The 72089-nt window shown below is 28.6% G+C and overlaps 4 protein-coding genes across 4 annotated transcripts in view; 2 read left to right on the top strand and 2 right to left on the bottom strand.

Moving 5' to 3' along the window:
• LOC107442897 (peroxisomal membrane protein 11C) overlaps window positions 1-6971 on the bottom strand; it is a 10714-nt gene extending 3743 nt beyond the window's left edge. Inside the window, exons 1-3 of the mRNA XM_016056576.3 lie at window positions 6685-6971; window positions 4171-4349; window positions 2959-3012 (exon numbers count right to left, since the gene is read on the bottom strand). Coding sequence (XP_015912062.1) covers window positions 2959-3012; window positions 4171-4349; window positions 6685-6906 — 455 coding nt within the window. The 5' untranslated portion in view covers window positions 6907-6971. The remainder of the gene's footprint in view (window positions 1-2958; window positions 3013-4170; window positions 4350-6684) is intronic.
• Window positions 6972-7091: 120 nt separating this feature from the next.
• LOC107442895 (F-box/LRR-repeat protein 12) lies at window positions 7092-15764 on the top strand. Its single transcript, XM_016056574.3, has 2 exons — window positions 7092-7461; window positions 9794-15764. The coding sequence occupies exons 1-2, from the start codon at window positions 7385-7387 to the stop codon at window positions 10692-10694; spliced, it is 978 nt and encodes a 325-aa protein (XP_015912060.1). The 5' UTR covers window positions 7092-7384; the 3' UTR covers window positions 10695-15764.
• A 9145-nt stretch (window positions 15765-24909) lies between these two features.
• LOC107442894 (transmembrane protein 145) lies at window positions 24910-39183 on the bottom strand. The gene is made up of 6 exons (XM_016056573.3): window positions 38500-39183; window positions 35628-35802; window positions 31936-32169; window positions 30068-30205; window positions 26520-26775; window positions 24910-25320 (listed from the first exon to the last, which is right to left on the bottom strand). Exons 1-6 carry the CDS (start codon window positions 38985-38987, stop codon window positions 25154-25156), a joined length of 1458 nt encoding a protein of 485 aa, XP_015912059.1. The 5' UTR covers window positions 38988-39183; the 3' UTR covers window positions 24910-25153.
• Window positions 39184-39355: 172 nt separating this feature from the next.
• Window positions 39356-51013, top strand: LOC107442896 (uncharacterized). Its single transcript, XM_016056575.3, has 4 exons — window positions 39356-40272; window positions 46604-46727; window positions 48746-48801; window positions 49306-51013. Exons 1-4 carry the CDS (start codon window positions 39556-39558, stop codon window positions 49441-49443), a joined length of 1035 nt encoding a protein of 344 aa, XP_015912061.1. The 5' UTR covers window positions 39356-39555; the 3' UTR covers window positions 49444-51013.
• The last annotated feature ends 21076 nt before the right edge of the window (window positions 51014-72089 follow it).

Below are 72089 nucleotides of genomic sequence, written 5' to 3' on the forward strand. Positions count from 1 at the left end.
TTTAACAGTTGATAACTATCGAATGTTAAACACACCTTCTTAATTCCAAATTTCTTAGTCTTATAAATTTTGCACACCAAAACAAAATGTAACACAAAAATGAACAACAAAAACAGTGACGGCCAATATTTAGCATTGAGAGATAACGTGGGAAAAACAGGGTTGCTGGGCAGAGAAATAAATATGTCTGAAGAGTGATAAAAATAAAATCCTTTACCTTAAGTATTGAAAAAGTATGAAATTGAAAATAAGAAAGCTACAAATACTTAAACAACAAAATGGGGAGATCTTATGATAAAATTTTGTCCTTTTGGAAAAATAAAAAAGGTCTTTTTTTTTCGTATTGCATTTTCAATGTAGGGTAGACCTGAAAATTGACATTTTCAGCCTGTAGACACTTTTCCCCCAAACATAATGAATCAGGCCGGGATAGCCTAGTTGGTAGGGCACTGCACCCATGTTCAAGAGTGGGTTTGATCCCCGCTGGCCAAAGTGGTGCAGTAAATGGTGACTGGTGCACGTTAAATCTGTGGAATCACAAAGTCCTCCATGTTAGCAAATCATACCTCTGGGGGTACTGATCCGAGAGTTTCCTTGTCTTCTAGATTGGTTCAAAATTACAAGGCTACGGAGTTGGACATTAGTAGTCCTAAACCCAAAATTGGGCCAACTGTTCAACCACAGTTTAAAAAAAAGATAATAATAGAGTACTGTATTATTAACAAATATTGTTTTATGAATAACTGTGAAAGTTACATTCAGGTGTAAATAAAAATTTTAATTTTCTACTTTTTCCTTTCTCTATATCTCTTCGTTCGTTGTTATAATTTGCTGTATAATTTTGTAACCGCAGCTACAATTCTTGTAATTCTATACTTGTAACTGCATATGAATAAATAAATGAAAATATTTATTTACATTAAATATTATATTTTTATTATATGCATCCAATAGAAGAAAATTAGTGATCCATTTATAAGATATTATTTTCAAAAAGAATCTAAATAATACCCTTTTTTTTTGGGCTCATCCTCAGAAATTACTGTACATCTCTAATATTAATGATTGATTTCCTATAAATTAGTAGATCTGAAAATAGCCGATTGCCATCCGCCATGCAGTGACTTAAGTTAACAACCATTCACATTTTCAATCTTTTCTTTTTTAATTGTTTAATGATAAAAGTACAACAATGCAGAAAGACTCAGCAAGAAAGAATTTTCTTTAAAATTTCCAATGTCTCCATTTAAAATTTTGAAGTAAAATTCTTACAAGAATCAAAATCTTACAGAATCAAAATTTTTTCAATTTATGATGGAAAGATTCTTGTGAAATAAGAGTCAGGGTGCATAGCACTTTTAAAAAGTGCTTAAATGTGCTTATTTTCGATTTTCGTTTTTTAAAAGCCCTTAAAGGTGCTTTTTTTCATTAAGTGTTTAATTTTCCCCCTTTCAAAATGAGATTTTTCCTTCACTATGCTGATTTTCACTGTGAATTATGCAAAAAGACAGAGTTCACATTGTTCTATTCAACGTTTTCACAACTAATTCAACCTCAATCTATTTTGGCGTTAGTCAGTCCATAGCGTATAAAAACGCCATTCGTTTTACATGATTCAAAATTTAATGATTTTTGATCATTGTTCAAAACAATGCCAAAAGGTTCTTTGACCTGACGGTTAAAACAAGATAAAACCATTAATTGTCAAAAACTTTCCGACCCTGCCTAATTATATTTTCTTACATTTTCAACTAAGCAAAAGCTAAATTTCTGAATAAAATTATAGTTGCATTTATTATAAAAGTAATTTTTAGCATACATCACCATATGCGTTCTTAAGTTTAATTTCTACAGATAAAATCAGTTAATTTAGTTTTTTGTTTGAAATGCAAACAAAAAGGTAAAGGGATTTTACTGCTTTCTCTAAAAGTTAAATAGCTTCGAAAATTAATTAAAGGTCATTTACCCCATAAAAATCGTTGACAAGTTTGAAATGTTCTGAAATATTTTAGGAAATAAGTAAAATGAGTATCAAGGAAAATTTCATTAAATAGAAAATTCACTATGCTTGTTGGAAGTTATTTTACAAACAAAAACTCCAAAATGTTCTTGGTTCCTCGGAGAAAAATCACAAAATAGAGACATTCGCAAAATGGAAGTTCGTTAAATAGAAGTCCGACTGTATTTCAAATTTGTAATGTAGGACATTAAATGTACTTTGCCTCCCCAAATATTTTAAAACTATGTTTCTTAAAGTCAGTATGTTCAACTAAATTTTGCCCCATATTTATATTATTTTTATTTATGAATCAACTTTTTATAGCCTTAAGTTACTCCTAATATGAATTTTTTAAAAAAATATATAATTTAATCCAAGCAAAAAAAGGTTTTAAAAAAGAGGATATTAAATGAAAAGAACCTCTTAATATCAGTCACTGACTCATTATATATTTTTAAATTTTTTTATCCGTCGTTGAAGAACCGACCCAATTTCGGGTTTACCACTACTCATGTTCAACTTTGTAGCCATGTAATTTTGAATTTAAGATTTGCTAACATGGAGGTCTTTGCGACTCGACAGATTTAACATGCATCAGTCACCATTTACTGCACAGGAGTCTTCGGTCAGCCGGGTACGAACCCACGACCTCTAGGACATGGAACCAGTGTCCTACCAACCAGGCTATCCTGGCCCTAGTACTGTATTAGTGTAATAGTTGTGATTGAAATTAATTGCAATTTCACAGTCTTCAGAGAGGCTGTATTAGTTCAGAAATTTATTGTTACTAACCATGGCTGAAAATTTTTTTTCTCTTATTTTTCTTTTATATGAAGATATATGCATTTAATAAGATTTAAGACAGCTTAGAGGCCATGTGTCAGGTCTTTGTTGGCCACTTGTAGCCTGCAGGGAATAAACTGTGCATTTTTGATGGAAATATCTAAATATATGCTTACTCATTGTCTGAATAATTCTTGCAAGATTCTAATCGACTCAGTGTGAGTAACGATCTGAAATTAAAAATAAAGCAGAAAATTACAACAACAGGTTAAGAAATAGTAACAATTAACATGATGAATGCCTCGTGTACTTTTTAGGGAAATCCCCATCAAGCCACATACATTGCTTAGAAGCACACTATTATTAACAGACTGAAATTTGATTTGCCATAAGAAAAATCAAGTAAATTTTAAATACATTTTCAGTAGTTGCTTAAAACAATGTAAATTTTTTAGTTTCATATAATATTTTACAGTGTTAGTAACGGATGACTGGCGTGGCACTCAACTTGTTCATTAACAAGACACAAAAAATTCCAGTATGTTTTATATAAAAGAGAGTAAAAACATCAAGTATATTTTCAAATGCGGAATTTAGTAGTAATAACTGTCGAAGGTTGACAATTGAAACACTGCATGGATCAACTATGATATTGGTGCTAACCGGGCACGTTAAAAAGTGATTTCTTGAATCCGCGATTCGAACTTTGCGTGCCGTAACAGTATCATGATTTTTTTTTTCCAAAAAAAGCACAAGAATATCAACAATTGTAATAATAATAGTATGTTATCCATTTGAAATTTTGCTGAAACCAGTCATTATCGAATTTTTACTTCTCAAATGAAAATCGCGAGTATTTCTTTCCCCTCCGATAAGTGAGAAAGGCATCTTTTGAATATAATTCTGCAGAAAAGAAAAATCTTTCTAAAATTTTTGTAGAAAAGAAAACCAAAATCTTTTACTTCCCTAAACAAAGATCTTTCTGCAAGAACTCTATTTCATTCTGCGACAATGTCACTGTGTCGCCGCGATTCTGCCACAGGGCTGAAGAAATAAGCATATTATTCATATGTTATAATAAAATAAATGTATGTATAGAAAAAAAATCACTTTTCCAAGTCGATTCTTTAAGTGATCTTAAAAAATTAATTACAATAAATCTTTGAATGGCCACCTAAATTCTTTCCTGTTCAATTCTTAAAATTAGTAACTATGTATACTATATGTTAACATATTTTAAAAAAGTAGCACGTTTTCCCAAATGAGTGAAAATATTTCCTAAAAAAACACGCATCATATTTTTATTTAAGTTTAATTTAAATTCAATATTTTCAGCATTTGAAAATTAGTTAATAAAATTTCAAGATAATGAGAAAATAATTACACACCTCAGAATATTTAAGTAACATGATAATGCCCAAAGACCAGAAGAGAGGTTATAAAGAATACTACTATCAGCAGCAATAATTTTCTTATCAGCAGCCCAAGCAAAATGCTCCACTGGGAAATAGAGTTGGTCAACAATATTCAAGAGAACAGAAATCAAGCGTAAGAGTTTGCCATTCTCCTGCAAAAGAAATATACTATTCTATCATAAATATGTCATAAAAATCAAAACACAAGTCCTTCTAAAACTAGAAGCTGTATAAAGGTTTTAATTTCTAAATGAAATTATTAAGCAAAACTTTCAATAAAAACAATGTTGCTTTGTTAAGTCACTAAATCTATAAATTTTTTTTTATAAAACTGCAATGCTGACAAATCTTAATCTGAAGAAAATCTTATAATGCTGTGAATGCTGACAATTAAAGTTTCCCAAAACAACCTGGTAGAAGAGATTCTATTCCCTCCAAGTGGCATAACATATTTTTCTTGCACACCTCTGATACCAAACAAAAATTTTTCATTCTTTGACATATCTCTTCACTACAGGCTAATGTTCATCTTTTAACATGATAGTGATCCTATATAACCTTGTTTCACTATTCACTTTAAAATGGCAATCTTACTTTAATCTTAATTAATGTCCCTGTGGCAGAATTCCTTCGAGCTTTCAGCGACAATACTCTCTAGTACTAATTCCTTTCTGAAAATAATTTTTAATAGTAGCAAATATATATATATATATGTATAACTACTAATAAACTAATTTAAAGTAACAAAAGTGTTTCCTGTTTACAAAAAAAAAAAATTAAAAACCCATTCAACTACAGAATAGAACAGTATATAATTTTTTTAATCATAAATGCAAGAATTTTTATTTTTAACATACACATAAAAAAATACATATTCTGATATTAATGGCGATATTCCCCTGTTCTAAAAAATTTTTTGTGCAGTTAACTTTTAAAAATTTTTTTGATTTGGAAATTACTTTCTAAAATATCAGTCATTGAGGAATTTTTTTTTCTATTCTCAAAACAAAATTTTTTAAAAAAAATCATGAGCATTTCTTCCATTTTTGATATGTGAGAAAGGCATTTTTTGAAAATAATTCTGCAGAAAATTTAAAAAAAAAACTCAGCAGAAAAAAAAAATCTTTCCAAAATTTCTGCAGATGAAAAAATTAATCTTTTTTGCTTCAGAAATTAAAATTCTTTCTGCAAGAATTCGGTAATATTTGGCGACAATGTCACCGTGTGGCCACAATTCTGCCACAGGGATTAACATCAAGGCTGAAACTAGACTAGAATAGAAAATAATTCATCTGGACTGAGCCAATTAAACGTGAGCAAGGCTCGTGTTTAACAAAAAGTTGGGGATACTTCCATTTTAGTCTGTGTTCCTATCACTACTATCACTAAGGCACCAAAAGGTTTTTATATACAGAAAATGTAAGAAAGAAATAATAAGTTGTTTGCCCAAAGGTGGCTATGAATTATAGTTACTCTTCAAGTGATGTGCTTTTCAGTTTTGAGTCGTTGACCTACTGTTTCCTAGATTTAGAGACATTTTTGATGCAGGTACCAATACCAAAATCTTCCAAACAATACAAAGTTTTTCATTCACAGGGAGGGGATTTTGTGGTGATTACTATAAAAATTCACAGTACTAGAGGTGTATACTTTTTCCATTGCTATTTGAGTATCTGGATGTAGATCATAAGGGGGGATTTCTGGGCTGATAAAAATAGTTTTCTCAAACCTCTTCAAACCGTCAGCACCTACTATTTAGATCAACCCTTTCACAGTGCTCAATACAAAAAGTCTCTTCTTATTCCATTGATACAATAACATTTTTATGCATTTTAAAAATATGGGGATATTTCCATATCATGATCTGTCATGCTAACTACAATCGCCAATGTGCCAAATACATTTTAAACTTACAAATTAAAAAAAAAATAAAACATGTAGATGTTGCCCAGGGGTGACGTTGAGTTAAGGGAGATTTCCATATCTTGATCTGCAGCAGAATGATCTCCAAGTCATGGCAACTTCCGGGCAGTGGGCCGTAAAAAAGTAAAATCACAGAAAGGAACCAACTTGAAAGGTAACCACTCCCAACCAACTCCTAACCACTCCCGGGCAAACAGCTACATGCTTTTTTTTAAAAATTTGCAAGTTTAAAATCTGTTTGGAACATTGACGATTGTAGTTAGCGGTACAGATCACGATACACAAGTATCCCCATGAGTTATATATTTCGAGTTGGTCCGTTTCTGTGATGTTTTTTTTAGTTTCTCGCAGGCCGCTGCCCGGAAGTTGTCAAGACTTGGTAATTATTCTGCCACAGATCACGATACAGAAATTATTTCTCTTACAAAATAGACAGATGAAAAGAGAAAGGAAAGCTTTATGAAATTACTATGCGTCAAAAAGATAATTAACACCGAACTCTTCGTCTAAAATAAATATTATGAAATGAAAACTAATGTTATAATCAGAAGATAATTTACAAACTTTTGATCCTAAACCATACTGAAGTGTATACTTTAGCATCGATACATCATCAAAAAGGCGATTTAGTAATCTACAGTAACTTAGTTCTGTACTTATAATTTTCAACTTCCTTGAAGTATCTTTACTTGAGTATTCACTTAATAGCAGGGATGCATAACTACAGGTTCGAATAATTGCATCTCGAGAGACATAATCATTTAACAGAATATTTAGACACTCCATATTTATAAAAACCTATATAGGAACAAAAATACTAAAATGTATTTTTTTTTTATTATATTGATAAAAGATCAGAAATCATGTGCTTTATTTATTTTGAAGATGTTTGCTTATAGCTTTGTTTGAAATCAGAATCTTATCAAAATTCCCTTTGGCTAAGGCTGGTAGACCGTAACAGGAGTTGATTCAGGCAGAAGTAAGCAGTCCAACGCTAATTAACAAATATAAACATACTCATCAGCATCATACTCTTTGAGCATCTCTCATCTCACAAATCTTTATTAAAAATCTCTGATCTTTGCTAATTTTCATCGCATTTAGTAACTAATATCCTCATTTACTTCTCTAACTGTTGTAGCTTAAATTTTTAGACCATTAAATATGAGCCAATAATTCTATAACTTTTTTTTCCCTCTTATCAATCTGTGATACCGGCTGAATTACAGTTTTATGTTAATTTAGACCATTCTAAAAAATAATTATGGATAAGATACCCGATTCTATTTTATTGGACATTTTTTCTAGACTAGATTACAGTGAACTCTGTATGTGTTCCAGGTAAGTTAACAAGCTAGAGTAATTCGTATATCTTATAAATGGTTATTCATTATAATAGTACAGTGCTTGAATTTTCATTCTAAAGGTATTGCCAGACTATAATTTTTACTCGCGATTGTTTTTACAAGAAAAGTAAATGATTTTTAAAATTTAAGTAGGTGTAATTTAAAGAACTTTTCACTGAAAAAAAACATAAAAAAATGTTATAACTAAAAACTCTAGAATCGAGCAAAATGTAATAACATAGAGCAAATTTAGAAAACTCGCTTAACAGTTATGACTGTTAAACTTCTCGGAGAGATTTCCGTATCGTGATTTGTGCGAGAATAATCACCAAGTCTTGACAATTTCCAGGCCTGCAAGAAACTAAAAAAAAAAAAAACTAATACACTTTTCTTGCTTTTTGAGGAAATTTTGTTGAGTTCATCAAAATATACTGCATCTGAAATGAAACCTAATTTTGACAGCCATGAACATTAATACTTTAATTAAAAATTATTTTTCAGCTCTTAATTTGCAAAATATAATCAAGATTTATTTATTTAAGAGCATTTTTATTTTTAGAAGTATATTTACCTTTGTATCTTAATGAAAAATATACTAGTATAAAATTGGTATATAAAAGCATGTTCTTTTGAATGCATTACTGTAAGAAAACAACCAAACAAAATAGATTCCTATCATTACAATAAAATTATTATTTCTAAGTTTCACCAGTGGTTTGTTTCTTGTTGCAAAACATTGCAGAGATTTTTGCAGAAGGATTTTTTATTTGGGAAGCAAAAAAGTTCAATATTTTTTATCTGTAGTATATTTGGAAAGATTTTTTTTTTCTTTCTGCAGAGCTTTTTTTTTCTTTTTGTGCAGAATTATTTTCAAAAAATGCCTTTACCGCATTTCAGAGATAGCAGAAACGCTCATAATTTTTTTTTTTACTTTGCTTTAAGAATAAAAAAAATTCCACAATGACTGATTGATATTATAAGAAGTAATTTCCAAATATAGATTAAATTTTACAAAGTTAATTACATAAAAAAAAATTTTAGAACAGGAGAATATTGCTAATAATAGCAGAATATGTATAGTAAAAAAATTCTTGCATTTATATAATTAAAAAAATTATAATACTGTTCTATTCTGTATATAAAGGCTTTTTTTAAAAAAAAAATTTTGTAAACAGGAAATGCTTCTGTTAGTATTGTTGTTGTTGAAATTAGTAATATATATATGTATTTGTTACTATCAAAAATTATTTTCAGAAAGGTATTAGTACTAGAGAAAATTGTTGCAGAAAGCTCGAAAAAATTCTGCCACAGGGATAAAAATTTATTTTATAACATAAGATTTTGCGAAAGTGTATTTCATTATGGATTATATTGTTTTTGTGCACTTATGATATATATATATATATAAGCCTCAAGCAGTAATGACACATTTTATCTCAATAGGGGTGGTTATGAATATTGTCTTTATAAAAAATTATTTTTGTCAATACAATTTAGTGAGTTGATGTTTATTGCAGAATAAGTTATAAAAAGAATTTGTGCGGAAATAATTCCTGCAGTAATTCCGCTTATGTGCTGTATCACATTAAATATGCTTAAAATCGTAAATGGGGCACAAAAATTTAGTTAAGCAGAGATGATTGTACTCCGGAAAAAATCTGGATTTTTCGCTAATTGCAATTCAGAAGTTTATGGAAATCCAAATGTCCAGAAGTTTCAAGAAATCATGGATTACATTTATGTATAAATATTCTTGTATATTTATTTAGACATATTAAAACTAGAATTTATATTTGGCATATTTTCCATTTGTATATATTTTTTCTGGTATTTACCTATAATAATATTATTTGTAAATATATTTTGGACCAATATTCACATCTTGGCTCAATAGGGTTTCAAAGAGCCGTTATTTCCCCTATATTAGCCCTAAATAGAATTGTCCGATTTACCCGATATTTTATAGCCACTTTACCACCAATATCAGCCCTATATAAAATTAATTCTATATCCGGCTGATATTGGTAAAGTATTGTTGATAATTATCAAATTCACTCTATATTTTATGTTTATTAACCAGCCAATATAGGTCTCATATCTGTCCCTATATAGGACCTAGACATACCAATGTTGGTTCCTAGGTGCATGTTCATATAGGACCTATATTGAGCCAATTGTCAGCCAAACTGGGGCTAAGGTAAAATTGTTGCTAGGGTTGTGATTATGAATTCATTTATTGTAAATTCTACTTCTGTATCTAAGTTTCTATGTTTTGTGGTCAAAATGTTTTATTTCAAATATAATAAAGCATATACATTGTCTTTAAGGGTTTGCCAAAGATGGAGAATTTTGTCTGACGATTTCACTCTTAAAAGAATTATTGTTGTAAAGAAGCCTCTCCAAGAAAGATTCTTTCTAAGCCTCATTAATAACCATTTCACTAACAACCTACAAGAATTCCATCTACTCAAGCCAAAATACAATAGTCCAATGAATCCTTTCTCTCTTGTTATTGTGAAGAAGTCATGCTTTTGGCAAATATCAAACAAAAGTCCAAACCTCAAGAAGCTTATCCTGGTGTCTTGTTCTTTGCCGAATGTATCTATCAGTGATTTACCTCCCAATATCTTTCACCTGAGTATCCGAGAGTCTGAATTGTCACCTAGTACATTCTTCGGATCTCAGCCCCACCTTTCTTTGCCTAATTTAACTTGCTTGGATCTGGGAGGCTGCAATAATTTTTTAACTAGTCAAGACTTGCACATTCTTACAACCTTCAAATGCCTAAAGGCTTTATATTTCGAAGGCTGCTTTCGAATTAACAACGGCGGTATTGAATCCCTGATTGAGATTCTTCCTCAATTAGAAACTTTAGATGTAGAAGGTACTGATATATCTAACGAAGGGGTTCATATTATTTTAGATAACTGTGCTAAGATTAAAGAATTGTTCATAGGTCATACACTCATCAATGATCGTGCACTGTTTAAATGTCAGAAAGATGCTGTTCCGAAATTATCATATATTTGTGTTAGAGATACAAACATTTCTTCTATCGGTTTGCATGCATTTCTTATGCCTCCTTACAATCCATCAATTACTGTGAAAGCAGATTTCCGGTGCTCTAGCAACTGCTTTAAAGATCCCAACTGTTCACATATCGATGAGGTCAATAATCCATCCATGAGATCATGCTTTCATTATATGTCTCATGAGTGCTCCAGATAAATACATATACATAAACTTTTTATTATGCAATAAATAGATTCAATAGCCATTTAAGAGTGAAAATATTATATGAAGATATATTGATAACACTGGGGAACAGATGTTTTGTTTTTTTAATGGATACTGAATATTTTCACATTGCTGATTTCAAATCTGTTTCTGTCACCAAGCTACTAAATGTTTATAAAAAGCACTTTTTTTTTAGTCAAAATGTACAACGCTATATGTAACAGGGAATCTTGTAAATGTTCTGACAAACTTCTAGATAAGTTCGGGCACATAAGGATTGAAAACGCATAGGAACCCATGCCTGGAAATGTCGTCATACACTACTAGAGGCGCTTTCTTATTATGAATTGATTCTATGTGTGCTTCTGAATAGAAAATCGCCACTAGCCTTGCAGAACAACATTTCTGGGCATTGGTTCCTATTCTATTTCAATCTTAATAATGTGCCCTAATTCTTCTTGAAGTTTGTTGCAGCATTTACCTGATTCCTTGTTATGTATAACATTTTTAAAATGGTATACTTCAATTAAAAAAAAATAGATCAAAAATATCATTTAAAAAAAAATCCATAGCTTTAGGAGCTATACTAATTTCAGGTTTGAAATTCCCTCTCTCGAATTAGGCAAGATCAAGTCTTTGTATAAATGCAACAAAAAAGATTTTCCCCAGTGTACAAAAAGTAGATTAAAAATATCATTAAAAAAATATGTATTTTTAGGAGCTAAACTAATTTGAAATCACCTCGCTCGAATTATGCAAGATCAAGTCTTTGTATAAATACAACAACAACAAAAATTTTTTCCAGTGTAATCCATCCATGAGATCATGCTTTCATTCCATGTCTCATGAATGTTCCATGTAAAAAAATATGTTCAGGATGTAAAAAAAAAAAAAATTTAAAAATGGTCAAATATCTCGATAAATATACATTGGATCGAATAATCAATATTTTTTAAAAGCTATCCAATGATACTAAACTCACCCGTTGGAGGCAGGTGTTGGGCAACTTTAGAATTTTATATGTGAACCACTATTTTTTTTTTATAGTTGCAGATTTGGATTCTTCAGAAAAAAGTAATGCTTCACATAATGAATTATGTTGTAATCAAGTAAAATTAAATAGAGTTTGAAAAATGTTAAAAATGACAAGGTGTTGGGCAACTTTAGAATTTTATATGTGAACCACTATTTTTTTTTTTATAGTTGCAGATTTGGATTCTTCAGAAAAAAGTAATGCTTCACATAATGAATTATGTTGTAATCAAGTAAAATTAAATAGAGTTTGAAAAATGTTAAAAATGACAAATCTCTAGACCTCTCAGATTTTAAAGTATATAAATAGACACGTATAAATTTTTTTTCAATAACAGAAAAACATAAAGACATTTGAGAACTAAAAAATAAACACATTTTTTCAATCTCTCGAGATACCACCATTTAAAACAGTTTATACACTATTTTATTTTCTCGGTTACAGCGCCAACTATGAAACAAAATGCATATGCCTATGCACAAATAGGGTTACTTTTTTCTGGAATAAAAAATAGGACTTCATATTTAAGAAATTAAGATTTAACCTGTCCCCGGGAATGAGGATGAAAGACAGAGTTTGGTATCATAGGATAACTTTTACAAAATTGGTACTATCCTGTCGATCTGTCAACGCTCGTTAAAATGTACAAATCCTTTGGCACCATCGTAATGAAAAGCATTTTCCAAAGTAAACATTCTCAACACATTAAATTTTAATTAAAACTACAAAAAAAAAAATGCTTGAAAATATGCCACAACACTCTCTTCGGTGCTAGGTAAATACCGAATGCAAATCATTTTGCAGTGGAGTAAAAAAAGCAGCATATTTCAACACACTAAAGAAAACTAACTCCAGTAGTTAGGATTACACAGTAAATATGATAAAATTTGTAGTTATTGGTGCAGAAGCTAGCTTTTGGCGATATTGCGTTTGGCAGAATGGGATAATCTCAAAGTATGTAAATGATTGACGGGATAATCTCAAAGTGCGGAAATGGTTGACCAGATTATCCCAAAGTACCTAAAATTCTGAATATTTCTCTAGTTTCACTTTTCGATCCGACCCATATTTCTCGAGATATTTGACTGATACCAACCTTTTTTACACCCTGTATATGAATTTTGTTATTATGCAACAACCGAAATCAATAGCCATTGAAGTACGGAAATAATGTACAGTACAGAACCCGTTATCCGGAAAACCAAAAAACCGGAACGAAATTCAATACATTTTCTCGCTATTTTAAAAAAAAAAAATTTCCCCTCATATGATTTTACGATTTTTTTTCCTTTTTTTAAAGATGTTTACCTTACCATCATTTTGGAAATAATCATTAGTGTATTACTTCATCGTTTTTTCTTATTTTTAAGATTATTTCCAATTTTTTTTTTTTTTTAGTTGGGTTTAACAATAAAAAAACGGCTTTTTGTAGCGATTCAGAAAGCCGGAAAAATCAGTTATCCAGAATAGCGATGGTCCCGACCGTTCCGGATAATTGGTTCCCTACTGTATTTACTATTTATATATTACTGTTCATAAATTGATGATGTAAATAATTCATCCATGAGATTATACTTTCGTTATACGTCTTATGAGTGTTAAAAATTAAAAGGTAAATAAATTTAAAAAAATTATTATTTTATAAATACATTCAATAGCCATTGAATGACGAAAATATTGTATTTACTGTTCATATATCCATCCGTGTGATTGTGCTTTCACCGTGTGTCTCATAAGTGTTCCAGATAAAGAAAAATACTATAAAGCTTTTTATTATGGAATACCGAGATCAATTGCCAAGGAAGGATGGAAATATTGTATTTAGTGTGTTCATCTATCAGTTATGTAAATAAAACATCCACGAAATTGAGCTTTCATTGCATAGCTCATTAGTGCACGGTTACCACGGGTCAGTGAGAACAGGGAATAGTTGGGGGAAATCGCAATTTTTTTTTACAAAAACCTAGAAAGTTACCAATCTTGAAATTGTCGATAACAGAAATCAGTTATTGAGATTCGAGTTAAATAATTCTAACAAAGGGTTGCCCCAGACGACTAAAATGTAACTATTTTCGGCATGAGGCGACTGTTGCAACTTTTTTTACCTGAAAAGACTAAAAAAAACAACTATATTTAAGAAAAGGACACTATTGGGTGACTTTTCTGTACTTCTGAAGATGTTTTTTTTAGCATAAATTGGTTGAAAACCTGCAGTCCTCGGGAGCTTCTAAACACACTGAATTTTTTCTTTTCTTAAAAAAAAAAAGATTTTGAATTGCAAATTTGAGTCATTACTTTTTAATTCGTTCAATTTGCACAGATTCTGTTGTAATTCTATTTTGTTTCTGGATAACCTTTTCGGTGATTATTGTTGCGAAATTCTGCTTGTTTTTTTTTAAAATAAAATTTTTTAATACAATATTATCAGTGAATTTTAAATTTGAGTAATTACTTTTCACAATATATATATATATTTGCTAAAGTAATTTTTGATAAAAGGGAATTTTTAATGAAAAAGTATTTTTTGAATGAATTCTAGTAATTAAAAGTATTTAATTTTCTGAAAATATTCTAATTTTTTTATGTGAAAATTTAGTGCTAGAACACTAACATTTATATAAATATTATCATATTTGCTACCAACTTGACTAAATGTATCATGGTATGTGACATTTAAATAATTTAATAAAATTTTAGTCATATTTTGATGAATTTAGGTTCAGCAATTATTTTCATGCTTTAGGCTACTAAAAGCAACTATTTTGTTCATTTTTTTCTGTGGCAACCCTGCATCTATTATAATTGTTGTAAAATTTAACATTTAAGTTAGACTGAAATGTTTTCATCCTCGTTTAATGATATTTTTTTACACAGAAAACCTAATATTTGGCATTACAAATAAGAGAATAAAAATTATCTGATGAAAAATTACCTGATATAGATAAAACGTGGTCTCGACTTTCATAGAAATTTACCTGAAAAAGTCAGGGAATTTTTTTTCCTCACAAAATTGAGTGGGAACCCTGCACTATTCCAGAAAAAAAATGTATTAAACTTGTTATGCATTAAATAAATTTAACCCCCCCTCCTCCCCATTAAATGGTGAAAAAATTGTATTCACTATTCTCATAATGGTAAACTGTATATATAATACAAAAATGAAATGATTAAATTGCTTATCTCATAAGTATTCCTGATAAAACGAAGTAATAATTCAACATATAATGCAATAAATAGAATCGATAGCCATTGAAGCTGATTAAATTGCTTATCTTATAAGTATGCCAGATAAAATGAAATAATAATGTAACATGTGATGCAATAAATAGAATCGATAGCCATTAAAGCTGATTAAATTGCTTATCTCATAAGTATTCCTGATAAAATGAAATAATAATTCAACATGTGATGCAATAAATAGAATCGATAGCCATTAAAGCTGACTAAATTGCTTATCTCATAAGTATGCCTGATAAAATGAAATAATAATTTAACATGTGATGCAATAAATAGAATCGATAGCCATTGAAGCTGATTAAATTGCTTATCTCATAAGTATGCCAGATAAAATGAAATAATAATTTAACGTGTGATGCAATAAGTAGAATCGACTGAAGCATATAAACATTGTATTTATGCATACATAATTTCATACTGTGTAGGTATTGCCACTCATATTGCTAAAATTTTTTTTAAATTTGTGTTAATTCCTATGTGCTTTAAAATACTCTTTTTGCAATTTTTTTCTTCAAATTTACTCCATGTTGTTTGAAATTAGAGTGGAGTAGGTTCGAAGTATAAATTTTACTTCATAATAGCAATGAATAATTTTTATTTTAATTCAATTTGTCAATAAAAATAAATGATTGCATCATTGGTCAATAATTTGTGCTGCAATAAAACTTGAATTACTGGTAACTATTTGTAATTATAGTTTATGTGAAATAATTTCTACGATCTGCTCCATTGTTGCAAAATTGCTTTTTTAAATGTCTCCAAAAATTAATAAAATATGTTGTTTTGGACTACTCTGATTACATCATTTACTCATATTACATCATTGTGCATATATTTACACTTTAAAATTAAGTTAATTTATTTTCTCTTTTAATTATCACCCAGGACGAAAAAGATTATAGTCCGAAGGAAAGAAAAAATGTTAAATTGTTTATTTTTTAAAAGGAAATTTTATTTTATTTTTATAATCGTCGTTAGCCAACCCAATTTTTGAGTTTACAATTATCAGTGTCCAACTCTGTAGCCTTGTAATTTTGAACCCAATTCAGAAGACAAGGGAACAACTGGATTGTGTAATTAGGAGAAATTTACCTTCACGGAGGACTTTTTGCTGGAACTAATCCGCATTTGCGTTACATGGAGAGGAAAACCAAGATAACCTCCCGTGGTTAGCCTGATGGCAACGGGACTCAAGCTCATGATCCATCTACCACTGAGAATATTTTTTGTCAACACTAAAGTCAGTGTGAGCGAGAATTCATATTGACCAGCCTCTCATTGGGAGGCAAGCGCTCTATGCGCTGAGTCATCACAACTCAGCGGATAGTTGCTAGAAGGAAAATATGCGCCCAATATTTTAGTCAGGTAAGGGGTGGAAATTTGGGGCCCCTTGATGTAAATTTTTTTCCGTCATATTTTGAGAAATTTTTATGTGTGTCGACAAATTTTTGTATGCAATTATAAAATTCGTTTATCCAAAGATAATTCCATGTGCATATTTATCAAAAAAAATATATATTTATTTAAAATCTTTTTTAGAATTTTTATTGGCACAGATTTATTTATTTATTTTTAAATTTGAAGTATAAAAATTTCTACACCATATTAAAGTAAGTAATTTTAAATAACAAAATACAAAAGTTTCTGAGTAATGAGATTTTCAAAGAAAGCTATAAACACTTAATTTTTCATTATTATTTGCAGGGCTGATTGTGCTCCGGAAAAAATCCGGATTTCCGGAGATCGAAGGTTCAGACGTTTCAAAAAATCCTTGATCACAAAAGCTTCCGGAAATCAAATTTTCAAAGATGGANCATCCTGTTTTATTTCATTCTCTGCACAAGTTTATAAATCGTTGTCATTAACCAACAGAAATTTACCTTATTTGATTAATAAAACATAAATAATACATGCGAATGGAAATAAAAGCCCAACGCGTTTCAAGCGCTAAAAAATAGCCATCCATTCTCAACACTTGCCAGTCTTATGTTTTTTTTCTTATTGATAATTCAGCTAGGCACCTTCAAAAAAAATTAAAAAAAAAGCTTAGCTTATAATTAAGTGTTGCATATCAAAAGTTCCCGTAGTTAGTGAAATACATTATGCAAAATAGTTAAAACTAATAGTATTAAATATAAAATTTATAAAAAAACCACTAACTATTAATTTTGGGGAAGAATTTATTGAAACAATTCTTTAAAATTTTGAAACATACAATAAATTCATTTGTTCATATAAAAAATTTGAAACATATAGTACAACTTAAAATAAATGAAGAAATTTTATAACAATTGTAAACCATTATAAAATAGTTAAAAATAGTTTCCATGTATCATTTTTCAATTAAAATTATGTTACAACCTGCATTAAATGAGCAAACAAGTTGTTTAATGAAATATTGTTTGTGTTTCCAACACAAAAACTTTTATTAGTAAGAAATGCATTACATAATAAATTTTTCTATAGAAAGATTAAATGGTATATTCCTTGGCTATAATAATTAGCAAATTATGCTCAACACATAGCGTAAATGAACAAAAACATAAAAATAGTACAATTAATATATTATAATAAGTCTGTCTTAAAAATTTGAATTATTTAGCTATAAAAAAATACTAGCCGCAATTACTTTAGAGAACCAACAAATATGTCGTATTTTTTAAAATCAGTAACCAATTTTAGGGAAAGAAATATTTTTCATACTTTGAAAAGTATGACCTTTAACGAATATATTCTATAATTTTCAAAACGTTATTCCAATTTCTCTTGCATCTAAGAATTGGCCAAGCACATTTTATTTTTTAAGACTCCACAGTTTGGTTTATATTTTGGTCTTATGAAATGACCAAAATATAAACCAAATTGCAGAATTTAGTGTGTTAATATGCAGGACAAAGTCGGGTAGCAGAATTTATTGTATCTATATGCAACAGAAAGCCATAGCAGAATTTATTGTGTCAATCTGCAGCATAAAGTCGAGTAGCAGAATTAACTAATCAATATGTAACAGAGGGCCGGAGCAGAATTTACTGTGTCAATCTGCAACACAAAATAGCAGAATTTACAGTATCATTATATGTACAACAGAAGGCTGTCTTATAAAGGTCCCCCTTTTTAGGTCACAAATGAAGTTGCCAACTGCGATGAGAACTTCAAAAGTATTTTTAAATGGAAGAAATTCATTTCGTATAATATAATTTGTCAGTCAAAATTATAAAATTGCCATAATTTACAAACATAAAATTTTGATTTGAAATTATTTAATAGATTTCAAATTTCAGACCTCAAAAATCCTTAGTAAAGTGAAATGTCTCTCGAAAAGATTTTTCTTTTGGATAGTAATAAAAAATATGATAAAAAACAAGTCAAATTCAGGTTTTTAACTTAGAATATGAATGGTTATTTTATTCAACAGGAAATTCTACAACAATAAACATATTTTAAAATATACTTCGAGATTTTACTTAATTTAAAAAAAAGACTATAAAAGCAATTTGAAAACATATCAATCCAGAGAAATGAATTATAAATCGATAAACATAGAATATATATNAAAATATATATATATATATTGTGAAAAATCATTCTACAATAATAAAATAAGTTAGTTAAAAAATAAGTGTAAATGAATAAACTATTTTTAACAGTACAATGCATTTAATTAATGCAGGCATAAATTCTATATAAAAAAGTGCATTATTTGATTTTAAGGACGTCATAAACAGAAAAAGAAAGGCATTCTTAGCAAGGGCGGATTAGGGTGGGTGATAGATTCAAGGAGTCAATGATTTTGACTTGATGAATTTAAGCACATTTAAAGTCACAAATTTCACAGTTCATAATATTAAACAGCAAAATTTCATTTGTTTCAGGAAAGGTCAAGACAATCCTTTTCAAAGCATAAGTATAAATCTTTTAATGAAATACTATCTTGAAAAACTGTATAAAAGCACAGAATGAATACAAACTAAGTAAGAAATTAATATGCTAAACAATAGCTGCTACAGTTTGATGTTTCAAATAAATAAATAAAATTAAATAATAAAGAAATAAAAATATGAAAAAAGTCATAAATTGCTTGAAATTGCTAATAAAAATGATTAATTGCTTGAAAATAGTTTAATTATTTTTAATTTGTAGATTACACGTAAAATATACGTAAATGCAAAGGATAAATACAAATGTAATAAAACAATATACTAAACTATAGCTGCTTAAGTTTGATGTTTCAAATAAATAAAAATTGAATAAAATAAAATTTTCATGAAAGTGATTCAAAATAATTCTATATTGTTTTTAACTAGTGAATGAATAAATATATGTAAATATAAATATATGTATGCAGATTAAATATATGTAAACGCCAAGAATAAATACAAACTTAGTAAAATCAATATGCTAAACAATAACTGCAACAATTTAATGTTACTAATAATTAAAAAAATGAATAAAATTAAATACTGATAAAAATAAGTAATTGGTTGAAAATAAATCAATATTAATAAAATAATTTTTTTTAAATTTGCAAATAAATACTATAAATATGCAGTTTAAAAATATGTAAGTTCAAAAAGAATATTTTTACTAAAAATAAGGTTCATTCCCTGAGATAACAGATTTAGAATCATAGTTGATATTATAAACAATAAATGAAAATGCACACAATAAAAAATGCCCAGAAATAAATATAATCTAAAAAATTAGTCTGAAATGCAAGTTTAAAAACTGAATGCTCGTCAACTAATACAAATACATGTTACGATAAATTTAAAGAGTTTCAAACGCCAAGCTAATTTTAATCTTTTTATCCTGATATTTTTATTTTCTTTTATCTACATTAAGTCAGAAAATTGAAGTTCTAATTGGCGTACTATATGAACATTTCTCTAACTTATTTTTGGAAACTCCACTATACACATAAATTTTTATTTTACACATTTAACTTTTAAGTGTGACCTTTCATGCAAACTCCAAAATAAACCAATATTATTATGTACTATAATTTATGAGCTACTATATTTTGCATTGTAACGCAAAGTTTGAGGTTATTTGCCCAAGATACTTAGATAATTCTGCTTCAAATGTAAAACACTATTGGCATACTATAAACTGTTTCTACCAACTTATGAAAAGAAACAAAAATATTAATTCTCTTTAGAAATTTCAATAAATTTATTGAACTTTCACATTAGTACTGAAAGAACTATGCTTGAACAACCACAAATGCAGCCAGAAGTTTTATTATCTTTTTTACTTATTTCTATAAAAAAAAAAGAAAATGAAATAAAAAAGTAATTGAAAATATTAATCAATGAAGTTTGAATATAAAGATTACACCAATGAAGAAATAATTTGGCAATGAAAATAACTAATAAAGATATCTCAACATCAATCTTGATTTCATTTTTATAATGACTGAAAGGTAATAAAAATGCTAAGAAAGAAATTTCATAGTCTTATTCATGTAAGAACGATTAAATTATAAATTTTACACGGTTAACAAAAAAGGGAGATCAAAACAGATTGGTTCAAATTTTTTTAAAATGAAATTCAGTTAAATCATTAAGTAAACATACTTCATTTTTTTAACTGAGATTTTGTTGGGCAACCATAAAAATTTATTAAGACTGTTCTTACAAAAGACTTTTTTGTCTTATAAAATAACTGATATTAGGAAAAAATTTGTTTCTTTTTTAACAATTGTCAATTAGCTACTTATGACTGAATAGATAAGTCTTGTCCCCCTCTAGTCAATGTTTGCCATGTTGATTCATGAAATAGCATACAATATTAATATGAAGATAGACCACATTTAAAAAAAAAAAATCTAAAGCCCTTTTGATCCAATTTTTTTATTTATTATTATTTAAAAAGCTACTCTGATACTGAATTGCTTGGATTCTGAAAATAAGCATAATTGAAATTAATATGGTATAGACACAAGTTCATAATAAAAAATTATATAAATAAATGAGAATCTGTTCAATAATAATAATAACTTAAATGCATGCATGGACATCAATTATTTCAATGAATAGATTAAAATAGCAGACACTAAGCTTCTTTCAATTTAGTGAGTCATACTAACTGAGTTGATGTTAAAAATATGCTTGTTGAACAAATGATCTGAAATATATTTACAATGGGAAAATATTAAATAAAAACAAAAACACCAAAATATTTATAAGTAAAAATATTTTTTGACAAACTAAGCTAATATAAGTATTACACTGATGAAAATATTTTTAATTAAAAATAGACAATTTGAAAAAAATAAATCATGACTATTACAATAAAAACATTATTCATACGCAAAATCAATGAAGAGTGGGAAATCTATAAGGAGAACAGAATTTTTTTTTTTTAATAAAAGAGCAAGAAAAAAAAACTTGCAGTTCATTGGGAAATCAATCAAATGAAAGAGATGAGAATAATTTTAGGTTAAAGAAAATTGCATTGCTCAAGGATATAACGAACATTGAACAGTTATGTAGTCACAAACAAAAATAAAGAATAGAACACTTTGAAAACATAGTGCACTTTATAAAAAAAAAAGTAATTTGAACATTAAAAAATATTAAAGGGTATGAAATTAAACCAGCAATTAAAGGGTATGAAATTAAATCAAGCAATTAAAGGGTATGAAATTAAACCAAGCAATTAAAGGTTATGAAATTAAACCAGCGATTAAAGGATATTAAATCCATCAACTAAACATGAATAATTTTGCAAGTAAAAAATAATTAATATTANGCAATTAAAGAGTATGAAATTAAATCAAGCAATTAAAGAGTATGAAATTAAACCAAGCAATTAAAGGTTATGAAATTAAACCAGCGATTAAAGGATATTAAATCCATCAACTAAACATGAATAATTCTGCAAGTAAAAAATAATTGATATTAAGTAATTACATTTTAAAAGTTATTTCCAGATTGCAATTATAAAATAAATTAAATAAAAACTAAGGTGAATATTTAAAATTCACATTTTTTACACAAACAGGCAAAGCAATTAGAAATTTCATCTAAAGTAAACAAATACCTTTTCGATGTGAGATGAGCAGATAACTTTATTAAGAGTTTATTTTTTAAAGTAGATTTCATAGCTAGATATAAACCAAATTGCTAAAGTTATAATAAAATTTAAAAAAATAAAACACAATAAATACAAAACTGCATAGTTTAAATTTGTACCAATTACATGTTATGTAATATTAATTGAGATTTAAAAATTCGTGTATGTTATCAAATCTTCTTAGAGCACTATATCTAAAAAGACATACATTATTAGATCTTTTCAGATCTAAAGGGACATGACTTAATACTTCATATGATTTGAAATTAAAAGTAGTCTATATGAATGCCTAATCTTGGAATGTTACAAGGAAATATTTTTATTATACTCTACATATTATTCTCATAAAAGAATTTCAAAATAATACTCTTTTAAATTTCCATCAAACTAAGAAAATCCCTATATTTTATTTATAAAACTTATTGTGACTAGATTCTAAAGAAAACTTTAGATAAAAACATCACATTAAACAACCCAAACAATGGAAATAAAACCAAAAAATAATAACAATAAATCACAATAGTTAGTATATAGTAAACAAGTATATATGTTGCAAGCTGACTGCATACTTTAGTACATATATTTTATTTATACATATTTCATTTGAACTTCAATAACAAAAGAGAAAATACTGAACAAAATCAATGTGACACAAATGCAAGCAAGTTTGTTTCGCAGGAAGTTTGTTTTGAACACTGATGAAGACTAAAAAAGTTTTTTTCCTGCTTTCTTTCATTGCTCATAACGTTATAATAATAAAGAGAAATTCCCTAATATGCTTAAATTGTAGGATTTCTTTTTAATAAAGGAAAATGAACCTGCATTTAAATCACATTGATTAAAAAGAGAGAAACGATGATGAAAACAAAAGTCTTTGAAATATAAATCATTTTTATAAATGAAGCCTAATTTGTGATTTTCAGTATCATAGTTTAGAGTTAAGAAGACATTTATAAATGAAATGCAGAAAATACTGACAGAAATTTTTACTGATAGAAACTAAAAAAAGAAAAAAAAGTTCACTTATTTGCAAAAGTTACTCATATAACACTAATAACATATTTATTTGGATCAAATTCATATTGAATTAAAAATTTTAAAAGCATTATTATGCTGCAAACTTAGGTTTTTTAAATACTATTACTTATTCATAATTTTGAATTAGTCAAGAAAAATTAAGTGTAGGCAAGCTTCTAAGTTAATATTATGATAAAATAAGTTTCTAATGACATCATGATTACTAATATAATACCATTAATTGCATCTTGCAACAGAATTTCTAAGATAGTTATTTTAAGACAGATCGTTAATTATTGTCCCAATGCATGATATACCTGAGTAATTACTTTACAGTTCAATACGTGGCTCTATTATTGTAAAGTATGGTAGAGTACACCAGGCAGTGGTACTTAACCTTAAAATAACATCAGTGTAGGGTATACTGAGCTGTGGTAGTTACCCTTAAAAGAATATAAGTGACGGGTATGCATTGAGTCTTAACCTTTAAAACTAATCCATTAAAAAATATGGCATATTGGGATAATACAAATTGTTTGTTTAAATCAGGGTTGGCATTTTAAGCGGAAGAAACCTATTTTCTCCAGAACCGTGGGAGAAATTGGACAAAATGGAAGAAACTGCACAAAGTGGAAGGAACTGGTTAAAATGAAAGGGGCACAAATGGAAGAAACTGGATAAATTGGAAGAAACTGCACGAAACTAAAAATAACCATTACAATTGTTTAGCAATAAGTTTCATTAGAAGACCTTAACTTTAAATCAATTAAATTCATAATATCTGAAAATAAAAAACAATTTTACATTTACTTCATTTTAAAGAGTAACTATTATATTAACTATTTTAGTTTCTTTTTTATGAAATTTATATATGTACCACATTATTTCAGAGGCGGTTTGAGTATAATTAATTACATCTAGCTACGGAGTAGTTATTTTTAGGTATTTAGATCAGGGTTGGTATTTCTCATCTCTAAAAAACCTATTTCTCCCAGACAAAGAAACAGGGAAAAACAGGAAGAAACTAAAAATAATCTATACAATTGTTTAGCAATGAATATTATTCCAATAGCTCAAATTAAAACAAATTGAATTTATAGTACTAGAAAATACACCTCTAATTTGTTTTAAATAACAATTTTTATATTATTCATGTAATTTTTGTTATATTATTTAATTCAATCTTTTTTTTTTAAATTTTAAAATGTATGCATTAAATTACTTGGAGAGTCTGTTTCAGCATTCACACTTAACAGAAATTATTACTATTATTTAAACTAAATTGTTATTATAAACTGCTTAAAAAAATTATTAAATTTTAGATTTCTCTTGAAAAGGAGTTTCTTTATTTCTTCCATTTGGGTTGGAAGAAACTTGACATCTCTGGTTTAGAGACCTATTATTTTGCTTCACAAAATATTTTTTTATTAGCATTAAATATCGAAAAATATTTATAATTCATAAAACCTAGGGTAAAAAAAGTTTACATGTTATTCATAATATTGTAATTTAAAATACAAGAAGCAATTTCCTACAGCATTGTGACTAAATTATTATTATGTAAAAAATTATTATTTTTTTTAAAATTCAGTTGTCTTTTCCAAATTTAAGTCAGTATCGCCTGAAGTTACAAAACGTCTTTCGCTGGCACTGTATATAAATATCAACCCTCAGTCTAACCAGCTCTATTCTTAAAATAAAAAATGCATTAAATGAAATATTTAGGATGATTAATAAGTGTAAAAAATTTGTAAGATTGAATGGGTAAAATATATAACAAAAGGATAAACACATGATAAAAACATTGAAATGAAAACCAAACAACCACATTATTAAAATATCTTCAATGATATAAAACACGCAAAATGAGATAAAACCAACAAGAGTTAAATCTATCCAGATTCAAAAGATTAAAAACAATGAAGCACCTTCTATTTGAATACTGTCTCATAACACATTTATATAGATATTTCTAAAAAGGGTTCACATCACAGCAAATAACGAAGATGGACTGATTATTTTAGGAGAGGTATATTTACAGCACATAAAAAAATGAAAATGTTTTTGCGATTGTAGCAAGACTAGTTTAAACTTTTTGCGGCCTCGGCACATTATGCGGAGCTTCATTGAATTCTTCTAATTCTTCACCGGGATCGGATTCAGATGCAAGCTGAAAGTACTGTTCACTTCTGGTAGGGGACAAGAGATGTGACATGATTGCATAAGCAAGAAAGTCAGCACTAGATGTGATACCTGGAAATATACATAAAGTATTTTTATAACAATTTCGGAAATCACAAATTTAAATTTCCAAGCAGGTGCACGTTCAATAACCTTTTTGTGAAAATTCAACAATTATTTTACAATTACAATTATTTTACAATTACAATTATTTTAGAAAGTTAGAAATACAAATCAAGCAACTCCTAAAAACAATAAATTGTAATTAACTGGCACACTGGTCAAAAAAGATTCACCATCTCTGGCTGTCATGCAATACATAACATATTTCCTATCATTTAAGAAATGCTTTTTCCATAAATAAAAATCCTTAACATAACCTGTAATCTTCTTATACCACAACCTTGAATTGAGTGTAGAATAAAATCTACATTTAGAGATTCCCTCTACTTCCGCCTAACACATTTGCATAGAATTCAAAAACCATTATATGGTTGCTAGTTAATGTTTTGATTTCCTTAAAATTCGTTATGATTTCTCCTGCTTTCTTTTCCACCAACACACTTGAATGCGTAATGCTAAGAAAAAGAGCCTTGGCATTAAATTTAATCAATCATTAGCCTATACATGGTTTCCTTAACTTTCCTTGGCCAAAACTATTTCAACTCACACATTACACTTGCATTTTTGATTTCTTGATGAACGGAGGTGCTTTGTGGGGCTTGGCTCTGCAGGCGACCATCCTTGCCATTTCAAAATTTATTATAATTATTACGTATGAATTTTTTTTAATACTTTGGAGCTTCATATGATCACACATAAATTTCAAGAATAAAACATATTTATTTATTATATTCCGATTCTTTATTAAGCAATTTATGATTTTTGCTAAATAATTGCTGGCCTACATCAGACTGGAATAACATATGGACGACTATACCAACCAACATCCCCTTCAATGAATGGTAAATTCATCGAACTTCAACTTAATATAAAAAACATAAAACCTCTTCAACTAATGGAATTAAAACTAACTTGATCTCCTTAACATCTTCAACTTATGGTATACGCTAATCAAACCTCTACAACAAAATATAAATTTCATCTAGCACCAAAACTAAATTTCCTGGACACTGGCCCTATAGTAAATAAGATTTTTTAAAAAATTTATTACATATTTAGCTCATTAATTAGATAACTTTCTAAAAGCTTTTCAACTCCCAATAATGACCCACATTGACTCTCTTAGAAAAGAAAGATTGATAGCTCACCTAAAAGAAGCTTTGCTCTCCATAATGCAGATATCTGAAGAGCAATCAATGCAACAACAGGCAGGTAAACAAACCATACTAAAATTCCAGCACCAAAATGAACATAAAATCTCAACTTCGCTCGATCATTCTCATCCAACATGGTTGAACGTAGCTCGTACAGAAACCAAACCATGATGGCCAGGCGCAAAATTAAGAATATCCAGCCAGGAAAAGTCTGATATTCATCAATATCATCAATCACATCCACTTCAGTCTATAAAAGAGTTTTAAACAATATTTAACATATAAAATATATTTTTCAGGCTAAATAATGAAATACAGCCTAACCCCGCTATAATGAACTTTCACGGGACCGAAATTTTGGTTCACTATAACCAAGACTTCACTATAACAGTTCTGCAAACAATTTTAACAAATGGTTCCAAACTTCCCCTTTTTATTACACATTATTTAAATAAAAGACCAATAACATGAATTACAAAAATGCCTGAAAAATTATACGTAGTAACAAAAAATGTTAACTTTTATTTTTAATTACTCTCCGTCTTGAGTACAAAAAAAAAATTTGTAATCTTTAGCTGATGAGCAATCCTCAACATCAGATATGGAAACACTTCCCTACTCTCTGATATTTTTTCCTGGATTTATGTTATTCCATTTTTTAAGCCTGTCTAACCAGGCATTTGAGCACATTAAAGTAATCTATATTTATTGACTTTGACTTGAATCATTGTCCAGATACTGGAAGATTGTGGCTTCTTTGAATGCTTAACCAATTGAATAATAGTATTCAATAATGAAGCAAATAGACTGTCAGCAGAAACATCTGTTTAGATTTGGTATTGTTCCTTCCCGGTATGCACTCTTTGCAGTTCTGGTGATGACATGGACTCCACGCACCTTCTTCGCTGCTCTGCACTTCGCAAAAATTCTACCACTGAACGCTATTGGGAAGATAGAGACATATTGTGATTAATAGATTTTGTTACAGCATCTTTTGTTTCTGTTCTTATTTTTATTCGATGTTTATGTATGCTGTTACTGTCTATAATCTGTCATTGGAAATTAAAAATAAAAATAATAATAATGAAGCAAATAAGAAAATTGCTGCATTTCATGCTATAAATGGTTTAAAAAATAGGTATGCGTGTTTATTTTGAGGTAGAAATTTCAAAATTGTTACAAGAAAATGAAGAAAATTAATCAGTCGAAGTCATAAAAAAAATTCCTAATATCCAACTTCCTCTCTTTATTGGTTCACTATATCCACAAAAGTAACATTATATGTGTGTAGCAAGGCACAGGAATGAACATTTCGTCCACTATATCTGGGAGTTCACTATAGCAGGGTTTGACTGTATATTCAACATATAACACATAAATGAAGTCTCATTCAGTTTTAAAAGATGGTAAATACGTATAACTATTTAAAATATATCCATATATGCAAACTTCTCTTCTTTTAAAAAGTTTTTCTTGAATATTTGAAGTAGTAGTTAAATTTGAGTGTTACAATTTTATTTCTGATTAAATTAATTTGGCTTATCTAAATAAAACTCAAGCAAATAAGATATGATAATCAAGTAGTGAAGTTTGTAAGTGGTGTCAAAGCAAAATTATACAAATTAAGCCTAATTATTCACTACCACTTAAATATTGTGGANTTAATTACCATTATATAATTATTTTTAAGCAGCCCCTTTACAATAAAAACTGGTGATCAGAAATTACCCCAGAAGTGATCAGGAATTACCGCAAAAATGATCAAGACCAGGGGTAATTCCTGATCACTAAAAATTTAAAATCTCTAAAATTCTAATTATATTTTCAAACAAAAGAAGGAGGCATAGGACTCATCTCATATAGCCTCAAACTTCCAGTAAATATTAAAATTCTATCTTGAATGGTTTTTTCACAAAATAGATGTTTGCATTTTTTGATCAGGAATTACCCCAGGTCACCCTAACATTAAAAAAAAACCTTTTAAAATAACTATTCCAATTAATTAATTCTTGTTAAATTGTTAATATCAAATATGTACATAATTGTACAAAATTATAAAATGAGTAAAAATTGAAAATAAAAACAAATATATTTGAAGATATAAAGATAATTGTATAAAAATGTTTAGAACTGGAAATTTTTAAAAGTAAATTACAAAATTAACTTTTTGGAGGATGGGTTTTTGCTCACTAAACAAAAATTTAAGTTTTGGAAATTATTGATTTATGCATGATAATTATTACCAAAATCTAAAATTCTTATAATAGTGCCATTATAAAAGATATTAAGAACAGATTTATTTTGAACTACAGCTTAAAAAAAACAAAACATTTCGACATAATTCTATTCAGTTTTTATTTCATGACAGTTTGACAACAGAACTATTTTCCTTATGGTTCAATATTTTTTTTTCTCTTCTTAAAATTCCTGATTTTTTTAAGCATACCACTTCTTGAATAAGTTTAATTTAATTACTGATTGTAACTAATACATTGTGAATCAGTATTATGCACAAAAAAGGCAAAAAAATAAAATAACAAGTCTTGCTATAAGAAGCAACAAAATCAAAATATGTTAAATGTTCTAGAATAGAAAAAAAAATTCCTTCAAAATAAATAGAAAATAAAGAAATATTTAAAATATTGTTCTCAGAAAAAAATGAGATTGTCTGGAAATATACCAAACAACATGCTTTACATTAATTATTGTCATTTTTTTTTAAAGTTATAGGATATGCCCTTATTTATTTATTTTGAAAATATTTATTGAGAATATAAAAGTCGTAAAAAATTCTTTGATGTAATTTTTTTCTTACTCTCACATAATTCACTGTGAACCTTCATCATACTTCATCAAGTAGTTTTCTATCACAGCCTCCATACATTTAGCGCTTCAGAAGCACTTTGCACCCACAAACCTTCATTTTGCAAAAAATAGTTATATTTTGCAAAATGAAGTTTTTGAGAAGCATAGTGTGGCTATAAAATGAAAGCCTTTTATTATTAATTTTTAGGTTATAGGATATGCCCTTATTTATTTTCAAAATATTTTATGAGAATAAAAAAGTTGGAAAATTTTTTTGATGCAATTTTTTTCATAGTCTCACATAATTCACTATGAACCTACTTCATCCAATAGCTTTCTAGCAACACAGCTCCATACATTTAATGCTTCAGCAGCACTATGTACCTCAAAATCTTCATTTTGCAAAAAATAGTTAATAAACAAACATTTTCAGTCTAATGTAAGATATAATTTTACCATTAGTACCCTGGCTACATTCCTAAAAGAAAAAATCTTACTTTTTTTTTAATAACATTATTAATTTTCTTTTGTCTTTTAAAATAAAGTAATAAGAAAAGAAGAAGAGAACATTGTTTTTAGTCATAAATATGTAATAAATTTAGGGTAATTATTTCAAGTTTAATAACACCTTAGCTTAACTAATACCTTAATCTTTGCAGTGAAATAATATATCAGAAAGATATGTGTGTATAAGTTACAAAAAATTGCAAGGAAATATAAAACCGTACAGTATTTACCATATTCCAGACATACAGAAGAACACTAACACACGTGTACAGCATCCAAACACAAAAAAGAAAAGGCTTCCATGTTAACTCAGTTCTTGTAATAGCCCATCCCTTAGCTAGGAGAAGCAACAGCAACATAAAGAGACTCTGAAAAAATAAATGAAATAATTTTTATCATTTAAGCTCTCTAAATAATAATAAATTCTATGATGTTTTACAACATAATGATTGAATGAATATTTTCTATGCAACACATTCTAAACATTATATAATAAGGTATGTTTACTTTTCAAAATTTCTTATTAAAAGAATTTCAAACAAGTACATTTAAAGTACTATAATAGAGAATGGCAGATGGAATTATTGTTATAGTGATCTCATTGTTATGGATGGTGTTTTCTACACTAGGGAGTGCTGCAAGCTCTTGACTGCTTATACTTCCGGGTTACTGTTTTTGGTGTGTTTTGCAACCATTTGGCTTACAATGTGATCATTGTGCTTTGAGACTCTCTTAAGTAGCATTTCTTGCATAGATTATTTGTTACCTGATTAATTATTTGTGTTTAAAAGAAGAATTGTTATAAGAATCATCCTTTGAAGACCTGTCACTTAAAGACGTAAGAATTGTCAGTTGAAAAAAGAATCATTATAAAACACTTTTTACTTTGCTAACCAACTTCGAAATTTACCGAACCTAAATGATAATTTGTAAAATAAAGTTAATCTCACTGCTCGAACAATATGCAAACACTTACCTATAGTGGTACACATCTTCCATCAAAAACAAATAGTAATAAACAAGTAAAAACAGCCAAAAAAGTGAGTTCTTTCTAAATCTAGGAACCATAACACCTTTTTTTAACAATACATCTCTAAACAACTAAAACAAATTTTCTCTTTAAAGTCACCTAAATTACTTAATATCAATAATATCTTATGAAATACAGTAGATTTGAGCTCAGAAATTATATAATTTATTTCTTTTTCTCAAAAAAAATTATCTGTTTGAAAATATCGCCTCGCAGAATAAGCTGTAGCCATATACTTTCTAACTGGAAAAAGAGCAGGTGAAGAGCTCGAGATTGTTGGAACATATGTCTAAGGAATAAATGTCTAGTTAACGAGATTTAGCACAAGTAACAAATTTTAAATTTTAGATAAGTGGAATTCCAAGTCTGATTCACATGTCTGATATAATCAGTAAATGGTCTCTAAATTTGAACTATTGCATTTTTCAATTTCTACTAGTATTATCAGTTAGGAAAAAAAAAAGATGCTGGATCAAAAATCTAAATCTTTTGATTTTTATAATCTATTTCTTAAGAATCCACAATTGTTATAAAATATAAAGTTTTGTTCTGAATAGACAAAAAAAAAATCTCGAAAAAAAGTTAAAATTCATGACAGATAAGGATAAAATACTTTTTTCATCAGGAAAACTACAAATCCTGAATTGATTAACGAAATTGTGTTAATTAAAAAGAAAATGTACAGAATTCAAATTAAAGGGATAAAAAAAATATGAAAAAAAAGCATGAATTTTTTTATAAATGAAAGCAGGGTACTTTTCCATTAGCCGGGTGCAAATGTTGCCAATTGTGAACAAAACAGGAGCCAAGTAGCCAAGTGAAGCAAATGACAAAACAGTCAACAGAATAAAAATCGAAAACATTAACTATAAACAAATATTAATACATGCTTTGTTTTGAACGAATTCAGAGAATAGGGCGCATGGCCCCAAACTAACATTCTCTTTATGGTTGTAAGAAATTTGGCAGAATTCAACATTATTTGGCCATTTTTCGCTTGCGCCAGCTAACGGAAAAGCACCAAAAGCAGAAATATCCAATACTGACTATAGAAAATAATGCAATTACCTCAGCTAATAGATGCATCACATCTCCAACAACTTCAAGAACAGCAACCCCTTCACCATCCAGCGCAAACTTAACCATATGAACCACTATGCAGAAAACATAAGATAGCTGTAACACTAATGAGGCAGTATATAACCTGGTTACGTGATGACGCTGATGCACTGCAGCGTACAGTTGGAGAGGGACTAGAATCAAATACAGAGCAAGCAATCCCAAATACATTTCAACTGTTCCCTAAAAAGAGAGGGGGGGAGGGCAATTATGTGTTGGGCAGTTCTAGGTTGACATACAGAACAATAAGACACTGTAAATTCTCATAAAGTTTCTTTTAATGCAGCGTTTCCCAAATGTATGACTTTTGTGTACCCTTTCTAAATTTTTCGTAATGCCGTGTACCACTAATAAAAAAATTGCACAAAAGTTAAAAATCACAACTGGTTGTTGACACCATTAATTATTAACAGCTAACTCTGCAAAAAAATAGCCAATAGAAAAATGCGTAATCGTCAAATTTCAGGGCTAGCTTTGATTTTAAATAAAATTTTCGATTGTTGCAAGATATTTCGCGTAAGAACCCGTACCCCCGCTAAACTGTTCCCGTACCCCTGGGGCCAGTGTTTTCACTACAGCGCGAGAACGCGAGAATCTCGCATATTTTTCTACTATCTCGCATTAAAAAAATTATTACCGCGAGAAATTAGCTCATTCTATAAATCAATTTCAAAATTCACGAATTTCTCGCATTTTGGAAAAAGCTTTGAATTACGCCATTTAGAATAAAATCCGTTTTACTTTTCCTCCTGGATCTTTCATTATTTTCAATATTGCCCCGTTATCTAGCTTCCCTATTTGCGAGTATTGTTCAGAACCTTTTCGAACAACAGAACACAACCCCTCCGAACCACAGAACCCCTTTCAGAACACATTTCTCTGCAACCACCTGTTTACCGTAGGTAAGGTTTCTTCATGTAATAAGTTCAAATTTCTTATGCACTAATGTAAGATGGACGAATACTTTGTAAAGGCAAAATCTTCTATGATGATGTATTATAATTAAAGAAATTATTTTATTTTCAAGAGTTTTTGTGTTTTTTTAGCTCTTAGAAATCTCACTCAACTTTTTGAAATCTCGCCCTGTTTTTGAGAAAGGGTGAGAAATTCTCACCCATTTTTTTCTATGATGAAAACACTGTGGGGGTACGTGTACCACACTTTGGCAAACACTGTTTTAATGCTTGCTTTTTTTATAGAGTAAAACCTCGCTAAAACAATATTTTGAGGACCAAATAAATATATTGTTGTAGAGGGATATATTGTTATATCGAGGGCCTACATACTTTGGGGACACAATAAATACAATTTTGTAATACAAATTAATTAAATACAAAACAATAAATACAATACTTTGGGGACAAAATTTAATGCAATATACGTATTAACTATAAATTTATTTATATGTTATGCAAAAAATTAATTCGCAGAGTGTTAAGTATGGTTAAATATTAAAAACAATTGAATAAATTAAGAAAATAAAATAATAAAAATACCTGAAAACCGTTTTTATTGAAAATAATCTGATATTTTCGTCTGCTTATTCATTTTTTTGGCTGACAAGACTACCAACAAAGTATGTATTGAGTCCAAAGCACGAAAATGATTTTAGTTCGTGAATGGCGCTCCCCCCACCCTCTACAGAAAAAATTCTCTTTCAGGTGTTAACGTGATGCTTGTGGTCATTTGTGACTCATGATCAGCTTTTAATATGAAGGAAATAAAATCAGATAGGAATGTTACATCTGTGACTTCTTAAAGAGATAAGGGAGGCAATTCTAAGAATTAAAGTTCTTGGGGTGGTCCGAAGTGAGTCTTCTCTTGTCAGAAAAGATGGAAAAAATGGCAAAAGAAGATAAAATAAGATTTTTTACATTGTTTGGAAACCAATACTAAATGGAGAAAATAATGTTATAATTTTGAAAAAAAAAAAAATTAGAGGAATTTATTGCTTTAGACAATATAGTAATAATGAGAGAAGCATGACATTAATTCATATGCAAGTTTGTCGGGACCACAAGCATTATTGTAATAAAGGGAGTTATTGTTGTATTGGATATCGTAGTAATGAAAGTTCACTGTATATATATATATAAATATGGACTAACATATTTCTTTATATTTGGTAGAAAGATATTTTAGACATGCCTAGGTACTAGGCTAACTGAAAAATCTTTATAATTTGTTGCCGACATCTTACAATGTACTAGACTTTTTTTAATTTGCCTGATGTTTTTTTAGGTTTATTACAATTAGGTAGTCCAAATGCGTCTAGACTAATTATGAAATCAGATTGAATTTACTCAAGCTTATTGCTATAAATATTTAATTATACTTTTAGCTATTGCAAACAGAGAAATAAATGTTATATATTTTCTAATTTCCCAAAAAGTGTGTGGACTCACTGCAATAAGCCAAAAAAATGTCAAGTTGATTAGAAAATAGTGATGACAAATCCTATTGGCCTGATACATAGAAAGTTGTTAAACAATTCATTTATTCTATCACAGATACCTTTAATAAAACTTTTATTGATAAAAACTAAGAACTGAAAAATATAAGCAAGAAGAAAATTCTCCAATAGAATAGAAGAAACTTCTATAGAAGGCTAAGACTCACCCTGGGAAGATTGAAACATCACTTAATTTATTTGCCTGCAAAATATGTGGGGAAATTTAAAGTTGGCGTTATAATACGGTTAGCAGTTATGATGACAAGCAAATTATTAAGAAAAAATCTAGATTTTCTATTAGCTTGTCTTTTGATAATGCTTGTAAAAATTATAAATTATGGCACAGTCAACTTGCCATTATTTGTTTGAAGAATTTGCAAGTTAATTAAGGTGACAACTTATTGCGATTAAAACAATATTTTCACCATCTATTAGGATTAATAACAAACGGAATAACAATCCTATTTTCAAAATAACATTAAGTCAACGTAAATGTCAACTGGAAAAGCTTGATTTAACTTCAAAAAAATAAAATTAAATAAATAAAATGAAAATATAACAATATACCTACAAAAAGAAATATTCCAATATAAAAAAAATAAAAGTTGTGATCGCCTCACTACGATCACTGGTTACCCATTGGTTAAATGCTTTTTCCTTCTGGCTGGACTCAATTAAATGCCACAACATTTCAAATAATGGGTTGCAAAAACTGTCTCAATTGATGTTTGTCATTGGATTGGTTTTCAAATCCTGCCTATGTACATGTTTCAAGACGGCACAAATAACTTTTATTTCTTTAGCATTCATATTTATATTGAAATCACTGCCAAGTCAGTAATTATACATTAATAATAAAAAGAATATAAAAATGCTTTAAATTGTTATTATGTAAACACATTAAAAATGTCTGCTAGTGAAAATAAAAATAAAAACAGCAGCGGTCGCCATAGCAACGCATGCAATGACGATGTATGCGCACTGTTTACAATTACTCTTAAACACAGTTGAAAAGTGTGTGCATGCCATCATATCCAAACCAAGACTCATTTTGCCAATGAATAAAATACATGTTTAGAAACATTTTATAGTTTTCTTTTTACCTAATGTGACATTTTTAGCAATCAATTTAGTATTATTTTTTTGATTGCTTGAATAGAAATAATTCAGTTAACAGAGATGAACTTACTTGTTGATCAAAGGACAGTTGAAATTCAAAAGGATTCCTATGTGTAGCGTAAGGATTTCCATTTGCCAGCCATATATCATAGTCCATAACTATGTTTTCTTTCGAAGACTCTTTCCAAGTACAGTTATTATCAGACCCATATCTATAACAAGCTACAAGGCTAATGTACCAAAATCTGAGAAGGAAAAAAAAAGTTTAGTCTATAAAAATTTATCTCCTTATTGTTTATACAGAGCCTGTCAAAGGCAGTGGAAGTTTATTTTAGGTTTCCTTCTTCAATGAACTTTTTTCAAACAAAATATCAGTGCAATGTAAAAACCATCAGTTTTATGTTAGCTTCTTAATTAACCTGTAGTATGAACACAAAAAATCTATATTTCGTATATCCATGACCTTCTATTGCAGAATTCAACAAATTTTTGCAATTATGATGAACAAATTTGGCCAATCAAAAATCTGAATTTTTTCATATCGCAAAATGAGATATGTTCACAAAAATACACTCTTCTGATTGGCTTAAGTGAGCCATTGTAATTGCGTAAAATTAGCTAATGTCAGTAAAGATATGAATTTTTTGCGGCTAGATGATAAAGTTAACAATCAGAAAACTGCATGCGGCATGATGGACATAGAATTTTCAGAAAATCAATAAAATGGACAGAACGATATTTCGACTGACCACTGGAAGGGAGGACTTCATAGCTATTTTAAGTACTAGTCAATTTTCTTGTTATATATATATAATGAGGTGAAAAATTTAAATACCTCCATGAAGTTCAATTTTTCATTACTGAACTGGTGAAGTAGAGGGAGGCCCCCAAAGAAATTTCTGACCCCGGGCCACAATTACGCTAAGTCGGGCCCTGTGTTTATATAATTGAAAAACCTTTCTCTAAATGCTTCTTCAAACTCAGTGTACATGCCAAGAAAAAATAAATAAAATACAAAATGATTTTGAGGTCTACAAATTTGTGCATATCAAAATGGCTAAAAGATTAGTTCTTTATGACATTTTTGCGAAAAAGCATGTTATGAATGAAATAAATATTTAACAAACAAGCAAGTTTTCCTTTTTGTCCTATACTAGGAGATCAGAATTAACATGTTACTAAAAATTAATTTAAAGTAGGCAATAATTTTTTGTAGTTAGCTGTGTAATGCACTAAATTTTTAAAAGAAGTAGTAGAGCGAGTAAAGCGAACTTGATTGCAAAAATTAAAGAGGAATAATTCTGCTAACAACTATATTAGAAATCTTCTCTAATACACTATATAATAGGCTACTTCCTCTTGTGGTGTTGGTGTTCCTCATCAATGTGGATTCCGAAGAGGAAAATCCACCATTGTTCAAATCTATACATTAAGCAAATATCAGAGAAAAACTATAGTTTGTCTAAAGTAAGAACTCCCCTAGACATTCGCCTGGATCTGTGGTGGTGACTATGGTAACGAGGCATAACTATTTCAAGTAGGGGTCACTGTTAACCCCTTAACTGCCGAGTAAAATTTACGTGATTCACTCCCCAATGCCGCCATTTTTCGATCAAGGGCGCTTTGTTATGCGGTGTTTTGGTGGGGGGAAAAGATTTACGCCTTGCAATTTAAAAACAGTTTACTTTCATAAGAGAAGAAAAAGAAAATACCAAACTTAAATTAAAGAATAAAAATACAATATAAAAGATGTTAAAATTTAGCTGTTGTATGATAAATCCTGAAACATGGTTGGACACATAAGCCAACATCACATTCATTGCACTGATAGCGGGATTCACGAAGAATTTTTTTCACTTTCCGACATATTCATTCAAAAAATAAAAAGCACCAAATACGCACAGGAAACAAAAGCAAAAGAAGAATAAACCTGACCTTACTCAAATAGAAACATATTAGCAATGAATAATGATGTCACCCTCTTCCATTCCCCCCTCTGAAACTTGAATATGATATCATATCAATCGCTAACACTTTCAAGGTAATTTTACTGCATTACAAAGTCGGGGTGTAGCTCCATATATAGCAGAGCAATACAAAGCATCGTACTTCGGGAAAGTGTATATATACGCCTGCAGCAATTAAGGGGTTAAGGACAGGTCTTTACTCGGGTCATCAAAAGAAAAGGTATCTTTTTCTTCAGTCTATTATGTTAGCCCTAGAGTGAAGAGAAACTACCTTCCAGAAAATATGTTATGCTTGTTTCCATAGCAGCAGACAGCCTCAGACTTTGTGGCAGGGGGAGTTCTCACCATAGACAAACTATAAAGAATATAATGTTGATGCATATAATCTTTTTGTAGAATTAGATTTAAAGGCAGCATAGATAAGTGAAAAAAGCTATGTGAAGCAATGGCAGAATTTAAAAGGGGGGTATTTCCGTATCGTGATCTGTGATGCCAATGACAATCACGAAGGTGCCAAATAAAGTGAAGGAGATTTCTGTACTGTGATCTGTGGTAGAATAATTGCCAAGTCTTGGCTACGGATCTGCGAGAAACTAAAAAAACATCACAGATATAACTCCTAGCCACCACTAGGAAACATCTACATGTTTTTTTTTTTAACTTGCAAGTTTAAAATCTATTTGGCACCTTGGTGATTGTAGTTGGCAAGACAGATACAAACAAACACCACAAAACAAACAGCAAAACTAGCTTTCTGGGACCTTTTTTACTGATTGATGTCTTGGGCAAGGTGAGCCCCTATCCTGTCTGCTTTTTAACATTGCATTAGAAAAAGTCATCTAAGAGGCAGAGCACTTAACAATTAATGGCTAATAATAATTACTATAAATAATAGCACATAATACCTTAGATAATAAATGATCTTTACATCCTAACTTTGTGTTTATATTAGAAAAAGATTTAAGAAAAAAATACCTAGCCTGTTTTTTATCTAGGACAGCATAAGTAAATTGATGACCGTTAACCACTCGCTGAGGTGCATCTTCATCTTCACACAATTCATTCCTAGGACAGGGAACACTTCTCAAGAGATCGTCAGTGCCATTCTCTTTACAATTTTTATCAAATGCGACAGTATCGATTTTTTTAAACATTGCGTTGCAAACACCATCAGGATCAGATTTGTATAAAGATCTATCCTTATAATATTCGAGAAAAAACTGTCTATCTACAACAACAAAAGTAGCTTTATGTCTTTCATCAATTGCATAAGTGGGCGCAGTTATATTGCCATAAATAAAACCTAAAGTGTTTAAATGATCATGATATATAGTTTTCTGAAATCCAAACTTTGTTAAAAACTTGAAAAATTCATTTGTGTTGAATTGTCCAGTCAAATGCAGAGTATTAATGCAATAAATGCAACTTAAAAAATAAAGACTCGAACAAAGTTTAATCAGCATTATTTTTTTTAAGCCGGTAGAAAGGAAAGAATTAACAGTTAGACAGATTTAACAGTCTATCATAAACAAAAACAATGGAAGATTATGAATAACATGTCGAAGTAAGATCAAAATAAAATTTCATAAACAGTTGAATATTATTTGACATTTATCTGACAGTTCTGGACTCAAACGAGCAGAAATGTTTTGCAATCATAAATATTTGGCAGTTACAGTTACTTTTTTTTAAAAAATTAGATTTATTTAGATTTTATTCTACCATATTTAAAACATTAATTGAAATTTTTTGACAAATGTTTTATAATTTAAAAAAATATTTATGACACAACTAATATTCTTAGATGATTGTGATTATTTAAAAAAGAAATACATTATTATAAAAGTTTTGAATCGAAATGAAATCAATTTTCCTCGTCCTTGTTTTTGTCTGGACTGGAAGTTGATGATAATGAGATCATGAGTGATTCTACGAAGTGAATATTCGAGGAACGTGTTTCAATATCCACATTTAATTGTGTAATGTACTGTGTGAAACGATTTTCCTATAGTTAATAGTCAATTTGTAAACATGGAAAATCAATCTACTCTCGACATAAACATAAGGAACGTAGATGTTAGGCTTAATGATCCTGTAGTTGGATCCAATATAAACGGTGCCTGTGATAACTCGATTGATAATGAGACCCAAGTTACATCATTCAGTGAAAAAATCGATAATAAATCGTCTGCAAACCTTCCCGAATTAGCAGACGATCTTCGTGAAAAGTTACACATCTGTAAAGATTCTAGTAATTGTGGTCTTTTAAATGGGTGTCACAAAACTTTGCACGAAGATATGAAATTTGTTGACATAGCTGTGAATGGTATAAATAAATGTAATAAATTTGAAGTGTTCAATTCTAATTTAGAAAAACTCAATCACAGGACGTGTGAGCCGCCCAAACACTGTGTAGAAATTTCCAGGACCAATTTCGAGTCTCTTGAAAGCAATGTCACAACGATTGATGAAAATCCCTCTTGTCCTTCGCTAGAATTATCCTCTAAAGTTCATGATAGCGCTTTAAATTCAATTCGTGATGTTCAAATTGAAAAAATTGAGGCTGTTCCTCCCATTGGAAGCATAAATTTAGAAATTTCAAACGATGTAAACATAACTTATCATGGATATCATTCTGAAAGTCAAATGCCAGATATCATGAGATTGATTCAGAAAGACCTTTCAGAACCTTATTCTATTTATACTTATAGGTATTTTATACACAATTGGCCAAAATTATGCTTTTTGGTAGGTAACATTCAGCATATGTTTAATGATATTAGAGCAAAGCCAATGGCATAAAAACATGTATCTTTTATTATAATAATAGTATTTGCTTGATTCTTAAATACAGATTTAATAACATTAAAAGGTGCATTCAATTGCAGGAAAATGTGTTTTGTAACATATGTTTGATTTAAAATATCTGGTTTTTTTTTGTTGTTGATGAAAGTAGATTATTAATTAATGAAAGTAGATGACTAATATCACTACTGAAATATATAGTAAGTTTTTCTAGTTTTAGTAGCATTTTTGTGGTAAAGCTTGTTTATGTATTGCATGAAAGTACATCAGGATATGCTAAAGTGATAATATAAGATGGCAATATTGAAATATATATATCAAGCAGATTTTTTCTTAAACAAATAAGTTAAGAAATGTAATGTTACTAATTAACAATTAAGCTTTTGTTTAATGATATAAGGTTTTTATTTTATTTAGTTGATAATATTAATAATTATAATCTTTTATCTTTATATCAATATTGCAATTTAGCGTGTATTTAGTTAATTATTTAGAATAAAATTTTTAACCTGTTAATATGATAGTGAGCAGTATCATGGTTTCAGTTTAAGAGACTTTTCTGGCATGAAATTATGATGGCCTGGTCCGTTGGTCCTAGACCAATTAACTTGGTTGATATTGGACTTAGACCACCAAAAAAATAGTTGTTAATGATCTCTCAGACCAGCAATTGATGTTAAAAGACTGTTTTGGTTTGTAACAAAATAGCGTTTTTTTATCGTAAGTGTGACATTCTCAGTATTGAAGTTTTCATATAAAATTACTTAAGCCTTTTTTTTTTTTTTGAAAAAGAAAATCTAATCTAAACTTTAAAAGACTTGAAGAAAATCTAAAAAGAATAAAGTACCAGTAAAAACATCTACGGACTAGTAATATATTATAATATACATTATCGAGCTTTTTAATATTTTTTTCCCCTGATATTTTTGTGAGATTTAATACGATATTCAAAATTCGAATTTGAGTTATCACTATTTAATGCTATGATTTGTGATGAAACGATCATAATTTATCTTCGTTTGATAAAATTTTTTTGAAAACTATAATTTTTCAGCCTTTTCTGACATGGTTTTTCAAATTCTATATTTTAATAGTTATTACGACGTGTGAATTTCAAACTAGCATTATCACTTTTTGACATGTTTGATTCGCAACAATTCTATCACAATTTCTCATCGTTTTCTGATATGTTTTTCGACAGTTATTTATCATTTTATCGGCCCTTTTCACATAATTTTTAAAAATCAGATATTTTTGCTACAATCTTCTTATGACGTTCGATTTGTGATGATTCCATTGTAATTTCCCATCGTCAGATGATGTCTTTTGAAAAGATCATTTTGATCCTATAATATTAGATAATTTATCAGCACAAACTTTCCAAACAGCATAATTCTTTTGGCAGTTTATAATTTTTTTGCATTTGACTTTCGAATTTTCTCTGATATTTTAGGGTTTTGAATTTTCTCTGATGATATTAAGTCTTTTAGAAAGATCATTTCGATCCTATAATAGTAGACAAATTATCAGCACAAACTTTCTAGACAACATAATAGTTCTTTTGGCAGTTAATAATTTTTTGACCTTTTGCATTTGGTTTTCGAATTTTCTCTGATATTTTAAGGTTTCGAATTTTCTCTGATGATTTTAAATCTTTTAGAAAGTTCATTTCGATCCTATAATACTTGCTAATTTATCAGCACAAATTTTCCAAGCAACATAATAGTTCATTTGGCAGTTTATAATTTTTTGCATTTGGTTTTCGAATTTTCTCCGATATATTTAATGCATTTACGACATATGAATTTCGAATTGAGTTATCTTTTTGAAGGCGTTCTATTCTGAGCGAATCTATCGTAAATCCACATATCTGACCATTTCCGCTTGTTTTTTCTTATTCTGATAATTTTTATGCAATCTTATTTCAACAAGTTAGTTTTTCGGTTTAGAGAGTCATTTTTTGACTTACTTAATCCATTTTATTGTAAATCTACGTCATTAATCTTTTTTTATAGCTGTTTGTTGTTACTTGATTATTTTCCCATGGTTTTTTCGATTATGATGAAATGACTACAATGGTATGGCTTGCGAATTTCATATTTTAGTAATCACCTTTTCACACGCTTGATTCCAACGTAAGTCCACCTTAATTTTCGATCGCTTTTTAGGCAGTTATCACAATTATTGTTCTTGCATTCATTTTGACATCCTTTTTAAATTCCAGATAATTTTAATAAGTTATTCCTACAACACGCAACATTTACTTACCCTCGTTTTAAGAATAATTAATAGAATGTGTGAATTTAACTGAGGAATTATTTTTAATTTAAACTAATGATCTTAAAAAAACTTTAATGATGAAATTAAAAACTTTGTATATTTTGAATGTCTTAAAAGTTATGCAAATATTTGTGAACAATGCCCTATTTTATGATAGGTGCCTTTTAAGGAGGAAATCTCAGTTTCTAGCACCCTATCCTTTTTAAGATCTAGAATGAACACTGGTTATCAGATTAGCATAAGCAACGGGAGAGTTGAAAAAAGATAAATATGAGAAAACAAACAATTTATAGAGGTTTATAGTGTTCAACAATCTATCGAGGTTCAATTATATTATATTTAGGGTTCTTGATTATTGACCTTCCTTCTTCTTGAGTAAAATATTTTGTGTTCCAGGCCAGGGTTACAGAGTATTATATATCAAATATTATTTATTTAGAGAAATGAAAAATTAATTTGTGCAAATAATTTTGAGCAAAAAAAAATTCGTGAAACCTAACATTTTTTCCCCTCACAAATTAACCATGTTTCTACTAGCTCGCTTAAAGTATCAGAAATTCTAAAAATTATATATATACATATATTTTAAAGTATAGCTATAAAGTTGCTTCTATAAATGTCTTAAATATTAACTTTAATGAAGTTAATATAGTCTACTTATAGATTTACTGTTTTATTACATATAATTTTAATAATAGAATTAGATATAAAGACAAAGTTTTTTTTATCAAATCTTTATATTGACTATTTTCAATTGTAAATATTTGTGTCAAATTTGAAGAATTAAAAACAAAAGAAAGAAATATTTTAATCTTATTTTAAAAAATAAATAACGACAAAATTTACCTTTACTATAGTTCATATATAAGGGCTTACATTGCTTGTAATAAGTTTACTTTTTAGGTAATTGAATTATTCCTATATTTAATTGGAGCAGTATTAATTTGTCTTAAAAACTAAAACTGTATTATTTTAAAAATTTAAAGTGTTACGAAAGTTGTTTTATTTAATAAAATTAAATTACAATAAATATTTTATATTGATTGTTTTTGTAAAACTTTTTACTGTACGTAAATTACTTTAAAGATTAATTTTTAAAAAAATCGTCAAATTACAAATATGATAAAACTGATAATTATTTTAAAAAAAAAAAAACAACTAAAAGCTAAAATATTTGAAAATTTTAATTGGTAACTCTGCATTTTAGAATTTTGATGCATTAATTATATATATATATTTTTAATTATTACAATTGGTTTGAAAAATATTTGTATATTTTTATTATGTAAATTAAGTAATTTTTTGGCTCATATTGATCATTTAAAGAAGCAGGTTGTACACCTTTAATCATGGTGCATAACATTTTTAAAAACTGTTTAAATGTGCTTATTTTTTATTTTAATTTTTTAAAAGCCCTTAAAGGTGCTTTTTTCATTGTTTTTTTTTTTTAAAAAAATACTCAATTTCCCCTTTTCAAAAGTGAGATTTTTTTTCTGTACCATGTCGATTTTCGCCACATATTATGAGCTGGGCTCGGTGATATTATTGCACTCTCGTGCGCAACTCTGCTGCATTTTGCAAGATATTCTCAATTTCAGGCTTCATTTTCCACCCTCTGATGTCGAACCGGAAAATCTCTTGATCATTTTATAATGACTAATATAATCAAGAAAAGAGTTCTTTGTCAGAACTAGTTATTTTAATCGTGATCATGTAAAGTCTTCGAAAATTATTTTGCATTTTGTTTATGTTAGTGCTTAAAAAGTACTTCAAGGGTGCTTATTTTTTGTTGAGAGATTTAGCTACGCACTCTGTAAATGTAATATGGTAATGATATATTCTTACTCTTGGTCAGTGGTCAAAAGAAGCGTGCTACAAGGAGCGAAACTACTGTAGTTGCTACTTTTTTTAGGTAGTATAGTGTGCTGCTTTTAAAAGTAACTAGCATAGCGAGTAGTGCAATAAAAAACTGTTTGTAGCGAATCTTGGCAGCTACTTTTAATGTAATGTAATTTATAACTTTTATTGTAATGTTTAGGTTAAAGTGAAACTAATTTTTTGAATATGATTGGTCCAAATCATTACATGATCGTTAATAGACATAATGAGACGGCCCTTGTGGAATTAAGCTTTAATGGGAATTATATATTACTAGTATCTAAACAAGCTATTACAAATAATAACTTTTTTTATCACTTTGGCCACACCTTTAAATGTACAGTGTGCAAAATAAAAAACGGACTACCTTGAATAACTTTTAATCTAATAATGAAATATTCATGTTCTAAGACTCAGTCTTAATGGCTCGAGGAGATGACTTCAAATATGCTTATTAATAAGTGCATATGATATTTTTAAGTTACGAAATCAGGCACAAAAACGTACTTTCTCTGAATAAATATACCTTTTTTTAACGAATTCGGATTTCTGACATTAAAAATATTGGGAGTAGTCGCAATCCCGAAAATATGGTACCTGTAGATTGATTGGGAAAGCCCTCCAAAGTTTTGATCTCTTAATGCTAATTTTACTTTTTTTTTTGTATTTTGCTATATTGAGGGAACTTTTTAAGTGAATTTTTGCACACAATTATAAGATTCGTTTATCCAAAATGATAAATATTTATTATTTAGATAGTAAATATTTATAATAGATAGTAAATATTTATAATAGATAGTAAATATTATTATTATTGGTAAATAATATTCTCTAATCTCTGAACTAAGATAGTAAATGTTTATTATTTCTTTTAAAAATGGTTGGAAAAATCTTGAATTGTAAGGTATATAATTTTTTGCACCATTTTAAAGATTATAATTTTACATGGCAAAATCTGTTAAAAAGTTCATCAGAAATTGAATTTAAAAAAAAAAGTCAGATATTTAAGATTAAATTTCTCAGGAACTATTCGACCGATTTCCTTCAAATTTTGTATTTTGCCATGTAAAATTATATTCTTTAAAATGAAGCAAAAAGTTTTATACCTTAGAATTAAAAATTTTTTCATCTATTATTAAATAATAAATATTTACTAAAAATAATTTTTTGTACGGAATTTTCTTTGGACAAATGAATTTTATAATTGTGTGCAAAAATTTTTAAATTTGCTTAAGTAGTTCCCGGGATACAGCGAAATGTGCAAAAAATTTAAATAACACACAAAAAACTTTGGACTCCTGTCCTGACGAAACTACTAGGACCGTATTTCCCAAATTGCAGTTCCTCCTGTATATTTTGAGCCTCAGAAATCAGAATCCTTTGAAAGAAAGGTATATATTTAGGAAGGTATATTATTTAGGAAAAGTACATATTTGTGTCTGATTTCATAACTTAAATTATCGTCTGCTCTTATTGATTTGCAGACTTGTGGTCATCCCTTCGAACCATTAAGGTGATCCGTTTATTTTTCTGTGCACTGTATACTCGTACTTCCCCCTTGTACATTTGTGATGTACTTGTGACTCTTAATGTACACTCTTGAAGCATTGATATTATTTCAAGGGAAGAGCACATATTTTCTCTTTAATTTTCAATGTTCTTTCAGTCCTAAAAGAAAATTTTGAGTTCTGGAAGAAATAAAGTGTTAGTTACAAAAAATCGCAAATATTTGATAATTTCCAAACATTCCTGAAATTAAATATTTGCTGTCGAGATTTGATTTGTAATAACAAATTAGCACATGTAAAGATGAGCGAAATATTTCGTAATAATTCCTCATCTTTAAATAACCCAATTTTGTTTTATTCAAAACAATTTTGAACATTAGTGTACACTAAATTCTCTGGTGAACTTCATCTCGGAAAAGTAGTGAGGTGACTATAGTTCATAAGTAGTTGTAGTTAACTACAAAAATAAGGTAGTTTTTATGACCACTGCTCTTGGTTCGGTGGTACACATGGTGTTATAGTAACTCTGTTTCATGAAGTAGTGAATCTGTGTGTTTTTAAAATTTTTGTAAATGTTTTTTTTTAACAAGTTGTTTTTATTTCATAAGGCTCAATATGGTGAACAATGTGTGGGAGCCATTGTGTGCAAGCTAGACGTACATAAAAAACATAGTCGAAGAGGTTACATTGCAATGCTAGCAGTCGATAAAAAATATAGAAAAAAGAAAATTGGTGAGCACCTTTTCTTAAGTTACTCTTAATTTCAAGAAATGTTTTAAAAATTCCATATTTTAGGGGAGTTTTCTTAAAATTTTAACTTTTGCCTAAAACAATTTGGAAAAGTTCATCTCTTAACCCCTTGACATATCATTTCTTGATATAGAAATGATCTTTGATTGCACTGTAAACAGCAACTCGCAACGGAATGTTGACAGAAATGCAAACTGCTCCGGACACGTCAAAATAATAAAAAATGGTATATAACTACAAACTAAATTTTGCAAATATTTAACTATTTTTACTTGCTTTTTAAGAGTATAGCATGACATAACTACTATAAAGTGGCGAATTATGTAAGCCTACGAATTATTTAGAAATAATGGTGGATAAAAATCTACTAAATTGAATTTATTAAACCAGGAATCACAATTGATAAACTACCACTTTAAAATATTTATTTGCTGTCCGGGGCAAGTTGGCATCTCTGTGCTGAAGACGTCTTAGACACGTCAATTATTGCTATGACATAAGAAATAAATGACGTCTCCCAGAGGTCTTCGTATGTCAGGGGGTTAATTAACTAATGTTGATAACTTTAACATTAAGACCATGCCTTTCAGTATAGAAATTAATGGCTAGCCACGAATAAAACTTTAAAAATAAAAATTTAGTGACAGCTTTAAAGTGTAATTGCATGAAAGATGTAATTACTGTCTCCTCACTTAAACACAAAGAAACTATTTAATCTTTTTGCTATGAATCAAAAAACCAATAAGTATAGGAAAACATTTTAAATAATATTTAATATTTTAACTCTTGTTTGTATTTTTAAAATGCATTTATGAATACAGGGGCAGTAATTACACAAAGGAACAGCTATTACAATTAATTGGAAAAACACAATTATTTTTTTAATTTCATGAACCATTTTTTTCTTAATTGCACCAGTTGCTCTATAATAATTTGAAGAACATAATGTTGTTTCTTTTACATTTTAAAATATTTGTATATTTCATCTAAATTGTTTATAGTTTAGAAATGGTTAGGAAGTGACCCTGGTGGAAATTTTTAAATTATGCATATTTTCAATTTTTGTACATCTTTTGCCTGAGTCCAGTAAAGCTTTCCATCCAAGCGGACCAGTAAAATTTCTGTTAACTTTTTACTTGAGTGGAAGTTTTATTCTTTATCTATCTTTATTTATACTTATATTTATACAATTAATCTGAAATTAAGAAATATAAACAAATAATTAAAACTGAAATTGCAAATTCCTGTAATACATAATTAAGTAACCAAAATCTTATTTATACTCACAATTTAAAAAAAAAAATGAGAAGGAAAATTGCAAAATTCAGATATAATGTTGTTAAAATTATAACTTAAACTAAGTGTTAACATTCTAAATAATTTTTGTCCTAATAAGAATAAAAAAAAAAGAACAGAAAAATGCTAAGTTAATTTCCAATGAAAAATTTAAAAGATAAAGAAATAAATTTTTTTTCCTATCTATTCATTTTACCTTTCAAAATTAATATTTTGATTTCTTTGAAACTATAGTTGGAACAAAATGTATTAATACAAATGTATTCATAAATGAATGTATTAAATGAAAACAAAAAATATTCATAACTATTTGAATACTTGTAATTAGATTATTTAAACTTTATCTCAATAATAATAAGAGTCATAAATTTGCTCTTAAGTTTTAAAATTTTGTTTTCTTATGTCTATTAACAATGGTTCTTATTGTTAAATAACTTTCTTTTATTATTGTTTAAAATATGACAAAAAAGATACGAATTATGTAATTTCATAACCAAATTAATCAAACATTAAAAGTTTTTTTCAAATAGAAGAGTAATTATTAATCCTTAGGTAATTGCATTTATTATTGCATTACCTATTTATTATTAATTAATCTATTAATTAATTACTTATTTATTAATATTCTTTATTATGACTGCATTACATATTTATTATTATTTTTTATGTACTTTTAATGATCTTGTATTTACTTATCTTTATAGGATCAAATTTAGTACTAAAAGCAATTCACGCTATGGTTGAAGACAATGCTGATGAGGTTTGTATTATTTCATGATAAGTTTTTTTATTTTAGTTTTATTTTCACTCAATTTTTGTTTAGTAAAATATTTTTATGCTTAATGTTTTTTGACATGAATAATTTATTGGAACTTTTTTCCCCAATCATTATACTTGCATTATATATATTTTTATGCTTTAGTTAAAATTTGTGATATTTATTTTTTATGCTTTAGTTAAAACTTCTGATATTTCATTTAATAATTAAAAAATTTTTTCTTCAATAATTTATTGCTAGTTTGTATATAGGGATGTAACGAATATTTAGCCACTATTCCGTATTCAGCCCTTTTGCGGAATATTTGACCAAATATTCGGGAAAGTATTATTTGGAGAATAATTTTTCGAAGAATTTTTTGGGGAACACATTTTAATAGATTTTATAATTAATAATCTAAAATCATATTTTTTACTATACATTTTTAGAAATAGTTTTTGTGCATATTATTTTACTAATACTAATTTTTTTTATATTGATTTTTAGGTTGTTTTAGAAACTGAGATTACTAACAGACCAGCCCTCAAACTTTATGAAAATTTAGGATTTGTTCGTGACAAAAGACTGTTTAGATACTATCTAAACGGAGTTGATGCCTTGCGGTTAAAGTTGTGGCTCAGATGAAAACTCTTATCCTTTTCATCACTGTCTACTGCTATGAATTTGCTTACCTATCTTTAAAACTGTTCTTTAACGGAATGTTTATAGAAAATAGTGTTATGCTCACCATTTGTACCAAATAAATCATTTTATAGAAATAATTATTGAATTCCAGCAAACAAAAAATTGTAATTATCAAATGCTTTGGTAAATTTTTTGTATGTATTTAGTCATGTATATTTGTACTTAAATCAAAACTTTTACCTTTACTTGAGTCTATGAAAGTTCCTCAATAATGTTTTTGACTTTTTTAAGGGGATTCATACTTGTTTAAAAAAAGGAAATGCTCTAAAAAAGCAGGTATGAAGCTTCTTAATTACTTTATAGTTTAGGCTGAATAAGAATTGATTGTTCTTCAGGCTATTCGTTCATTGAAAACTGCCATAATTAATTTCTTATTTTGATCACTGAATTTTCTGAATCAGATGTATTGCAGAATAAGAGTAATATTTTATGTGCTGAATCTATAAGTTTTAAGTAATAGCTAAACTAAAAACTGAGCATAAATTATTATCCTGCCATGCATTTTTTTTTTTAAAAAAAAATAGCGTGCTTCATAATGGATTTTGAGAAAAGTAGCTTGAAAACTATTTCTCTTTTAAGAAGATTTTTTTTTTCTTTGCCATATCCATTCTCGTTCGTAATTACAAAAAATGCATGATTTTTCACAATTTTCTCTGCAATATTTATTATAAACTAGTTATGTCATCATGATTATGTAAAGTTTTTGAAAATGTTTTTGAATTGTAATGATTTTATGTTTATAAATTAAGGATTTTAAGCAATGTAGAAATTATTTTTTTTATTGCAACACTGATCCTAATTGTGATTTTTTCTTTGTTTATGGAAAGTGATTAAAAATATTTACTAAGTGCTTAAAGAATACTTAAAAGGTGCTTATTTTTTGTATAAAAATCTGCCTACACAGTAATAGAAAAATAAGATTAAATAAAGCATTTCCTTGTGATAAATAGCTTATCAGCAGTAATGTCAAGTATATAAAAATCTCAATTTTGAATTTTTACACTTATGTTGATTTTTCTATCGCATAGCAGTATACTAAGCTTACGTTGTATTAATTACTTCAGCTACTGTTTTAGAAATGAATTCACTTTAAAAAGTATTAATTTAAAGGAAATCAGTTTGATTAACATTTTCTGAAGAAAAAAAAAGTGGTTACACATTTTTATAAATTGTGCAACTAGGTTATTGCTGCTGTATGGCGCAAACACTATGCTTGATTTTTTATCTCACTGATATTTTCATATGATGCAAATTTTTATTTAATAGTTTGGTACAGGATTCGTTGAATGCCGCCGGCAAATTGAAATGTTCAATACAAAAAAAAATCTATGCATCTCATGGTACAAATGAATTAGAACACTAAAGTGATTCCTTAAGTTTTATTTTTTTGTGACCCCAAAGGTGTGTTCCTACTTTTTGTGATCACTACATTCACACAATCAGTGTTACTAAACCATTATTGTATTTCATTTCCAGATTTCTAAATACAATGAATAAAAATTCTGGTTAATACTAGTGGTTCATTTTAAAAATACTAGTGGTTCATTTTAAAAAGCTTAACTTTGTTTTGAAGGCAATTGTAATGTCTAAAAGCAAGTTATTTTGCGAAAGTATGGTGACTGAAGTTAATTTTCTATAAACAGGGCATCTATGCAGCCGAAAAATCATGGAAAGTCTTGAGTTTGGGCATTGAACAAAATTTGTCATTAAATGTCATGATTTAAACTATTTTTTAAGAAAAAATCATGGATTTAGGTGCCGAAAAATCTAATTTTTAAAATGGAATCCCCCCCCCCAATTTTATGGTGTTTCGAATATCTGAATTTGTAATAAAATCCCCGCTCACAGTAATATTTTATTAAAATATAAAATGTTTTATTATGTCATATAGATGTTTTTCAAAAAATAAAAGAAAAAACATAATTTCTAGAGGGTATTATCTTTTAAACTTCTATGATTTCAGAATTTTTTATTTTATCAATTTAAAATTTTAGCTGAAGCAAGCCAGTCATTGGCCAATTTTTTTTATTCCGCAATGAGAACAGAAAAATCATTAGTATTTCTTTCCTTTCTGATGTACAAGAAAAGTATCTTTAGAATATAATTCTGCCGAAAAAAAGAAGAAAAAAAAATTAGCTATTGTATTTCTTTCAGCAATTTTATTGCTACAACTCTTTCTTTACTCTGTTTTTTAAATTTAAAATCTAGAAATATGAAGATTCAGAGTATAACTGTTTTGGTTATACCTATCATTTCAATTAATGTTATTATACTTTTTTAAATTTATTATTGTGTTTTTTAAATTTTTTGGAATTAGTCTTTAAAGTCCTGAATTTGAAAATCTAAAATGTAGCAGATACCCTGTAAATACAATGGATAAAAATTCTAGTTAATGCTAGTAGTAGTTTATTTTTACATAGTATTGCAAAAAAAAAGAAGCTTAACTTTGTTTTTAAAGCAATTGTAATGTCTAAAAGTAAATTATTTTGTGAAGTTAATTTGCTATAAAGAAATCTTATTTGAAAAAAAGCTATTTTGTAAAAAGCAAAACATTCAGAGGATAATTATAGAATGAAAAAGTAGTGATTCAGTGCAAATTATACATATCCTTTAAAAAAAGAAAAATCTGCTTTGTGTCTTTGTTATTTAAGCTTTGCCACGATGTCATAATTCAAAAAAGTGAGAGTTGTTTTTCAACTATGTTTTTTATTTTTCTTCTTATTGCAACTTAATTTTCTGTTTGTAGTTTTTTTGCAGGAGGATTTCATCTGATTATTATTTTAGTACATAAGAATAAAAGATGAGAAATACAATTATTAAGAAAAGCGATAAATGCAATTAACACATTTGTCACCCTTTAAAGGTTGGAAAGAAATGATTATGAACAAATGTTCTTAAATTTCGCTAGCTCTTGATTTTGTGCGTTGCAGTTTCAACTTTCGTCAGTAAATAATTTTTATTGAAAGATTCTGAAGTACTTTTCTCGTTAATTATTTTTAAATTAAAGTTTTAATAATAAGTATAGTAACACAATCTAAGCTTCTTAATTTAGTTGTTCTAAGTTCGTAAATTTGACAGTAAATTACAGGTTAAAAGTGCATTTTTATCATTTAAAAGCAGATTTTTATCATTTTTTATAATGCACATTTTTATGACTTTTCTCATATTTTTACTTTTTAAAACTTCATTTTTTTCTTAAAAGGACCCGGCTTGCCTGTGAAACTTTGGACTTAGGTTAAATAAGACCCAGTAAAAGACCTCTATTAATTGATAAATTTTTATTTAAGTATTTTATAAACCTAAGAGCTAAAAATTGAAAGAAAACTCTAATTTTGATCATTTTAAAAGGTATGAGACCCCTGAAATAAACAGATTTAACTTATATATTGATAACAGGGTGCGTATCGTGTTTAAAAAGTGCTTAAAGGTGCTTATTTTCATTTTTTAAAAGCCCTTAAAGGTGCTTTTTTCATTGGGAGTGCTTAATTTTCCCTTTTTCAAAATGATATTTTTCCTTCACCATGCTGATTTTCTCTACGAATTATGCAAAAAGACACAGTTCACATTGTTCTATTCAACGTTTTCAGAATTAACTCAACCCCAATCTACTTCGGCATATTGTCAGTCCGTAACATATGAAAACGCCATTCGTTTTACATGATTTAAAATTTCATGATTATTGTCGAAAACAATGGTAAAAGTTTTTTTTTTACATGACGCTTAAAACAAAATAAAACCGTCAATTGTCAAAAACTTTCCAACCCTGCCTAATTATGATATTTTTTTAAAGTGCTTAAAAATATTTTTTAAATGCTTATTTTTTGTTGAATAATTTGGCTACGCACCCTGTGATAAATATTTCTTATGTTTAAATGTTGCTCTTTTTCTCTATACCCTCTACAAGTTGTCAAATTGATTTAATTTTTGTTGTTTATAAAATTTAAAACATGAGAATTGTTGCTAGTCATTTCAGAATTTTGATTATTTAAGTACAATGAATTAAAAAATGAAAGGAGTGTCTAACTTGATTAAATATATATATTCTCTACATTACATATAATTATTTTTTAATTGTAAGATTTCATTTTCATGAATTCAAATAAAGGCTAGTTAAAAAAAATTTTCAAGTATTTTCTTTTTCATACATTTATTATTTTTTTTTTATAATGATGAAAGATCCTTTTTTTTTGTTGAGAAATCTTCCCAAAAACACTTTTTATGGATAGTTTTATGATATTTTAAAGATGTGGATATTCTTTTACAAAGAATTTTAATATTTTTTTCTTTAACTTATGTAAATGTTTCATTTTCTTTGTTTGTTTTGAGGTTTATTTTTATGGTTTGTATCTTAGAAGCTATGGAGCTGAATTGGTTAATATAATTAAGCATATTATATATTGGTCAGTTTATATGTTTTATTTTTAAAAACAAATTTTATTGGTAACATGAATTAGTTCCTCGAATAAAATGCATTCATGGTTATCATTATTTCTTGACCTAAAAATATAATTGCATAGCTGCCAACTCTACTGAATTTTCCCATTTTCTACTGGTTTTATTAAAATTAACCTAGTTTTTGTACATTTCAGTAAACTCTCTAAAATTGAGTAAGTTTTCTAAAAAAAATCCCTATTGAAATAGAATTTTTGTATAGACTATCACTTGCTTGATAGAATATTTAAGTAAGTATTACTAATGCATAAGGAAGCAAACCTCATTTATTGAAATCAGTTCAAAACTTTTTTTGTTCTAAAATGTTCAGATTTTTTAAATTCAGAAGTCTTTCAAAATGAATTAAAAAAAACTCTTAACTATTGATGAATTAAATGCCTAATAATATTTGAAATTATAAGTAAATATAATGCATAACATTTCAAGTATGTTTAATGTCAATCATAAATGGTGTAGTTTTCTATTTCGATGAGTATAAAAATCCCTAAAATTTCCTATATGTAAAATATTAAGTACATTATGCAACAATTATGAAATTTATATTATTTCGTTTAGTCTATTGGATTGTTTCCCTATCTATGTTAGCAGCTATGTAATGTTTTCAGATGTGTTTATGCTGTTTACATGCTATCATAGCTTGAAATGTAGTACATTTTGACACTTAAATTTGAGTAAAAAAAATTTTTTAAGAATGAAACTTTATTTTGATTTAGGAAATTTTTATTACATTTAAAATATATCTATTAGAAACATCTGAAGTTAAAATTAATTCGTTCAGCCGAACTAACTTAATAAATAATAGATCAGCAAATTGTAAAATTTATTTTTTTAATTTCACACATTTAAAATTTTGCATGTACCAAATGTGTTTGACTTTTTGATAAATGTAAATAAGTAAAATTTTGGCTTAAAATATCTATTACAAACATCTGAAGTTAACATTAATTCGTTCAGCCGAACTAACTTAATAAATTATAGATCAGCAAATTGTAAAATAAATTTTTTAATTTAACACATTTAAAATTATGCATGTACCAAATGTGTTTGATTTTTTTTTATAAACGTAACTAAGTAAAATTCTGGCTTAAAAAATTTTCGACTGTGCAATTAGATACATTTTAAGTCCCGAATTTCCTTTATTGTGAAATGTTTTCTTTGTGATAAATATTTAGACTAGTCAATTTCCATGAATTTTTTGTAATAAACAAAATACTATCTTTTTAATTTGTCTGTTTTTTTAATTAAAATACAAATGAATTATTTCATAACATTTTATTCTGCTGTCAAACTTAAGAAAGAGCTAAATTTTTTCACTTGGGCATGACATGGATTTTTTGTATACTAAATCTTTTACCTATATGTAGTAACTTAATAATGCATTTGTTTTTTGTATGATGTAAATTAGTTGTGTTAGATATTCAAAATATGTATGTAATTTATATTTAATATTATTCAGTTATTAATTTTTATTATGTTTAATGCAGGGTGCGTAGTGTTTTAATACAATGCCTGAAGGTGCTTATTTTTTATTTAAGTTTTTTAAAAGTGCTTTTTTATTCGGGGTTTGTAAAAAGTGCTCAATTTTCTATCTTTTGAAAAGAGGTTTTTTTTTCTTCCTTGCCCTGTCGATTGTCATTCTAAATTACAGAAAAATGCATGATTTTCATAATTTTCTCTGCAACATTTATCAGAAGCTAGTTATTTTATCATGATTATGTGAAGTTTTTGAAAATGTTTTTGATTTTTATTGATTTTATGTTTATAAATTAAGAACTTTAAACGATAAAAAAAAATAATTTTTATTCCTGCACAGATCGTAATTAAGTTTTTTTTTTTTTTTTTGGAAAGTGATTAAAAATATTTTTTGAGTGCTTAAAAGGTGCTTATTTTTTGTTGAAAAATCTGGCTACGCACCCTGTAATGGAATACCTGTTGTTTATTTTGCTTGCTAAATGTATGCTAAAAATTTGCATTTCCTATTGGTTTCTATCAAGTAGTGAAGTTTCTTATTTTATTTTTTTTTAAATCAATGCCTCTTTGAACTAGTTACTTTTTTTTCAAAGACAATTGAGACCAAATTAAATGCTAATAAAATTGAAGCATTAGTTCCTAATACTTTAGTTCTATTAGCGTGGTATATTGAAAGTAGCAAAATTAATGAAATCAAAGATTAAATAGTTATAACTTTTTAAAACAGTCAGAACTTAAGAATAAAAGGTTTTATTCATTTACCTAATAAATAATATCAAATTATTAACATTGGGTTTGTATATTTCTTAATGAAACAATTTTAAAATGTGTCCGTGCTGAAATCTTCAATAAATTGTTGATATTATTAAAGCTTTGTAAAAAAAGTAACTTTCATATTTAAATTTCACAACTTTAAATGCAAGAAATAAAATCATAATATTGTTAATAAATTAAAAGAAATTTGATTATTTATATATAACTATACTCTATTTGGGTATGAGAAAAATTATGCTGATGTGTGTTTAAAATGTGCATTATAAATATCTTGTCGCTGCTAATGAGTTAATCATGAAATTGTTTAATCTTTTAATCATTGACCCAGAACTAAGCTTGAAGTTAAACCTAGTATCTTTCTCCCACAGAAAATCAAACATTAAAAACTTTTTTTTTCTTCTTTGCTTTTTAATAAATTAAAAAAATATTAAGCATGATATTGTCAAATTTATATAATTAACTCAACAGTTGAGAGTTAAATAACTCTAAAAAAATTATCATTTTTCAAATCAGTTATAATTTTAAATTAAAATTTTTTTTTAAATAGCTTTGTCTAATAGATCTAATTTTCTTGGAGAATAAAAATTTTTTTGTTGGTATGTGAGTGCTTCTTTACATTCAGGCTATTGATACATGTTTTTTAAAAAAAATTTTTTTTAAAGCTTCATCAAAGTGTGTGTGTAATACGTTGATTTGTTCAATTCCTGAAGTGTGACAAAGCATTGCCTGTGTTTAAAACCAAATTCAATTTAAATTTATGTTTTTATTAAAATGTAGTTATTCAACCTATATACTTTGTATATTTTGTTTGATAAAGTCCTCTTGAATTTGCATGTAAAATTATGTAATATATACCAAAATGCAAACGAAATATTAGATTTTCTTTATGGTGTGTCTGGAATTTGTCATTTCAGACTAAGATTATTATAATTAAAATCGCTAAAAAAAAATAGTGTTTTTTAATTTTTATATAAATTGTTTGTTGTTCTTCTTTAGCATGAATACAAACCTTGTTGACTCAAAATCTGTATTAGTTTTCTAAATTTAAATATTTTAAAAAGGAAGAATTTCCCTTCAATTTTTATTTTATATGATGACTTCAATTTCTTATTTAATGACTTCAACTTTCTTACTTATTTTTTTTTGAGATTCCGTTAGATAAAAATACTTTGTTGATCACTCCATATGTTAAATCTACAAGGAAAAGTTTCTTTCTTCTTGTTTTGGTAAATTTTGGCTCTCAACCAATCAGAGAATGTTACGCATGAGTCGTAACTTTCTAAGGAAGTTAGATGGGACAAGCTGGACCATAATATGATAATCCTGGATAATAATATGAGAACTGAATGATATTTTAAATATAAAACCAAAATTTTTAGTCATATGCATATGTATATATATACACACATAAATATATATATACTCACATGTAACATTAAAAGCTTCTACTAATCTTTTTATGTTATTCCTTTTCTGTAAATCTTTTTCTTAATTTATTATTCGAAACGAAACGTTTTTTCTCACACTTTAAAATTCTCAGCCTGACTTTTATTCTATTTTAGTTCAAGTATGCATTAATTAACATTTTGCGATTTTTCCCTTTGCTAACCAGTGAGAAAGCTAAATTTCCCTAGACCTATTTAATAGACCAATTACAATTACTAAGATTTCCCTAAAAGGAAACATTTTACGGATTTACTTTGCAAGATGTTCTCTGGCTTTTATTGAGGAGCACTACAATTTTGTGTCACTGGAATGCTAGCTCTTCATGAATATGTCTCAATAAATAATATTTACGTATAGCCTGGTGCCTGAAACCTGTCTATCTCCACCTCTCGGCAAAGTTCTGATATTGTGTGTGTGTGGTGTATATATATATATGCATAAGGTGAATCGGCGCAAATCGAACGTTAGCACAAGGAAGTTGTTTTTATTTCAAATGAACGGTTCGAAATACCACATGCATTTACGGTGAAAACGAACAATCCTGGTCGAAAACCGGCCAAAGACTCCCTGTGTAGTAAATGGTGACTGATGCACGTTAAATCTGTCGAGTCGCGAAGTCCTCCATGTTCCCATAACAAATTAAAACCTCTGGGGGTACTGATCCAGGAGTTTCCTTGTCTTCTGGATTGGCTCAAAACTACAAGTCTACGGAGTTGAGCATTAGTAGTCGTAAACCCAAAATTGGGTCGGCTGTTCAACGACGGATATGAAATATAAAATAATATCCTGGTCGAAAATTAAAAGGGGATAACTCATTACACGATTCGAGATTAACGAATCGTTTCGTGTTAAAAAAATATCGGGTTTTCAAAAATTATGTAGAAATGCTTAAGTACAACCTTCGAAAAACATGAATTTACTACGAAATCAATCATTGAACAGAAGCACCAAAAAAATATTCATATGCCCGATTCGAAATTCTCTTGTAATACTGAAAATATAAGTATTTCAGAAAACCATATAGAAGTTTGTAACAATTTGCTGAAAAACCACATGGATTTACGACAAAATAGTTACAAGATAGAATCAGTCAAAAAAAAATTAATTAAATCCTCGATTCGAAACTTAATAATTTCGCATTGAAAATTTGAAAAACGCGTTCAATTGCATTTACTTCAGCAAAATGATAAGAAGCATCTGTTGATATCCACATTTATCGCGTAATTTATGTGAAAGGCTCATGATCTCGAAATTTTTCGGGTCCCAAGGGCTTAGCATGTACCAAAGGGAATTTAAATTAAAAATGAAACTTTTTTCAGATATGCATATTTTGTTTATTGAAAGATTCTCTCACAATTATATAATGTTCCATTCATATCATATCGGGGTTACAAAAATATTTTATGGACTAATAATTATTAAAGCGTAATAAGTTAGCTAAAATTTATTTTGAAAAATTTTTTTTTTTAAATGGGTCCTTTTAATGGGGTAAGAAAAAAGATTTTGGTAAGCCAATAATTACCAACAGCAATTAGAAGTTAAATGTTAAAAAAAAACTTTTTGGGTTTTATTTTCAGGCTAAACTTGCTTCAGTTTGAAAAGAGCTAAATATATTGGTTACCGAGTGGCGGCCCGCGGGGCTCATTCGGCCATCGAATTTTTTTTTTTTTGTGGCTCGCGAACCAAAATACATTGGTTATAATTTTTTTGCGGACAATTTTGGTAGAAAATCTGTATGGGTTTTAAATACTTTTGAGTTTTTTATTTTAATATATCTGTTACACATTAATTGTTTAATGCATAGGTGCACATTAAAGTTATTGTAGCCAGAATTTTTTAATATGCAATTAAATATTTTTAAAAATCTACTTTTTATTTTAATTTGTATTTCAATACTTTTGTACAACTTGATAAAAATCTGACAGTAATATTTAATGTTCCTTCAAATATCAAAGAGTCTTATATAAAATTTTGATAAAGTTGTGGCCTGCCATTTGACTGGAGTTTTTAATTGTGGCCCCCGGCCTCATGCTAGTTGGAAACCCCTGGGTTAGAATATCTATTATTGCCTAGCATTTCAAACGGAACTCGAACTTAAGTTTTTTCAGTTTAAGTAGAGTTTATAAATTTTCTATACTCTTGCTTTTTTTTAGGGGGGAGGGTAGGTAGGTACTTTATTTACGTCGAACTGGAATATTTTCTTGTACTATTATGCATAAATAATTACATAATTATTCAGTTCGATCGTAATGTTCAATTTCTAAGTGAAACGTTAAAAATTATTTGTATGTATAAAAAAAGTGCTAAATAAATTTTAGAAAAAAACGCTTTTAAAACACTATTTTTTATTATTATCATTTCAGTTATTACAGTTCTATTATAGTTCATTTACGTCACACTAGAGCTGCACAATGGGCTATTGGCGACGGTCTGGGAAACATCCCTGAGGATGATCCGAAGACATGCCATCGCAATTTTGATCCTCTGCAGAGGGAATGGCTCCCCTGCTTTGGTAGCACGACGACCTGCGTGCGAAGTTGAACACTTCATGGTAGAACAGTTTAACGAGGTCCGATACCGTGCACCCTCGGTCCTTACCAAGTAAACTGTTCACCCACCCGCTTACTGACCGCAGCCAGTGATGCTTGACTTTGGTGTTCTACCGGGAACCGTGTCAAAATGATTTGTGAAATTTTTCGAAATTTGACAAAACTTTTTTGACTAACGTTTTGTGAACAATTTAAAATTTATACTTCAATTGCAGTCTAGTTCATCTTTCTAATTAGATGTTTTGATAATTATTTATAACTTTAGACCTTTTATAGCCATGTAATTATTGGGTAGGGAAGGTAAGATTAATAGCGATTATCTATAATGGCGAATCACAATATTCAAAAGGGATTGGGATAGCAAACATTATAAGACCACAAATATTTATAATTTTCTAACGTTTAGTAATGGTAGCTATTAGTAAGCGTAACATTATTCCTACGATTCATATTGAATAATTAATCGAATAGTGTGTTGAATAGCCTTAAAATGAATAAATTCGAAGTCAACATTCTCTATTACAGCATGGCCCTATATCTCCCCTTAATATTGCTTTGTTTTATTAATATTGTACTGTAATTGCGTTTCGTTCTGAATTAGCTATTTTTAAAATTCTTTTTAAAATTTCGTGACGTATATGAATAATTTCGTAAAGAACGACGATCAATTTTTGTGATAAATCACGTTTCAAATAATTTTCCGCAATGCAAAAAATTTTAAAAACTTCGTACAGAATATAAATTTATGTATAATCTCTTACGTTAGCGATATATATGCTCTGAATTTCGTACGTTTTGGACTAAAAAAAGTACATATTTAAAAATTTTCTTTAATATTTCGTGACAAATAGGGGTATTTTCCCACAAAAACTTACTTTTTAAAATGAAACAAGCTTCAAATTGCTACCGCGTAGCCAAAAATTTGAGAAGTGTTAGATGTGGTCTGAATTTTCCACGTATTGGTCTAAATAAGTTATTTTTAAGAATGTTCTTTAAAGATTTCGTGGCATATGTGGATATTTTCTATAAAAATGACGCTCAATTTTAAATATAAGTCAATTTTCATATGATTTCCACATTGCAAAATATTCATACGGAATACAAATATAAATTATCTTATGTAAGCGACGTATACGTATTGAATTTCGTATGTTTTGGGCTGAATTAAGTTACATTTAAAAATTTTCTTTATATCCACATTGTATATATTTCGTGACAGATGCGGATATTTTCTAACGAACGGACACTCACTTTTTAAAATTAAACAAGCTTCAGATGACTAGACCTTGCTAATTCCCTAAGTGTCTTCTCTGATGTTAGTGATATTTTGTACTGAATACGGTATTTGGGGAACTCAAAATGCACAGTTAAAGTGATCGAGTCGCGGTGGCTCGGAAAATAGAACGCTTGCCTCCCTGTGAGGAAACTCGGGTCAAATTCTTGCAATGTCTGGTCTCACTAACTACAGCGATGACTTAAAATTTCCCCAGTGGTAGATGGATCATGGATTGGATTTTGTCGTCAGGCTAGCTGAGAGACTTTTCCATCGTTTATCTCTCCATGTACCACGTGTGAGTTGGTTTCCATCAAATAGTCCTCGGAGAAGACTAATTTATCCCCATACTTGACCCATGAGTTCCCTTGTCTTCTGGATTGGTTTCAAAATTGCAAGAAAATGTAGCTTCACATTTTGGCTGTAAGCCCGAAAGTACGTCTACGATGATTTTAAAATTAAAATAATTTTTTTTTATAGAACCTGCGATAGATAGATATTTTTCATTATGATATTGTTGTTAAAATAAAATTATAATTAAATATAATAAAGAAAAATCTTTAAAAAAAACATTTAAAAATTTAAGGTATAAAACTTTGCAAATAATATAGCTAAAATGGAAACATAATTTAAAAATAATAAGACGACGAAAATTCTAACAAAAAAATTGCTAAGAATACCCTTTTGAAATCGATAAACAGACGATTCGTGTGCACCACAGGGGCACAAGGTTAACTGCAACTTTTTTTCTTCTGTTCAGTTGTATACAGCTTGCAGCATTGAACTGTTCTTTTGAGAGGGGTGGAGAGCATTATGACAATTTCTAATAAAATTACTCACTGAAAACATGTGTTACGTTATTTTGATAATAGTTAGGTCCACTTACTTAGGTCCACTTGGTTAGCTCCCATTCTTTAAATAATCTGTAGAATATTGATAGAAATAATCTTCTGCATTATTTAAAAAGAGGGAGCCTTAAACCCCTCCACCACGATAAGGTGGGACCTATTGGAGGGGACCCCCACCCGTCCAGGTTGCTTCTCCTGAATATTATGCTTGTAAACAGAACAACTTCAAATTATTTATAAATTTTCTTATAAAGAAAAGTTTTTAAGAAGAAAGCTATTTATGCTAATTTCTTAATAACCACTTCTACACATCAACTTCGATTTTAACGGTAACCAACCCTTATTAATAAAATAAATTCTAGTGTTTTGTAATTAATATATTACGTTGTACATTAGTGACGTAAGCTCACGCTAAGTATTTCTTTTGTTATAGTAATACAATTTGCAGGTTTGAAAATGGCTACTATGATTTCTCCTATTAAGATATTACAGACATGAAATTAAGGAAATCTATAAACTTAACCCTCAGCAACCTGGAAGTCCGCTCTAAACACCCAGTTTTTTTTCTATGGATAGCTTATTGGTTCATATATTAACATTTTTTAAGTCATTGAATACGGGTCTCTTATATGGTTCCCAAGCCTTTGTGAAGTGATGTACTGTTTGTCTACGATAGGTACTCTGACTGCCACAAAGTCTACGGCAGTCTGGTGCTATGGAAACAAGAAGATGGCATTTTAGGGAGGGTAGCTTCGATGATAGCTTGTATGGGGAGTATACCAGATTGGCTGACTCAGCCACCAGTAGGCGACTTATTTAATCTGATTCAAGAACTTTTTTAAGATTCGCATGAATATTTCTTTCTTACTTAAAATAATTCTCTCTATTCAATTGGTTGTTATTTTTTAAATACAAAGGAAAAAAAGTGAACAAATTCTGACATTAAGGTTTTTTTAATGTTACTTTTTAATTTTACGATATTTATTATGAATGTTCATTGATTGTTAGATGGTTTAATTTTTTAAACTTGCACATTTTTTAAAGCAGCTGATTGCTTATATAACTTGAATTTTCTGGAAAAAGTGAAGAGCTTAAACTTAATAACTCTGATTTTAAAAGGAGATAAAACTTTTGTAGAAAATAAAAATAGTTCACGTTATCTGTGCCGGAGAAATATTAAATATCTTTGTTTTTATTATTAATTTTTAAATATTTATTTATTTATTTTTTATATATTTTTTTTTTGTTGCTTAAATTATGTTTTCTTATTCATATTTTATTGTAACCTGTATAGTTTTTTTCACTATTTATTAAAAACAGTTTTTATTAGCAAATTTATTTATTTCTTAATAACCAATTTACTATGTATGATAAATTTATAGATGAGTTATTTATGAATAAAACATTGAGCTGCTTTAAACAGTTTTATACAATTTCCATACATATCCTATTTATCAATCGTTATTCATAGAAATAACAATTTCAATTTGTCATTGTATTTGGTCAAATAGTATCGATGAAAATCAGAAGAGAGCTGAAGAGAGCATTTGTCGAAATCATCCAGATAAGCAAGTCCACCAGATTTCCTTCTCCTGCTTTTTCCGGGAGTGCGCAACAGACCGTCTTCTCCTAAACAAGAAACTTCTCTTTTTATTTTTCTAAGTGTGAAGCCTCACACTCCAGTAGCCAGACATGCTCTTTGAGCTGGTTGTTGGAGAGGTAATTTAAGAGCTTTTTCCTTAGCTTCATTAGCAAAAAACTCAAACACATTGTGCACAATTTTACGTGCTTGTGATTTCAAAACTTCACCTTTTTTAAATTTAAAAGGCATTTCTCAATATTCGAAAAAGTTAAAAGAGGAAAAATAAAATAAAAAAATAATTAAAAAAAATTAATAACAACATAAATAAATTTGTTGAATTTTTTTTCTAAAGCAGAAGCTTTTGAAAAAGAGAAAAGATTAAAAAAAGGAATCGAATGCTGTAAACCTGTGGTTCTTAACCTATGGGTCGCGACCCAAAATTGGGTCGCGAAGCATATTTCTTGGGTCGCGCTGAGTCGAACCAAAAAAGTACACCAAATAATAAGTAATACCAACACCTCCTAGAAGAAGTCATTGTGGCTTACTCAGCCTAATTTTGACTTTTTTTTGGGTCGCGACATGAACATATTTCTCAAATTTGGGTCGCGGCTTAAAAAGGTTAAGAACCACTGCTGTAAACGATGCTCATTTCTCTTCACTCTGGGGCTAATACAATAGACCGAAGAAAGAAGTCTCCTTTTCTCCCACCGAAACCAGACCTAAAGAGGGACCCGCACTCCTACTTGAAATAATCATACCTCGTAACCATAGTCACCGACACCCCTCCAGACGAATGTCTTTCAGAGTACCTATCGTAGACAAACAGTACAGTGGGTATCTTATGATTCCGAAGCAACGTGATTTATTGTGGGTATCTTATGGTTCCCAAGCTTTTGTGAAGTGATGTACAATGGGTATCTTATGGTTACCAAGCCTTTGTGACGTGATTTATTGTGGGTATCTTATGGTTCCCAAGCCTTTGTGAAGTATTAAAGAAAAAAAATTAATTTATCGAAAATTAATTTCTAAAAATTAATTTTTTTGTCCTAAAAATATAATTTATTCAAATGAAAAAAAGTTTCAAATACGAATTCATAAAAATCAGGAGATCAGAAATTTTAAGGCTACTGGAAAGCTAATATACTGAAGTTTAAAACATAAAAAATGAAAAGAAAGATGAAAAGAATTTTTGTCGAGATTGCCGATTTTTGCCCAGTCGGATACCTTGAATCTGAATCCGAATCCGAATGAATCTGAATCCCTTAACATTTAAAAGATTTATATAAGAAACATTTTTTAACTGATAAATCCTAAAATAAACAAAAATATTTTATAATATTTTATAACCGTCGTTGAACAGCCGACCCAATTTTTTGGCTCTACAACTACTAATGTTCAACTCCGTAGCCTTGTAATTTTGAACCCAATCCAGAAGACAAGGGAACTCCTGGATCAAGTGTTGGGAGAAGGTAGTCTTCGTGGAGAACTTTTTAACGGAACTAACCCGCATTTGCTTTGCATGGAGAGGAAGACCGTGAGAACCACCCTCGGTTAGTCTGACGGCAAAGAGACTCAAACCCATGATCCGTCTACCACTGAGGATATTTCACGTCAGCACTGTTGTCGGTGCAAGCCGGATGCGGCTTCGTTACGACCAGCTATCGCTGGGGGTTCTAACCTAGTTCACCTCATTTTAAGGCGAACGCTGTATCCCATGAGCCATCACTGCTCAGACAAAAATATTTGTCTGAGACAACATATTTTTCTTTAGCCACTTTAAAATCAAAATGTCGATCAAATTAAATAAAAATATTACAGAAAAACTTCGTTTCTCCAAGATGTGATTTAAAAAATGAAACTAGGCTCACCCTAATTGGTGGTGATTTGAGCCCACATTGGGGTGATAATCCAAAAGGGGGGGGGTGATAAGGAGGCGATGAGTATGTAAAATAATATAAATAAGGATACTGATAAAAAAAATGCCCGAGAATTTCGAGAAACAAAGAAATAGGTTAAAGATTTGCTTGAAAGGGGACCTCTGACGAACATAAATTTGGATGTTCAAGCTTTAGTTGAAAGCACAAGGTGAACAACTTAAGATGAGGTTTTAAATATGTAAAACTGAGTTTTAAAATTTTAATTTTCAAAGTTTTTAATTCTCACAGATTTTAATTAAAAAAACAAAACAAAAATGCATTCCTGTATTAATTATTTTCCTTCAAATATAATTTCTTTTAGAAAAAAAGAAGAAAAAATTAATTAAGCTACATTTCAATTTAAATTTGTATTAAACATTTAAATTCCCAGTATTATTTATGCTCTTTGGTGACAACTTATGGTTTTTTTGAGCAAAAAGAATGAGCGATAGGTAGCAGTGAATATCTGAAACGGGCGAAAGACCAATAAAAGTTGGGGAATCACTGAGTCAACGTTACAGCAATTAGACTAGGTTTATTATCACTCTGTAACAAATTAAGAAGCCCACAATGTGTCAGAGTATGGTTTTTAAATACGTAAATACTGTATACATATGCTTGGTCCCAAATATACTCCAAAAGACAAATCATAATGCAATACCAGTGCATACAAACTACCTCTGGCATTGTATGATGGCTTTTATTGTGTATAGTAAATCATTTCAAACGTTTTATTGTTTAAAATTTACATTACATAAGCTATTTAAGCATCTTTGTTTTATTTTATTAATAATTAATACTTAAAGCGAAATCACAATAACTTGTCAAAGTAGTCCTCACCATAACAGAAAAAAATAATAATTTTGCTCTTTAATTTATTCTTTGTTTCAATTTCAAAGAAATTTCCTTTATGATTGCTAAAGTATTCACAGAAAATTTTAATATGAGGAAAAATCAGTAACTCTAAGCATATATTTTAAACAAATATTTTTTTTATAGAAAGTTCCGGCCCAAAGAGTGCCGGTACCTTTCATCGCAGCATTTATTTTTACCGAAACATGTTACGGAAACAAAATCTGATAAACCGTTATTTTTACAGTAATATTTACCTCAAAATCACTTTATCACTCTAATTAATTAAACATTAGTGTAAAATTTACAGTAATGTTTAGTTCCGTAGTCTTAATAATGCCTTAAAGTGCCGTAAATTTATACCGTACTTTGATCCATAAGTCATGTGTTAATATATAATTCTTGGCTTTTTAGACATGATTTTAGGTTATATTTTCAACCGATTTAGATAATTATTTCAAAAATTCATATAAAAACGTTACTTATTATTAAGATTACAAGTGGATACAAAATTCTTTTAGTGAAAACCAAATTTTTAAATATCTCATTTGTACAGATTCTCTTTCTTCACTTTTTCTTTTGCGTGACACGACTTCTACTGAGAAGCTTGTGGTTGAAATTCACTCGATTTTGAACGCTCTTGAAAACGTAACTATTCATTTTTCTTACGTTCGTGGCCATAGCGGTATTTTGGGCAATGAAAGAGCAGACCAATTGGCTAGGGAAGCTACGTGTGGTGAAATAGACTTAAGGGTGTCTGTTCCAGCTTCTCACTGGAAGCGCATCGCTAGAGATAAAATCATTGCGGACTGGAATGCTGAATTTCTTGCTTCGCCTCGGTCGCTTTGGACGAAAAGGTTCTTTCCATCCATTTTTCACCGTTTGCAATGTAAATTCTTTGCAACTGATTTTAAATTGACCCAAATTTTAACAAACCATGGAAATTTTAAGAGATATTTATTTCGTTTCCATCTGCAGACCAGTGGAATTTGTGCTTGCGGTGATGCTGATGAAGATGCTGAACATATTCTTCTTCACTGTAGTCTCTATGCGAGTGCCCGAATGAATTTAAAGACTGATTTGAGACGTCTTTCAATTTGTTGGCCACCTGTCTTATCAGAACTGGTCAAAAGTATTGAAAGTCTTGCGGCCTTGCGGAATTTTGTTTTTAATGTAAATTTGTAAATTTTTCTCCTTTTGTTTTTTACTTACAACTGTAAGCCTCATGCTATACTTTGTGGTGCATGAGGAGTTTTAAGTCGTTTAAATGAAATAAAGAAAAAAAAAATTATTAAGATTAATTTTAAAAGATTTTAATACTCTACAATTTTTCATAATTATTATATTGAATCTCTGTGCTACGGCGGGAAGATTTGATCAACTTTATTGTGTTTCTGTCCATTCGAAACACTTTTTCTTATTCTAAAATTAAATAATTCATAATTTGAACTTCGAAACATGTTTATTTAACTAAAAATTGCAAAGCATTTATACAGATTTTTTAAAGTAAGATGTTTGCTAGCAATATTCAGTATAGTTCTTAAGACAAGAGGAATTGCAGATAGTACTAATTCCTACTAACAATGTTCCGAAGAAAATAACCAAACTCTTCATAATAAGCTTTCGGAGAGCGGTCAAATTCGTAAAAGTAGGTAACAATATTCCAAGCAAATAAATCCAATATGATCCATAATCTGATAGGAAAGTCCAAAATCCAAGTCCTAATTCCGACCTATAGGAAATCGCAATTCTTTGAGAAATTCGCTAGTGGCCCTTTTTCTTTGATTTTTTCAACTTTTTGAACAAACTTTTAAAGAAAGATCGAACGCGAACTTTCTTGGTGTTCTTTTTCGCGATCTTATCTAGTTTCGATTTATCACCTCTTTCTTCCACTGTATCATGGACCATGCTGCAAAAATAAAAAATAAAAACTTTAGTGTAATATAAATTTTATTTCCTGAGCAATTTGATTTGATATAAATTTCATCGCTAAAGAAAAAGTAAACTTATTATAATTCGTAAAAGTTCTATAAACTGAAACTGTACTTCGACAACTGAAATATCGTTTTGTTGTACGACAGCAGTATGTAAATTTTAATTATTATTTTAATTTAATTTATTTGTTGATTCGTAATAAGTAATTTAATTGTTGATTCGTAAAAACAATTTCAAATATCATTAAAAAATAATATTAATTCTATATCATCATCTTTAAAATTATTCGTTTTATAGTAAGTCAGCAGCATGTAATTTTTAATTATTATTTTGATTTCATTTAAAAACTTACTTGACTGCGGATTCGTAAAAACAATTTTTGAATATCATTAAAATATAATTTTAATTTAAATGAATTATTATCTTTTAGCAAAGTTTTCTAAACTCATTTTTCAACCTGTCTTATAGTCTTTTAGCAAATGAAGAGAAAGCAAATCACGTGATCAAAACACCAAAACAATTTATCACGTGTAAATGAACAACTGATAGAACAATTCAATAAATGATCTCATTTAAAATTTTGGTGCTGACTTTAATGATCATAACTTATCTTAGCTTAATTCCTTCGGATTATTTTTTTTCTTATTTTGATCTATTTTTATTTTGGAGTTTTTAAAATGGACATCTTGAAATAAATAACAATCCTGACCAGAATTCTCTCGTTGGAATCGACATGGCGGAAGTGCGGCTCAATAAAAATAATATGAATTTAGAAAACAATACGAACGCTTAAGTATTAAAGCGAGGAAGAAACAAAAGCCTTTTCAAAAACTGAAAACTCATTACAGTGGAAGGTTATACTGAAATTAAAGTCAAAACTTGTTTGATTGTCGGAAGGTAAAGAGAGACTGTAAAAGAATGCAATTTTCCAAATACCTCGAAGTTTCATCCAGCAATCAAACCAGTTTTGATAAATTCAGCCTCTCTCAGCTGGGATGCAAGAATTTTTGGTTTTTGTTTGCTTAATTGCTGATCTGTGAATATTGATGTAAATATTTTTTTAACATCATTTTCGGCAAATACTTTAAAAATGTGTTAAGATCGGTGATTACGGTAAGAAATGTACATGCAGCAAAAAATGACATCTACAAAAACAGTAAACAATGTTACTTTTTTGAAAAATGAAAAATTTCTTTTTGTTGAATATACAAATCCATCCAGATCATGTTTAGCAAAAACTGAATGGAAAAATTAATAAAAAAAATAATAATAAAAGAGAATTACAACAAGTACTTTAAAAATATTTTCAAAATGTTTTTAATTTTTTAAAAGTCAGCGTTTTAAATTCAGTTAAAGTTTAAAATATTCTTTTTGTGATTTGAAGACGGAGAATGGGAAAAAGGAGAAAACATATTTTATTGATTATTATATTTATTTAAACATATTATATTTAAACATATTAAATATATTTATTTATTTAACATATTACATTATAAACATATTTGCGTGTCTTCATGCTAGTATTTATTAAAAATATTTATAAAGCATTAATTTGCATATTAATTCTGAATTAATTACGGGAATTTTCTCAGGTAGATTTGAGTTAAGACTTGATTTACTTTGTGAAAAACGGTTTTCATAAGAGTTAAGACTTTTACAACGTATTATTTATGTGTGAAGTACTCAAAGCATTTTAAAATACCTCGTTTTTCTCTCTGATTCATCAATGGTATTAGAAGCCATTTCCTCTAGCGATTGTGAAGAACAACTGGAATCATACTCATCATAATTTTTATCAACATTAAATGATCCATCAATAAATTCTTCATCTGCTAATGATTCATAAGACGAGCCTCGGTAAAGACGCTTAATTCTTTTATATTCACGCAAAATGAAATCTGTATTCGTCACTTTATAAAGCTCATCTTCATCATATGTTTCACGATTCATTTCAACCCCAGATTCACACTTTGAATCCTCATCTGACGCACAAGCCTCACCAGTCAGAATCTTTTTTGGGATTTGTTCAAGTTCCGACTCCTTTTCTGAAGATTCGAGTAAAAGGTGAATGTTTGGAAGACTGCGGAATCGTATCAACTCACGAGCCTTCCACTCATTACCAAGTTGAGCTTCATATTTGAAGCCATCATCAACACGGCAACTTTCCTCAATAATAGACTTTTGAGCCAGACAGCGAAGTCTAGCCCTCCATTCGTCACAATACAGTTGGTAGGCGATGTCATTATTCGCCCCTTCATTTCTCTTTTTGGCTGTAAAATATGATAAGCAAGTGAAGAATAAAACATATTTCTGATAAAACATCAACGTTTCAATAAATTATTTATCATAATCATTAATTAAGTTTAAAATTTCGTAAGATCACGTACGTGATAGGCAAAGAAGTCATATTGGTCCTCGTTAAACTGTGCTACCGTAAAGTGCTTGACTTCGCGCGCAGGTCGTCGGGCTACCGAAGCGGGGGTGCCATCCCGTCCGCAGAGTATCAAAATTGTGATGGCATGTCTTCGGATCATCCTCCGGGATGTTTCCCAGACCGTCGCCAATAGCCCATTGTGCACCTCTAGTGCGACGTAAATTAACAACAACAACTAAGCAAATCAATATTTTTTATTCGATTAGAGTAATTTTCGGTACATGTGCCGGATAGCCAGTTAGAATTAGTTCCAAGTAACATAAGCCTGAAACAATTTCTATCAGAAGAAATTTTATCGTAATTTTTTTTTAGGATTTGCATTCGGCGTATACTTTTATATTTGGCTAATTTACTGGCTAATAATCTCCTCTATTAATACTCTTTCATAATATAATGAATTTGTCATGAGGACTGACTTACGAATTTTGCTTTATTACTGTAAAAGTTGCAAAAATAGTGCGAAGGGAAAATATTGTCAAATATTTCTTTTTTAAATTCATCAAGAAAGAATATTTTTAACGATTTTTTAAACTTTGATTTAAATCACTTTTTCACAGTACACCATATGTCAATTGGGAATTGATTTATACATTCGAATATAAAAACACAAATAAAGGTAGAAAAATGGACCACAAATGCAGAATTTTCCACTTATTACTCTATTATGTGCTACTCTATTCTCGTTGATTTGCTTCATTTATGCAAAAAATCATGAAAATTAGAATTCAAACTTATAAAAATATTGTGTGCATGCTATGGAAATGAGAGATAAAATAACTTTATTCTTGTTCTGATTAATCCTTCAAGTTAAGGCTAATTAAGTGCTAGATATTTCTTATTAACTTCTTTAAACCCATACTGAACTGAATTGAAACAAAAAAAGTGTATTGACACATAACAATTCTAATTCCATAAGTTAATCATTATCAAACATAGATTTCAAAGTCACGAAAAAAGTATGGATATAAATTTATTAATAAAATGTATGCAAATGCCATTTTATTAATATAATATCAATAATTTTAATTTTTTAAGCAAGTTTATGCGTTCTTCAA

The sequence above is a fragment of the Parasteatoda tepidariorum genome, chromosome 9, assembly GCF_043381705.1.
Source record: "Parasteatoda tepidariorum isolate YZ-2023 chromosome 9, CAS_Ptep_4.0, whole genome shotgun sequence".
NCBI classification, from domain to species: Eukaryota; Metazoa; Arthropoda; class Arachnida; order Araneae; family Theridiidae; genus Parasteatoda; species Parasteatoda tepidariorum.

Coding starts and splice junctions, on each gene's coding strand:
- LOC107442895 (XM_016056574.3), top strand. CDS start 7,385: ATGGATAAGATACCCGATTCTATTTTATTGGACATTTTTTCTAGACTA. Junction 7,462..9,793: donor GAACTCTGTATGTGTTCCAG/GTAAGTTAACAA, acceptor ATTGTCTTTAAG/GGTTTGCCAAAGATGGAGAA.
- LOC107442896 (XM_016056575.3), top strand. CDS start 39,556: ATGGAAAATCAATCTACTCTCGACATAAACATAAGGAACGTAGATGTT. Junction 40,273..46,603: donor GGCCAAAATTATGCTTTTTG/GTAGGTAACATT, acceptor TTATTTCATAAG/GCTCAATATGGTGAACAATG. Junction 46,728..48,745: donor ATATAGAAAAAAGAAAATTG/GTGAGCACCTTT, acceptor TTATCTTTATAG/GATCAAATTTAGTACTAAAA.
- LOC107442894 (XM_016056573.3), bottom strand. CDS start 38,987: ATGCTGATTAAACTTTGTTCGAGTCTTTATTTTTTAAGTTGCATTTAT. Junction 32,170..35,627: donor AACTGTCCTTTGATCAACAA/GTAAGTTCATCT, acceptor CTCTCTTTTTAG/GGAACAGTTGAAATGTATTT. Junction 25,321..26,519: donor GAGAGCAAAGCTTCTTTTAG/GTGAGCTATCAA, acceptor GTATATTTCCAG/GTATCACATCTAGTGCTGAC.